This window comes from Zea mays, chromosome 2, assembly GCF_902167145.1.
Source record: "Zea mays cultivar B73 chromosome 2, Zm-B73-REFERENCE-NAM-5.0, whole genome shotgun sequence".
Taxonomy (NCBI): domain Eukaryota; kingdom Viridiplantae; phylum Streptophyta; class Magnoliopsida; order Poales; family Poaceae; genus Zea; species Zea mays.
Window position 1 is genome coordinate 154,932,691 of NC_050097.1, and position 72,089 is coordinate 155,004,779.

Consider the following 72,089-nt stretch of genomic DNA (forward strand, 5'->3'; position numbering starts at 1 on the left):
TTTAGCACATCAGCAATCATCCTATTCAAAGGAAATCTCAAACCAGCTTTGAGGAAACTCTTGAAAATCACTATTTCATCTTTCTGTGGCTTCGGGGTAGTTTCTTCTCCATCGAAGCGAATCAACTTTTTCTCTTCTTCGCTAAAGTAGCCCGACTTCACCATCTTAGAAAAATCAGCCTTGGAGATTGTTGACTTTCCGAAGTCCAGGTGGCTGGGCTTGCTCGGTACTGCGATACTGTGATCACCTTCAGAATCAGTCTCTTCAATATCTGCTTGTTCTGCTTCAGCAGCAGGGATGTTTTCCGATGTCATCAACCCAGATTGCTTCATTGCTTCCGAGATAGGAACAGTTTCTATAGCTTCGGCTTCGTCTCCTTCGCGCTCAACTCTAGCAGTAGAGCGCACTCTGGCCATTTGATTTTGAATTTCTTGAAAATTTCTTGGAAATTAATAACCTTTCTTCCGAGGCTTTTCTTCTGACGAAGCAGACACCAAACTGGAGCTTCGTTTGAATGCGAAAGTCAAGCTTCGGCTATGGTTAAATTTTTGGCAGCAGAACAGTGCAATAGCAATGAATGTTGTGGTAACTTCACACCTACCTGTCTGTTTATATAGTGCTGCAGGTAAGAAGGTGAATCATCAGGATTTTTACACCAGGCAAACAGTTGCTCGCACCCGCTGCATGGTGGGCCGCAAAAACTAAGATAGTGAACCTGCATGGTGGGACCGCTACGCGCTCGAAAACTGTATCGTTTCTCGACAACGAGCTCAGGGAAGGTGTTTTTCGGACCTTCGGCTTCCTGAAGCCTAAGAGACTTTTTTTCACGGATCAAGCTCGTTACGAAAAACGATCTAGCACCGCAAAGGGGCTACTGTTGGGACCATGCTTCGTCGCCGAAGGTCCTGCAGAAAGAAATAGCTTCGGCTGAAGCTGCTCGTACATGACGCCGAAGGCACCATTCATGAAGCTTCGGTATTACAGCATATCCGAAGATGAAGGGTCGAACCGACTTAAAGATAGAATGACCTTTTAGTCCATAAGGGTCTGAGTCATTGTTGTAAACTTTTATGAGGGGCATGATTGTAATTCCTCACAGGCTATGTCCTGTGCCTATAAATAGTGAACAGTATTCCTTTACTGTTCACGCATTCTTGTAATTGCAAACGCATCACTCGGGAATTATTGTTTGTCAAGGCAAAGGTATAAATGTACCTAAACGTTATATTCAAACATCTTAAATTCATATAATAAGATATGTGAATGATGTCATTTATTTCCAATAAATTTATCTTTAATGTTTCACGTTTTACATTACTTCGTATTATCTTTATAAGTTTAATTACGAATGTGAAACCTTCGTAATGTTATGCTCGTGACCTTCGTCCGAAGTTCATTAAATCCTTGTGGAGATAATGCTTCGACGGACGAAGGGTATTGATATTTAACATTTTATGTTGCCTTGTTCTTAATTCATAGCATTTGAGAACAAGTCCCCAACAATCACCATCATAAGTCTCTGCAATGTTAGCTTCAATAGTATCTTCATCTTCAACATCAGAAGCACTAACATACCCACCATCACCAGTAGCAATGTATGTCCGTTTGCTGGGGCAATCTCGCTGAATATGGCCAAGTCCCTGGCAGCGGTGGCACTTGATGTCGGAGGAGCGGCCTGTGGAAGAGGTGGTCGTAGCAGGTTTTGCTGCAACACCCGAAGGCACCAAGGACTTGCTGTTGTCGTGTCCCTGTGATGCCGAAGGTGCGGTGCTGCGTGTGCCGCTGGTGGAGGAAGATGTGGACGTTCGTACGCCCGAAGAGGATGACACCTTGGCTGGCACCGGTGGCTGGTGTGGCGCGAAAGTGCTGCTCCTCCGCTGTTGACAACCCTGCAATTATTTTTCTGCCAACATAGAAAGATGGAACAAGCGTTGTATAGAATGATATTCTTTATAATCAACAATATCCTGAATCTCCCGCCTTAATCCCCCATAAAACCTAACCATTTGATCCTCCGGATCCTCAACTACCCCACATCGTAGCATACCTTTCTGAAGCTTTTGGTAGTATTCCTGTACCGACATGTCTCCCTGATCTAAGCGTTGCAATTTTTTTCGAAGATCACGTCTATAAGAAGGGGGAACAAAGCGAGCTCGCATCTCCTCTTTTAATGCATTCCATGTTTGTGTTGCAGCACGTGTGTTAACTAGTTCATTCCACCAAATGTTAGCAAAATCTCTAAATTCACTAGTGGCTTGTCTAACCCTATGCTGCTCAGGAACAAGATGGGAATTAAATTTTTGTTCTACCGTCATCTCCCAGTCTAAGTAAGCTTCAGCATCATAAGAACCCATGAATGGTGGAATAGAGAACTTAATCTTAGCAAATGGATCATGGTCTGGTTGAGGATTATGATGACGACGTCTACCATTACCTCTCATACCTTGTCGATTATGTACGAAGCGTTGTGGCAGCAGTGCATAAACATCGTCATCATCGTCGTCATCGTCCACAGGAGAGTGAGATGGGGCTGGAGTTGGTGGTGGGGGACGAGCTTCCAGTACGTCCATGCGTGTAACAAGTTCATCAACTCGTCGATCAAGCTGCTCATAGGATGTCGAGGCAGAGTTCTGGTATTTTTTAAAAGCTTCAGTCATCGCGCGCATCATCTCCTTCAATTCCATCTGAGAGACACACTCATCGTCGTTAAGTTTAGGCCCCTTGTCCTTGTCCATTTGATTCTTTGGTCCTGTCATTGTTAGCACAAAACAGAGACAAAAAGGCAACAAACAATGTGAACCCTACAACTATCTCTTAGGGTGGTGGTGGAGGTGGTAGAATACAAATTATGAAGCGTCTTACCCTGCTCTTACAATGTTCTTACCAGCACTGCAGGTGGCAAACGGTGACCGGTGTGACTGTCCAACGAGCGTGGGTGTGATTGCAAAGGAGTACCTGTTCTGCTCGAGAGAAAATTGGAGCTATGGGAAGGCTGACTAATTATATATATGTGGCACACAAGTCAGTAACAGATAGCAATGTTGAATAAGTGTTCTAAGTACTCGTCCTAGTTGCTGGCCTAGAAAATGTAATAGAACAATTGGACCAAGGCACAAGAAAGGAGGTACAAGTATCTAGGTGCAGCAAGAAAATAGGCTTGGGGCAAAATAATCACAGAGGTGCACAGAACACTGGCGTTTCTGTTTATGTGCTACTCTTTTTTTTCTCTCTGTTTTTTTGCGATTTTTTTCAAATATTTTTTTTATATTTTCTCTTTTGCAGCAGCACATAATAAGAAAACACACCAAGTTTCAGATTTTTTTGTGCAATGATGCGTCCTCTGAAATTTCTACAAGTTTGCCCTAAAATCAGAATAAATGTTTGGAAAATGAGAAGTCCTATTTCCAAGCCGAATTTGGGAATTTTAAAAACAGCGAATCCGGCAAAGCCGGAAAGAATCGGATACGAAATTTAATTCTGTGCGATTTGAAAAAAAATGGGCCCGATTCAAGTTCCGAGGCGAAAGTTACGGCTGTTTTAAGTTTGGACTCTGAATCAGGATTTCTGGCGAGGTGTTGGAAGGATGGGAGTTCGGTTTTGTGGATAGGGTCGGTTGTAGAGATATGATCTATTTTGTGGATAGGGTCGGTTTTAGAGATAGGATTTGTTTTGTGGATATGGTCAGTTTTAGAGATAGGATCTGTTTTGTGGATAAGGTCGATTTTAGAGATAGGATCTGTTTTGTGGATAGGGTCGGTTTTGTAGCATGGAAGAGGATGGACAGAATTAAACTGAACCAAAACAAATCTAATCCAGCAACCAAACTCAACTAGAACACGAACTCAGAAATGCGAACTCTAAAACTGAATTGTGCAAAGGCTAAGGCGATGGTTTTAGGTCGGAATAAACTGATCGTATTTTTTTGCTTTTTTGGACTATGGGACGAAACAAAACTAATCTAAAGGTACAATTATACCTCACGGGCAACCTGGAAATCCGATACCAATTGATAGTAGACGCGGCCCGATCTTCCGTGAGATACGATAATTTGATTGAGTGGAGATCTCGACGTTGATGATTCAAGGCTCCGAGCGAACAGTTCCTCGCAATCACTACACCACGGCTCCATTGGTTATCACCCGTGACACACGAATGACCTTGCCACGAAGGCTTATTCCTGCAAGCACAATCAAGAACACAAGCAAGAACAGGAAAGAAACGCAACCAAAATTGTATTGATTACGGGATGGGGTCTCACAAGCCGATGACGGCGACACTGTTCGATGACAGAATTGATCTAAGAAAAACCCAAACCTAAATGTGGTAGCGACTGCTGAATAAATAGTGTATTAGGTCATGCGTGACCCCTGGACTCGCCCCTAATGGGCTCCGACGCGATACACGACCCAACGGCCCAACAGACGGTGTCGCAGCACCAAAACAGAATCTGAATGCTGACTTGTTTCGACGATTCCTGTTGACTCCAGATGAATTTTAGGGTGGAACCAGTTGGGTTGGTTAGATAATCTTGTTATCTTTCCAACCATATCCAGTCCGTCGCAATCAGAGTCCGGATGCATCTTGGGCGTCCATTTTAGTGCAGACTGGTCCTAGAACCCGAGATGGAGTCGCAGTCGACTCGGACTTGATCTCCTTCCTGTTGTGGACGCCCTTGCTGCTGCTCTTCAACACCTTGGCCTTTCCCAAGTCCTTGCTGGTCCTCTCCAAGGTACCTAATCATCAAAACATCCATGGCCCCAAGCGTAAGCTCTGAAACACAATTGACTAGGGTAGAATGTACCTGGAGATTTAGCTGTCGTGCACGAGATCATGTTATCGGTCCATTCATTGTATGTATAGAAGTGATGTCCTCATCACTTCGTACTCAGGGTTTTCGAACCCATGTTGTTGTAAGTGAGGAAGCAGCAAACTTTTGTTGCTTTTGCTCTAAGGTGGTGCCGAAGGAAGAAGCTCAAGAGTGAAGTCCTGGGGTATGTGGTCCTCCTTTTAAAAAATTTACTATTAAGTGGGAGGGGTTTTTGCCTCCCGGGTTTGTAATAATATTACTCCTGCACTCCTATATATTACTGGTCTGTAATAACAACACTCTTCCTATATATTTTAATGTAAATTAAGTTACTATAATTGCTTCCGCTTATTCGTTCCTCTGATATGTCGTAATATCTGTGTGACGGGTGAAACGCTCTTGGGAAAAGGTAAGGAATTCAGATACCGAACTTGTCAAGTGATCAGGTGCATCTACGGGGTTGTACGAGGTCCGTTGGACAAGGACAACTGTAGGTGGGCCTAATGACTTGGGAGGTTCCGTCACAACGTCCATGGCCTTGCGGCGGCGCCCAAGATGATTGGGCTGACACTCGCGCCCCATCGGCAGAGCCCATGCTCACACAATGTGACTGGTACGCGGGTCCCCATGTCGGATATGGCCGGTAGCGAGCGCGCCGCGCAGATGGTTTGGTAAGTGGGTCGCGCGGAGTTGGGTGGGAGCTGACATCACGAGCCCACACGCAAGTTGCTCGGAAGGAGAAAGGGGAAGAGGAGAGAAGAGGCTGACAACCGTGTCCCAGTAGTCGGCGCGACGGAAGGCTGGCGTCTTAGGCCACGCAGGGGAAATGGTGGAGTGGGCCAAGCAGAGTTTGGGCCCAGGCGCAACAAGCTCTTTCCTTTTTCTTTTATATTTCCTGCTTTATTTCTTTTTATTTGTGAATTTCAAATTTGAATTCAAATATTGTTGTGAATCTTTTGTACTCAAATTAAAGGTAGAAATTAAACATACCAGTATGGAAATAATTTATTTATATATATCTATTTTGGTATTGTGTAGTATTTTTCTCTTTCCCCCCTATATTATTTCCAATTTTCCCTAATTTGCACTTTTGGGGTTAAATCCAAATTATCAACTCTTTATTAACTTTTTATCCATGTTACTATTTTATTAAGTGCACAAACAACTAAACTCTAGCATGATGCACATTTTAGTGAGGAAATATCCACTTTATCAATGTCTCCTAGTAATTCTCATGAATGAAGAGGTACTACACATGAAGATTTATTTCTTTCTCTTATATTCCAAAGTTGGTTATTACACTCAACGAGGAGGAAATGGCGCTTGTAATCAAGCGCTTCAAAACCACTTTGAAGGGACGCAAGGAGTATCCCAACAAGATTAAATCAAAGGGAAAGTGTTCCTGTTTCAAATATGGTAAGTCTGGTCATTTTATAGCACAATGTCCCAATAATGATAATGACTAGGCACAAGAAAATAAAGGGAAGAAGGAGAGGAAGAAAAACTACAGAGAGGCCAAAGGCGAGGCACACATCGGCAAGGAATGGAACTCCAACTGTTCTTCATCCGACTCTGACGATGAATGACTTGCTGCCTCTGCCTTCGACAACTCCTCTCTCTTCCCTAACGAGCATCACACATGCCTCATGGCTAAGGAGAATAAGGTACGAACATGAGACTCCCTAAGTACACCTCTTCTAGTGATGAGAATCTTTCGATGATGAGGTAGATTATAGTGATCTCTTTAAGGGATTAGATAGATCTAAAGTAGACAAAATCAATTAATTAATTGATGCCCTTAATGAGAAGGATAGGTTGTTAGAAAAACAAGAAGATATTCTCTATGAAGAACATGATAAATTTGTTAATGTTCAAAAATCTCTTGCTCTAGAAACTAAGAAAAATGAAATATTGTTGTCTGAGTTATCTTCCTGCCATGATTCTATTTCTAGTCTTAAGAGTTCAAATGCTGATTTAAATGCAAAGCTAGAAAAAGTGAATGTTACTAGTTCATTTGTGGAGCATGTCTCTATTTGCAATAGATGTAAAGATGTCGATATTGATGCTTGCAATGTCATGTTGCCACTATTCTTAAATTGAATGATGAAGTTGCAAATCTTAATGGTCAACTTAAAATTTGCAAGAGTAATTATGAAAAGATAAAATTTGCAAGGGATGCCTACACCATTGGTAGACACCCCTCCATTAAGGATGGACTTGGTTTTCAAAAGGGAACCAAGAACTTAACAAGCCAAAGGAATTCCATTCTCATCAAGGAGAAAGGGAAGGTTTCTATGGCTAGTAGCTCTCATTCTTCACATAACAAAAAGAATAATGCATATATGTATGCTCATGTTAAGAATGCTTCTAGTGTTGTTCATCTTGATCATATTGTTTTACCTACTCATCATGATGCTGCTTTTGATTTTTATGCCATGTATGCGTCATATAGCTCATCGTATGTTCATGGTAGGAGTAGACATAGGCGCCATGTTCATCATGTTGTCTCTCATGTGCCTAGAAATGCATCTAATGGCCCAACTATGCTTTATCATACTTATGCTGCTTCATATGTGCTAACTTGCAAAAATGATAAAGTAGTTGCTAGAAATTTGGGGCCTAAGTGCAAGAGAGACAAAACTTGCATCTGGGTTCCAAAGTCTTACATGACTAACCTTGTAGGACCCAACAAGAGTTGGGTACCTAAAACCCAAGCTTAAATCACCTTGCAGGTGTATGCATCCGAGGGCACAAGCTAGATTATTAACATCGGATGCACAAACCACATGACAGGGGAGAAGAAGATGTTCACCTCCTACGTCAAGAAAAAGGATTCCCACGACACGATCATATTTGGAGATGGGAATCAAGGCAAGGTAAAAGGTTTGGGTAAATAGCCATCACTACCGAGCATTCAATTTCTAATGTGTTCTTAGTAGAATCGCTTGGTTACAATTTACTTTAAGTAAGTCAATTATGTCATATGGGCTATAATTGTTTATTTACAAATATTGATGTATTTGTCTTTAGAAGAAGTGATTGTTCATTAGCTTTTAAAGGTGTATTAGATGACAAGCTCTATTTAGTTGATTTCACTAAATAAAATGTCGATATAGATGCATGTTTAATAGCTAAGACTAATATGGGCTAGCTCTGGCACCGCCGTCTAGCACATGTTGGAATGAAGAATCTTCATAAGCTTCTAAAGGGAGAACATGTGTTAGGACTAATCGATGTCTGTTTTGAGAAAGACAGACCTTGTGCAGCGTGCCAGGCAGGGAAGTAGGTGGGAACTACTCATCCAAGCAAAAATCTGATGACCACATCAAGACCACTGGAACTCCTCCACATGGATCTCTTCGGGCCCATTGCTTATCTTAGCATCGGGGGAAGTAAGTATGGTCTTGTTATTATTGATGATTTTTCCTGCTTCACTTGGGTATTCTTTTTGCAGGATAAAACATAAACTCATGGTACTCTAAAACGCTTCCTAAGGAGAGCTCAAAATGATATTGAGCTCAATGTGAAGAAGATTAGAAGCGACGATGGATCTAAATTCAAGAATCTCAAGTAGAAGAGTTTCTTGAGGAAGAAGGCATCAAGCATGAGTTCTCCTCTCCCTACATGCCACAACAAAATGGTGTAGTAGAGAGGAAGAACATGACGCTCATCGACATGGCGAGAACAATGCTTGGAGAGTACAAGACGCCTGAGCGATTTTGGTCGGAAGCTGTAAATACAGCTTGCCATGCCATAAACCGGCTCTATCTTCGTCGCCTCCTCAAGAAGACGTCTTACGAGCTCCTAACCGGTAACAAACCCAATGTTTCGTACTTTCATGTATTTGGGAGCAAATGCTACATCTTAGTTAAGAAAGGTAGGCATTCAAAGTTTGCTCCCAAAGTTATAGAAGGGTTTTTACTAGGTTGTGATTCAAATACAAAGGCATATAGAGTCTTTAACAAATCTTCAGGTTTGGTTGAAGTCTTTAGTGACGTTGTATTTGATGAGACTAATGGCTCTCCAAGAAAGCAAGTTGGTCTTAATGATGTAGATGAGGACGAAGTTCCAACGGCCGCAATGAGAACTATGGCAATAGGTGATGTGTGACCACAGGAACAACAAGAACAAGATCAACCATCTTCCTCAACACTAGTGTAACCCCCAACTCAAGATGAGGAATAGGTACCTCAAGATGAAGGCACAAATCAAGGGGGAGCACATGAAGAAAAGGATAAAGAGGAAGAAGTACAATATGCACCTCCCACTCAAGTCTGGGCCATCATCCAAAGGAATCATCCAGTAGATCAGATTTTGGGTGACATCGGTAAGGGAGTAACTACTCGTTCATGTTTAGCTAATTTTTGTGAACATTACACTTTTATTTTCTTCTATTGAGCCTTTCAGGGTAGGAGAAGCCTTGCAAGATTCGGACTAGGTGTTAGCCATGCAGGAGGAAATCAACAACTTCAAGAGAAATGAAGTGTGGAGTCTGGTGCCACGTCTGAAACAAAATGTTATGGGAACCAAGTGGGTGTTCTGCAACAAGTAAGATGAGCACGAGGTTGTGACAAGAAACAAAGCTTGACTTGTAGCAAAAGGTTATGCCCAAGTAGCAAGTTTGAATTTTGAGGAGACTTTTGCTCCTGTAGCTAGGTTCGAATCAATTCGCATATTATTGGCCTATGTTGCTCACCACTCGTTTAAGTTGTTTCAAATGGACGTAAAGAGCACCTTTCTCAACAGACCAATCAAGGAGGGAGTGTACGTGGAACAACCCTTGGCTTCAAGGATGACAGGTATCCCGACCATGTTTATAAGCTCTCTAAGGCACTATATGGATTTAAACAAGCTCCAAGAGCATGGTATGAATGCCTTAGGGATTTTCTCATTTCAAATGCTTTCATGGTCGGGAAAGCGGATCCCACTCTTTTTACTAAGACTTCTAATGGTGATTTGTTTGTGCCAAATATATGTCAATGACATAATATTTGGTTCTACTAACCAAAAGTCTTGTGAAGAGTTTAGCAGGGTAATGATGCAAAAATTCGAGATGTCAATGATGGGCGAGTTGAACTACTTCCTTGGATTTCAAGTGAAGCAACTCAAGGATGGAACATTCATCTTCCAAATGAAGTACACTCAAGACTTGCTCAAAAGGTTTGGGATGAAGGACTCTAAGCCCACCAAGACGCCCATGGGAACCGGCGCACACTTGGACCTCGACAAAGGAGATAAGTTCGTTGATCAAAAGGCATACCGGTCTATGATAGGTTCATTACTTTATCTTTGTGCTAGTAGACTAGATATAATGCTTAGCGTATGAATGTGTGCTAGATTTCAATTCGACCCCAAGGAATGCCATCTTGTGACCATGAAGCGAATTCTTAGATATTTAGTTCATATGCCTTGCTTCGGGATCTGGTATCCAAAGGGGTCTACCTTTGACTTAATCGGATATTCAGATTCCGACTATGCCGGGTGCAAGTTTGATAGGAAAAGCACTTCAGGGACTTGTCAGTTTCTGGGAAGGTCCCTGGTGTCTTGGAGCTCTAAGAAACAAACATCTGTTGCCCTATCCACCACTGAGGCCGAGTATGTTGCCGCAGGATAGTGTTGCGCGCAACTACTTTGGATGAGGCAAACCCTCCGGGACTTTGGCTACAATTTGAGCAAAGTCCCACTCCTATGTGATAATGAGAGTGCAATTCGCTTGGCGGATAATCCTGTTAAACACAGCCGCACTAAGCACATAGACATTCGATGTTTTAGATTCGCAGAACTTGGATTGATCTATAGCATACATGTGTTTTATGCCTTTGATCATGTTACTTTACGCATTACTATCTTTACTTGCTTATTTTTGGTGCTCAAGTTGTACAAGTCACCCCCGGACCTCACAAGTCCTTATGCAAATGTTGCACAAATTTAGGAAAGGATGTACTAAAACTTGACCCTTTGAGACTAATGTGCTTTCTTGAGTGATCTTGATATAGTCTCAAAGATGAATTGAAAGGGAAAAGGTGGACTTGGACAAAGAAGTGGCTTCCACTGCATTCCGGTATCAATATCTTGTCCCAAGTCCCTATCTGTGTTTTCTTATTGCCTTTGGCTTTACTTGTGATTTTTGTGAGGCAATGGGGTTAAAAGGTCAAATAGTTCTTCTGTTTTGGTGCTTAATGCCAAAGGGGGAGAAATTAAGGCCAAAGCAACTAGATCAGCTACCACTTGTGAATTTCAAAAAGTCAAGTGTAAGTGTACTTGGTTTTTGATCAAAACCCTTTTACTTCAAAAATTGCTCTCTTGTGGGGGAGAAATTTGATTATGCGACAAAAGGAGGAGTTTTTGGTATTTGACGAAAACTATTCTTGAAAGACATTTTGATTTGCCAAAACAAGTGTTTTTGACATAGAGAACGGAAAATAAATTTGTTTTGCAAAAACAAACCAAGTGGTGGCAAAAGTAATCCAAATATGCCAAATCATATTGGTCTTTTAATTTGACATCAATTTGCGCTCTCTAGCTTGCATTTGAGAATGTTGTTGCATTGTGAGTTGCTTTTGATGTGTTGGCATAAATCACCAAAAATGGGGAGATTGAAAGGGAAATGTGCTCATTGGCCATTCCTATTATGTTTTGTTGATTAGATGCTCAACACATATTGTTTTGTCTAAAATGAGCTAAAAGTGAAAGAGAAGCAAATTGGAAAAGCAAGGTATGATTCTAGCCTTAGTAAATTGTTTTTGGCACTAACATTGTTCTACTAAGTGCTAGGAGACTTCTCAAAACAAGAAAAATCGATTTGAAGAAGTTTGGATTAAGCAAGCCAGACTTGCACCAGCCTGTGGTACACCGGACAGTCCGGTGTGCACTAGACAGTGTCCGGTGCCGAGGCTGGCACCCTCGCGAACTGGCTGCTCTCGGGAAAAGTTGGGGGCGCCACATCTGAAACTCACTGGACTGTTCGGTGTGCACCAGACTGTCTGGTGTGCCAGCCGAGTGCCCAGCCAACGGTCGGCTGTGAAATCCACAGGCAACATGTGGACTTCACCAACGGTCATCAGGCTTCTAAACAAGGAAGGAAATCACGCACTGTTCACTGTCCGGTGCACCCACGGACAGAAGGCAACCTGGGCCTTCAATTGGGACTCAAATGGCTCCTAGCTGCCTTGGGGCTATAAAAGGGACCCTAGGCGCATGGAGCACAAGACTAAGCATCCATTGAACATCCTACAATGCCTAGACTTCGCAAGCATGCATTCGTTTCATTGCGATAGAGATTTGAGCACTTCTTTGAGCTGTAACTCCGTCGCGTTATTTTGTGTGCTCGTTTCTTGACTTGTGCGTGTGTTGTTGCTGCGACTCTAGTTCTTGTGTGTGTTTCTATTCCCTCCCTTATTCTTGTGGTTTAATTGTGATAGATTTTGTAAGGGTGAGAGACTCCAACTTGTGGAGATTCCTCACAAAGGGAATACTTGAGGAAAGGAAGAAAACAGTGGTACTCAAGTTTGATCTTTGGATCACTTGAGAGGGATTGAGTGCAATCCTTGACCGAAGGAGGTCACCACAACATGGAGTAGGCAATGGTCGAACCACGGAATAAAAATCACTGTCACTTGTGCATTTCCTTAGTGTGATTGCGTTTCTTCCATAGAGTTCTCACATATTCACTTGCACTATTGTTCCAAAGTTTAAAACATATAGCAAAGGAACAATCAAGTGAAGAGTTCTCTTCCTCTCTCTCTCTCTCTCTCTATACACAATAACTTGGTTTTCATTTCACTAACATTTATAAACCAAGTTTGTGTTGTTTAGAGTAGATCATCCTAGGATCACCTATTCACCCTCCCCCTAGGTGCTCTCAGAAGGTCCCAATATGAAGAGCTGGGGGCATCACCCAGTGACTTGGCAATGGGCTTGTCAAAGCAATGGACCCCAAAGGTTGTGGTTTTGACTACTGATGATGGATATGCTTGGTATATGAAGATGTGTGAAAAAACTTGGTAACTCTTCATGGTGTGGCCCTTGTTCTCTCTACAAAAGATGTAGAATAGATTCCTTGGTTGAGAGTTGTGTCTTCCTCCAAAGCTTCAGCCTCCTCTTCGTCCTCTTGGAGCTGGTGGACGAAAGTTATTCTGAGAAGATTGTTGCTGAGTCCCTGTCTCCTAAGGTTGATTCTGCTGCCCTTGGGACTGACTAGTTTTGTCTTTATTCTGGCTCGGTTATGAATGTTTCTGATATGCTTTGGGTGAAACCTTCCTCTAAAGCCCCTAGTAATCTTTGCATATCTTCGGGCTTCTTCCCTTCTTTGGTTGAAGTCATTACCTGCTCTAATGTATTCTTCCATCTTTTGGAGAAGCTTCTTCAAGGATTGAGGAGGTTTTCTAGCAAAATACTGAGCAGTTGATCCTGGACGAAGCCCTTCGATCATTGCTTCGATGACATTCTCATTTGGGATTATGGGTGCTTGGGCTCGAAGGGTTACGTCCAATTGGATCAACCAACAATCGATTCACAAGCTAGTTTTTACCTAATTTTCTTACACATTAGATCTAGGAGTAGTTCTAGCCATAGTTTAGCCTTAGTTGTAGTTCCCAATCTTAATCTTCACCTCACTTTGGATTTACATCGTCTTGAGGCGCTTTGGGTGACCTGCCAGCCCCAATGTCCTTCCTTCCCAACAGGTCCCTCATAGGAGACAGGATCTAGGTTCTTCCTGAAGCTCTCTACATCATCACAGATGATCATGTGACCTACCATGGACAATGGGCTAGTCCGCGTAGAAGACTGTAAGGTTATGCACATCGTGCGCATGGCATAGGTGCTGGTGCCTTTTTGGGCGCCAATCACTGCATGAGAACCGGCAGCGGTGCTCTCTGCACACGCGCGGATGGTCCGTGGCCTGGGGCCGGACGGTCCGCAACCTGGGACAGAGCTAGGTTTCCTGCCTGACGGGTCGGACGATCCGCGCCTACAGGTCGGACGGTCCGCGCGTGCGCAGGGGCGGCGAAGGTCGCCGATGACGCCTGGCTCTCGCTCACAGGAGGGACCCCGTCGGGGAGGAGAGATCTTAGGTGTTGTCTAGGCTCGGCAGGCCGACCTAGACTCATCTAATCGACGTAGAGTCGAAGAGAAGCGGAGAATTTGGGGATTGGAAGGCTAAACTAGAACTAGACTAGAACTACTCCTAAATGTACAAGAAATAAATGCGAGATAAATTGATTATTGATTCGATTGTTGATGCTTAATCGGCTGTAATCCTTTGTATTTATAGAGGAGGGGGGCTGGACCCGTTACAAACAGATTTCCTGAGCTAATTCCGCGAATGTAGCCAACAACTATAGCAAGAAACTTGAAACCCTAACTGGTTCTGCGTGTGCGCGGACCGTCCGGACCACCGGCGCGGACCGTTCGACTGCTCATTTTGGTGCTCAACATATGCCCCCTGTCTTTTGCTGGAGCTGAGCGAACCAAAAGCAACTAACTCGATGTGATTACATCGGTTTTCTTAAGCATCTTGCCACATACTAGGATGTTACTGCTTGAGGAAACGCCCATTCAAAGCTTTGGACAAATCTTTGCCTTGTAATGTTTGCAATAAATAGGTGTTACTAGACATTACCTGTTTTACTTTGTATGGACCCTCCCAGCTTGGCGACCACTTCCCAAACCTTTGGTCTTTGTTTCTTAGAGGCGGGATGGTCTTCCACACCAGGTCCCCTACCTAAAATGACTTAGCTTTGACCTTCTTGTTGTAGGCCTTAGCTATCATGATCTTGTCCTTTTCTATTTCTCCTAAGGTTGTCATTCTTTTATCGGTCACCTCATCAATATTGTCCATCATCAACTTATAATAATCACCGACAGTTAAGTCATTTTGCCTGGCGATCTTGATAGCATTTAAACTTATCTCCACGGGTAAAACTGCTTCCTGCGCATAGACAAACTCAAATGGAGAAACTTTAGTAGCACGGTGTTTAAATATTCTATGAGCCCACAAAGCTTCGGACAAAATCTTATGCCAATGCTTAGGATTATCAGATATCTTCTTTTTTATCAAGTTAATCAATGTTCTATTACTAGACTCGACTTGTCCATTGGCCTGAGCATAATACAGAGATGAATTGAGCAATTTAATTATATATAATTCAGCAAACTCATGTACCTCCTTTGACATAAAAGAAACCCCTTGATCTGTAGTCAAAGTCTGGGGAATGTCGAATCTATGAATAATATGTTTAGTTATAAACTCAATTATCTCCCTGTGTGTCATGTTCTTCAGAGCAACGGCTTCAGTCCATTTGGTAAAGTAGTCAGTGGCAACTAACACGAATTGATGCCCTTTTGATAATGAAGGATGAATCTCTCCTATTAAGTCCAATCCCCATCCTCTGAAAGGCCAAGGCTTGATGATAGGATGTAATTAGGCTGCAGGGACTAACTGTAAGTCACCGAATTTTTGGCATACTTGGCATCCTTTGTAGTACTTAAAACAATCAGCTATCATGTTAGGCCAATAGAAGCCAGACCTTCGCAACAACCACTTCATCTTTGGAGCCAATTGATGGGTACCACAAATCCCTTCATGTACTTCGGCCATGGCTAATATAGCATCACCTGGCCCCAAGCATTTAAGCAAGACATCGTTGACTGTTCTGCGGTAGAGTTCATCACTCATTAAAACATATTTGAAAGTTATACGTCGAATGTTCTTATCCGTCCTAACACTGGGATTTCATAGATAATTAACTATGGGTGTCCTCCAATCACTTACATCGGCTTCATTACCATCCGAATCAATTAGGAGAACTTTCCTGGTAACTCCGGACGGTTCGGAGCCTTCACTCGGACAGTCCGCGACCTAGGGAATTGGCCCTGTACCGGTTATCAGATTTTCGGTGCTGTGAAATTTCCCTCACTTTATCCGATAACCTGATGCATCTTGTGCCAAATTGTTAGCCCTGTGATTCTCAACTCTAGAGATGTGCCGAATGCTGAATTCGTCAAAAGAATGAATTATGCCCCAACACTTTTCAAGGTAACTATTTAGAGTACTATCAAAACATTGATACTCTTCTAATACCTGTTGGACCACCAGCTGAGAATCACCAAACGCCTTCACATGTTTTATTCCCATACAATTTAAAAGTTCCAAGCCGAACAAAAGGGCCTCATATTCGGCTTGATTGTTAGTGCAATAAGCTTTCAATCGGCTAAAGAAGTCAAAGGAGACATTACTTGGTGAAACAAGCACGATGCCAATTCCTTGTCCTTCATTGCAAACTGATCCATCAAAATACAAAGTCCAGGGAGTAACAGTGAGGTATGATATGTCTAGTTTATGAGTATCATCGATCTAATGTTCTACAATAAAATCCGCTACGGCCTGACATTTCATAGATTTCAATGGTTCATAGGCCAAGTCATATTCTCTAAGTGCATAAGCCCATTTACCAATCCTACCACTCATAATCGGGTTTTGCAACATGTATTTAATCACATTGGTTTGACTCACAACAGTGCAATGACTAGACAGTAAATAACATCTACACTTGGTGCATGCATAAAATAGGCATAAGCATAACTTCTCGATAAAAGTGTACCTTGTTTCAGCATCCACCAGCCTCCGACTTAGGTAGGTCACCACATGCTCCTTTCCTCTGGTCTCTTGTGTTAGAACAGCTCCGATAACCTTATCTTCAACTGCAATGTATAATCTAAATGGTACTCCTACCTGTGGTGCTTTTAACACGGGAGCCGAAGACAAATACTTTCTGATGAGATCAAACGCTTCCTGCTGTTCTGCCCCCTAGGTGAATTCAACATCATTTTTAAGCCGAAGGATATGAGTGAAGGCATCAATCTTCTCGGCTAGGTTAGAAATAAACATTCGTACATAATTTACCTTGTCGTAGAACTTCTGCATCTCAAGCTTACAGGTCAGAGGTCCCACCTTTCGAATGGATTTAATTCGGTCAGGGTCTATCTCTATACCATGTTCATTAATGATGAATCCTAAGAACTTACCAGCCGATACTCCAAAAGCACATTTATGTGGGTTCATTTTCACACCATACCGACGCATTTTATCAAAGGCTTTGCGTAAATCAGCTATATGAGAACCAAATTCAGCCAATTTGACTACAATATCATCAATGTAGACTTCCATAGTGTCTCCCAACAACTCGTGAAAGATCAAATTCATAGCCCTCTGATAGGTAGCGCCATCATTTTTCAGACCAAATGTCATGACAACCCACTCAAATAAACCAATGAAGCCTGGACATGTAAACGCCGTTTTAGATGCATCTTCTTCGGCCATGAAAATATGATTATATCTGCCATTACCGTCAAGAAAGCTAATAATTCTGTTTTCTGACGCATTATTGATCAATGTGTCGTCTATGGGCATGGGATATTCATCTTTAGGAGTTGCTCTATTCAAATTGCGAAAATCAATATGTACTCTGAGCTTACTCGATTCTTTATTCTCCACCGGGACAATATTGGAGACACACTCTGCGTATCTGCAAGGTCTAATAAAATTAGCTTCTAGCAGCCGGTGAATTTTGTCCTTTATTCGTGGAAGTAGGTCTAGACGAAATGTTCTAACTTTCTGCTTGAAAGGTCTGAAACCAGACTTAATAGGCAGTCGATGCTCTACTATCTCTCGGCTTAATCCTGGCATCTCAGCATAATTCCAAGCAAAGCAATCAGAATATTCTTTCAACAGACCGATCATTTTATCTCTAGCATCGGTCTCCAAGGTTTGGTTCACAAAAGTCGGCCTTGAACTTTTACCATCTCCTATATCGATCTCCTCCAACGGATCGACCGATGTAAACCCCTGACCTAATTTGTCGAGGTCTCTGAATTCCTCTACTATGTCTTCCACAGAGGAATTAGATGATCTTTGTGTGACGGCGGACTCTCCGGTCACGGGGACCGGATCGTCCGCGATACTAATTCAATGTTGCAATAGATGTTCGGACTTGAAGGCCGAACTATTCTGTAAAATACCGGTCCGTCTGACCTTAGAAATCGGACCGTCCGCAACTAGAGACTCATTCATTTTGTGTGCACTCATCATTTAAACTTTATTTAGGATTTAGCTGATTCTCCATCGGCTCTAGCATTACAGGAATGAAACCCTTTTTGTATATACATATGAACTGATAATCAGAAAAATCTACTCCTGTAAGACACGTAGCAGTCTCATAGGTCCAAAGTACAGGGGCATCGGCTAGAGCGATACAGGCCGAAGCATCAGCATGTACTTGCTCTACATCGTCGCCTACCCATTGTAGTAACATTTGATGTAACGTAGAAGGTACACATTGGTTAGCATGAATTCAATCTCTGCCTAGGATTAGACTGTAATTTCCTTCTACATCAGCCACGAAGAATGCATCAGCAAGGGTCTTAGTCCCGATGGTTAACTCAACGGATGTGACTCCCTTGGCTTTGATCGAACTATCAGTTCCAACGCCGCTGAGGGTCATATTGGTCTTGACAAGTTCGTCATCTTGTTTACCTAGTTTTCTGTATAATGAATAAGGCATTAGATTCACAGCCGCCCCCCATCCACCAACATTTTAGCAATCGGTATTCCATCGATGTGACCGCGCACGAAGAGTGGCTTTAGATGATTTACCGATTCCTTTGGTTTAGTGAAGGCAACCTCTTTAGGACCAAAGTCAAACTAAGCAACAATAGGTTCGCCATCGCCGATAATGTTACAATCGGTTGAGAATGTAATAACATTTATATCCATACCTGAGTTCTCTGGAGATGCTTCGTAGTCAACCAGGTCCTCCCCCAGTAGGTCGTCTTCCTCCATTGGTGTCGGCATGTCGTCAGAGGCATCCTGGTGTGCTGCGAATGGTCCGGACTCAGGGGTCGGACGATCTGCGCTCTATGTAGACTGTCCGGACTTTATAGTCGGATTGTCCGCCATACCTGTAGAGTGCTGCACATTTGTTGTTTTATTTTCTATTTTTGTGGTCGTTTGCTTTTCCTTAATGGCTTTTGGTTTCCATATCTTTTGTGGTGGTGGGTACTATGGATGTGTGTCATTGAATATCTTTTCCGCCTCCTTTTCCTGGTTTCTTTCACTCTTAGGCGCTGTAATCTTTGCTTTTGCGACCGTGTCAATCCCGATGGGCACCATCAAGGCATGGAGTATTTTGGATCGGCTATTTTAATGGCAGTCGTATCTTCTCTTTTGCTTGTACTGGCCGATTCACCAAAAATCATCGGCCCTTCATTATCTTCTTGTATGGCGACATCTGTCGTACCTATTTTGATAATGTCCTTTTTTGTCGTTCTCTCGGTCGTTGTAGATATATGCCCCACTGCCAGATTGGTCGGCCTTTGTGACCGAGTGGTACGACAATCTTGCTGGGCCTGTGCCTGATGACTCGATTGAGTGGTGCCCAATCGATCCTGTACTGGAGGTGCCATCCTGTCGAATACAGAGGTCTGGGGTGCCCCCATGTGTGGTACTGGGGCATTCCAAACGGATATGGTGGCATGCCCCATATTTGATTTGGGACGTATGGTAGTGGCATGTATGTATATTGATATGGCCTAGGCGGATATGGGAGTGGGGGTGTCCATGCAGGTATGTTGGGTCGTAATTGGACATTATGACCTGTCATTTTTTCCGATTGGTGAGGTGGTCCAATTGGTCTTACCTGTTGTCGCTCTTGAGTAGGTGAGCGAGGTCGCTTCGCTGGCCGGTCACTTGGGTCGGCCTTCTTTTTACATATTTGGATAATAATTGATCGAAGGTCGGGCTAGATTTGACCAGCCGACCAGCTGCCTTAAATTATTAGTTTTCCACGTACCTGTTTCTGGTCATCGTGGTTTGAAGGTACGTGGACGTTGCGGGTCTTGAGTATTGCCGAACCGTCCAATGGACTTCTCCGGACCGTCCGGCGTAGCCCCGGACCGTCCGCGATGCGCAGTACGGGTTCCTGCGTCCGTCTCTTGGTCTGTGCTTGCCCCCCAATGCCGGAGGTTGTGATGGTCACCTTAAGGGTCTCTCCTCCATCAGGATTCTTTTCGGCCACCACTTTCCTGCAAGAAATTTTGTTATTCCCATCGGCCTCCCGCGTGTCGCCGATGATTATCTCTTTGCCCTTGCCTTATCGGCTGTGCTTGGCCAAATTAGGGCCCTCTTGCCCTCAAAGTCGATCACATTTACCGGGAAGGGCTCTGTATCCACCTGCATTTCCTGAAATTTCAATCGTCCCTCGTTAATGGCCGATTGAATTTGTCGTCGAAACACATTACAATCATTAGTGGCATGAGAAAATGAGTTATGCCACTTGCAGTATGCACGACGTTTTAGTTCGTCGGTGGATGGAACAATATGCTTTATTTTAATGTTGCCATTTGAGTAATTCATCAAATATTTTGTCACATTTGCCAACATTAAACGTAAACTTAACCTCCTCTTGCCATTTCTTTTGAACTGAATGTAAGGAGGAACAAGCCGAAGATTTGGCTTGTTTTGGCCAAACCATTTCAGCCGCGTATACTTCTGTTGATTCGTCATCCGAGCTACTTTGGTCGCACTCTACTATATGCACGTTGTGACGAATTGTTTTAGCAATTTCTTTGCTTCGGTTTTCACAAGCCAAAGGCTCTTTGATGTAATTGTGCTAGCGTAAAAAACTGGATACCTTTTAACCTTTCCTTTAAATAATATCGCAGTCCATTGAAGGCTAATCCTGCTAGCTGTTTTTCTGCTAAATGAATTTGAAAGCATCGGTTTCTTGTATCCTGGAATCTCCGGATGTAATCATTAACCGATTCGTCTTTCCCTTGTCGTAGGGCCACTAAGTCTACCAAATCTAACTCATAATCACTGGAAAAGAAATGATCATGGAATTTTTGTTCTAAATCCCCCCATGACAAAATAGAATTAGGAGGTAATGTGGCATACCATGCGAATGCGGTTCCTGTTAAAGACAATGAAAATAAACGCACACGGAACGCCTCTATGTCGGCCAATTCTCCTAATTGTGCTAGAAACTGGCCTATGTGTTCACGTGTGCTCTTTCCTTTGTCACCCAAAAATTTTGCGAATTCGGGTATCCTAGTTCCCTGTGGGTATGGGTGGTGGTCAAATCGGTTGTCATAAGGCCTCCGATATGACTGTCCCCCAGGGACCATGCTTATTCCGAGCTTATCTCGGGACGTCCAGCTATTTCTTCTCTTACTATGTCAATAGTAGCCGATGGGAGACCACTGACTCTTTGTCCCATCATAGGTGAGGTTGTTTGGACACGAGTTTGTTGTCTGCCCCCCATTGGTTTGAGTTATGTGGTGCATTACTATTTGCCCTATATGGTTCATAGGATTGGTCGTTCCTTTCTGGCCTTCTAGGCGGGGCTGGAAAGTACTCGCCCCGTGGGCTTGGGATTCTGTATTAAGGTGCTGGGGTGTCGTAGGATATGATGGGAAGTTTTACTAGGACAGATGGGGATTCAGGTAACAATCCTCCTCAAAAAATTATGCGCCTGACCGTCCGGTTGGATACGCGGATCGTCCGGCGGTATGCGCGGACTGTCCTGCCACGTGGCCAGACCGTCCGTTGTTGTATGCGGACCGTTCATCGCTGTATGTGGATGGTCCGACTGGGTAGTTTAGGGTTTGCGCAGTACGTGGTTGCTCGGGCGCATGTCTCGGTAACTCAGTAAAAATAGGACCAGCCGTTGCGGGCCCGGACGGTCCGTGCTCACGTGCGGATGGTCCGGATATGTGCAGATCGGCTAATTTATTGCCGATGTGCGTAGGAGGTTGTGGTTACTCGGGGTATGTGTCTATCGGCATCCCATAAACGGGTTGTGACCAGTCATGACAACTTGTAGCCGATGAATTACGCGTGTTTTCCCCCAATTCAACCTCGTGCGAAGGAAAATTTGCGACGATAGAATTATCGAACGCATGTACTAGACTCCTATAATCTTTTTGCATACCCCGTATGATATTTTGTATTTGGTCTCACTGCTCATCTATATAAATTTTAAGAGATTGTAGCTCGTTTGTGTTGCTTACCTCGGGGGTAGTTGCAATAGGTCGAAGCGAAGCCAGATCTGTCGCCCGTTGCTGAACGACTTTGTTGTTTTTGTCCACCTTGAAGTTGGCCAGGAACTTCGCCTTTGCTTCTTGGATCAGCTGCTCTTTATGCTCTTCGAACTGGAGCTGTTCATCAGCCGACAAGGTTTCCCAAGTCGGCTCTATGATGTTGCTGGGGAGACTTCAGAGTTATCTCTTGAACCGACCATTGAGGGCCGATCTGACGGGTCTATATGTGATGTACCCAGCGGAGTCGCTAAAAGTGTGTTGGTGCCTTTTTGGACGCCAATCACTGCATGAGAACCGGCGGCGGTGCTCTTTGCACAAGCGCGGACGGTCCGCGGCCAAGGGTCGACGGTCCGTGACCTAGGGCAGGGCTAGGGTTTCCTGTCTGATGGGCCGGACGGTCTGCGCCTACATGCCGGACGATCCACGCGTGCGCAGGGACGGCGAAGGTCGCCGGCGGCGCCTGGATCTCGCTCCCGGGAGGGACCCGTCTAGGAGCAGAGATCCTAGGTGTTGTCTAGGCTTGACAGGCCGACTTAGACTCCTCTAATCGACGTAGAGTCGAAGAGAAGCGGAGAATTTGGGGATTGGAAGGCTAAACTAGAACTAGACTAGAACTACTACTAAATGTACAAGAAATAAATGCGAGATAAATTGATTATTGATTCGATTGTTGATGCTTAATCGACTGTAATCCTCTGTATTAATAGAGGAGGGGGCTGGACCCGTTACAAACAGATTTCCCGAGCTAATTCCACGAATCTAGCCAAGAACCGTAGCAAGAAACTCGGAACCCTAACTGGTTCTGCGCGCTCGGACTGTCCGGACCACCGGCACGGACCGCGGACCGTTCGGCCTCAGGGCCGGACCGTCCGGCTGCTCATTTTAGTGCTCAACAATAGGGATCGTTAGTATTTGGACCAATAAATTCCTTCTATAAAATCGTTCAAATCAATGTGAATGCAGAATCCATCGAGTCATTGTAATTGGACGAAACCGTTGTTTCCTAAACTATAAACTATACAGGCTTTTTCATCTTCCTCCCTATATAAGTTTCATGATATCTAGATTCTTAGACAACTAGATTATCGATAAAAGTTTAGATTCACACAAAACCTCTTTAGAAAAAAATGCATGTATTATGTTGTGTGGAACTGTGGATTGGAACCGACCGCGAGACACAGACACATGGAACGAGTAGAACAAATGCAGCTAAATAAGTTTTGAAAATAATTTTGTGAGTCTATTTTAGACATTTTTTATTATTAAAAAAGGACAGGACACCCTAATCAATTCGACAAGTTTCGAAAGGGAAGCTGGTAGCCTGGTACGGTGGACGGCTGCAACTGCATTCGAGACGGTATCGACCACTGGCACGTGGGCCATGTTCATAGCCTGCAGAGACACTGACATGATGGCCCCACACCGCAGTCAGGGCCGGAACGGCGCACTCGCGAACGGAACGGGGACCCTCCCTCTCCCTCTCGCTCTCGCTCGCTCGTTTGTTTCCTTCCTTCTTTGCCCCGGAGGCGTCACCAGAGCATTCGTCCTCCTCCGCCTCCGCCTCGCCGCCACCACGCCCCCGCCGCCCTATCCCATTCCACCCTCCCCCCCCCCACTCTCTCCTCGCATGGCGACAGCCCCTTGCCGGTAGCCCTAGATCCAGACATCCCTCGCCCACGCAGCAACAGCCCTCCTCCCTCCCACCTCCATCCATGCCCATGGACGCGGGGAATGGCTGCAGTGCCCGGGCGCTGGTGGCGTGCGTCATCGGCAGCATCGTGCTGGGCGCCTCGGTGCTCGCGCTCCACCTCGCGGGCGGGCCTGCCGCCATCCCGCACCTGCCCCTGCCTCCGCTTTTCGGCACGCTCCGCCGCCGCCGCCGCCGCCCCGTGCGGGTCTACATGGACGGCTGCTTCGACATGATGCACTACGGACACTGCAACGCGCTGCGCCAGGCGCGCGCGCTCGGGGACGAGCTCGTCGTCGGCGTCATCAGCGACGACGAGATCAAGGCCAACAAGGGGCCCCCCGTTACGCCGCTCCACGAGAGGTCCTGTGTCGATGGTCCTTACGTTTCAAACTTTCAATCTTACTACTATTACTGTTTTTATATCTCTTGATCTCATGATGTGACGCAAAACGTAATTCTAGTCTTCCTGTAGCATGCGGGAGGTTACGGGGGTGACGTTTTATTCTCGGTAGCTACCTGCGCATGACATCAGTAACTCTGCATATTATGCAAATAATCCTCGAATTATCTTTTATGTCTCAACTTTTTATACTGTATTATTCCTTCACGTGGGACCTGACTACAGAGATTCACGCCTCTGCTTCTCTGTGTCGGGGAGTATCAATTTTGTTACTCCATGATTCCTCTTCCTCTATGTTGTTTAACAAGTTTCTGATGATTTTTTTGCTCTGATAATACAGAATGATAATGGTCCGTGCTGTGAAATGGGTAGATGACATCATTCCAGATGCACCTTATGCCATAACTGAAGAATTCATGAACAAGCTGTTCAATGAGTATAACATAGATTACATCATCCATGGAGACGATCCTTGTTTGCTACCAGACGGTACTGATGCATATGCTCTTGCCAAAAAGGCTGGTCGATACAAGCAGATTAAGAGAACCGAGGGAGTGTCAACAACAGACATTGTTGGTACTAATTTTGCTTTACTTTTTCATTTCACCTTTTGATGTTAAAGTTTGCTTTGCTGATGATCATATAGAATTCTGAAATAGGGATTGTTTAGGTACTAGTTTCTAGTTTTTATTTATTTAATTATCGTAGCTATCCTTTGATGTTGCAATTGATCCTAGGTCTACCAGAAATTCCTTTTGTCAGCCAATTTCTTCAGCTGATTTGTTCATTAGGAAACCATTGTGAACCAAGTGTCAATTTTTTTTGACGAAGGGGCGAAGCCCCCTATTTCATTAAGAAATAGGAATGTATGAAACAACCGCACCTACGCGGTAGGACTTCCAAACAGAACAGCCACGGCCAGGGAGTTATCTAGACTCTAAACACTAACGCAAGATCAGTGAAGAGACTACGATAACAGAGGAAGTTTTGGCCTACGAAGAGCTACATAAGACTTTCTTATATACAACCCATCAAGACAGGCAGAAGCCACAAAAGACCTGACCAGAAAGGCCAACAAAAGACAAACAACTATCCCAACAAGTTTTCACGGCTTCAGCATCTTTTATGTCAACCAGAAATCCGCCTGTCAAGAGGACACCACCCCAAGGCCCTCCCGAAAGCTTCACTTGCCGTCTTTCGGATTAACCTGCTTCCTAGCACCACCATTCTTTGCACCTTCTTTTTCTGACGAATCGCCCAAGAATCCAACCAGAAGCAGCAAAGAAAAATGATGTTAGATGGGTCAAGTAAATGACTATTTCCAAAACACCAATCATTCCTAGTGCGCCAAATAGCCCAGAATAAAGCACCACAACCAAATAACACCAGCTGAGCCATCATGTCTTTTGGTTTACAAAACCAGTTATCATACAAATCTTTGATATTTTTTGGAATAGATCTCAAATTCAGGGCCACTTGAATAACTCTCCACATGTATTGAGCAATGGGGCAGTAGAAAAACAAGTGATCAATAGATTCATCTACCCCACAAAAACAGCAGTTTAAGGAGCCAATCCAGCATCTTTTTCTCAAATTATCTTTAGTAAGAATCTTATTTCTTACCACTAACCAGAAGAAAATCTTAATTTTATGAGGCAGTTTAGATTTCCACAAAAATTTATATGGAATCAAAGAAAGATTTTCCATTTTCTTTCTGTATAAAGAATTAACAGAGAAGTTTTTATTCCCCAGAGACCACACAATTCTATCATCATGATCAGATAGACTAATCTGCTTACAATAATCAATCAGATCATCATATAATAACATCAGATTACCCACAATCCTTCTTCTGAAAGACAGAGATTCAAAATTTGAAGTGAAAACTTCGTTAACAGAGACATCTTTGTTATAAGTCAAGTCAAACAGAACTTGAAACTGACTAGCCAACGGTTGGTCACCCAACCAAATGCTTTTCCAGAAACTAGTTTTCAAACCATTACCCACATCAGTTTTACAATATTTGTAAAAGATGTCCCTTAAACTCAGAAGCTTTTTCCAGAAAGGAGAGTCATTTTGTTTTTGTTTAATAACAATAAGGGGTTTTCCCTTAATATATTTACTAGCAATAATCTTTTGCCATAAACCATTCGAATTCTCGATATTCCAAAGCCATTTAGAAAGAAGAGCATCATTCATAACCTCAAGATTCAACACTCCAAGACCACCTTGAATTTTGGGAGAACATACTGACTCCCAATCCGCCAGATGAAATTTCTTGGACTGTTTACCCCCCTGCCATAAAAGTCTCCTTCTTAACAAATCAATTTTCCTAATAACAGACTTAGGGGCAGGATAGATTGACAGCATATATAAAGGAACATTAGAAAGACAACTATTAAGTAAAGTAAGTCTACCACCAAGACTCAAGAATCTACCCTGCCATCCAGCTAATCTTTTTTCCAACTTTTCAATCATGGGGCACCAAAGGTTTTTCTTAATCTTTTTCTTATCTATTGGCACACCAAGATATTTCATAGGTAGATTACCTATAGGACATGTAAAAATATCAGCATACAAAAAATCAATCTCTTTAGCATCTCCAAAACATAATATTTCACTTTTGTGAAAGTTAATTTTTAAACCTGACATGCTTTCAAACAAACATAAAATGAATTTAAGATTTCTGGCGCCTTCTAAGCAATCTTGAATAAGAAAAATGGTATCATCAGCATACTGTAAACAACAACAACCATTTCGAATGATGTGAGGGATCAACCCTTCAATAAGACCTTCATCCTGAGCTTTTTTAATCATACAAGCTAATCCATCAGCAACCAAATCATGGTTATTAAAACGTCGTTTAAACGACGATTAAGCGTCGTTTAAACACTAAAACGTGATTAGTGGCTGGAACGTCTGCACGTTTTTCAAAAACCGCGTAGAACGTCCGTTCTAGACGTTTAAACGGCGTTAAAACGCCAGAACGTCCGTTCTGGACGTTTTTGCTGTTTTGTGGACGTTCTACGCGCCTGTATACCAGTGGGCCTTAATGGGCCGCCTTTACCCACCCAGCCGGCCTGCTATCCACCGCGCCCAAGAGCAGCCAGAGGCCTTGCGCGCTCCGGCCATCGCGCGCAGACGCTCCAGCCGCCAGGAGCCGCCAGACGCCGTCGGCCGCTCTCCAGGGCTCCAGGTATGCCGCCCCCTCCTCCATCCTCCCTCCTCTCCCTCCTCCCTCCTCCATCCGCCCTCCAGGTAGGCCGCTCTCCAGGGCTCGAGGTATGCCGCCCCCTCCTCCATCCTCCCTCCTCTCCCTCCTCCCTCCTCCATCCGCCCTCCAGGTATGCTGTCGCCGTCGGCCGCCCTCCAGAATCCAGATAGATTGGCTGTAGTGCTGAATCCCTTGGCTGCTGATTCCCTTAGTATAACCAGTGTGATAAACTTGAATCCCTTGGGCCTTGGCTGCTGATGTTCATAAACTGCTTAGTATAACCCAGCATCACAACCCAGCAACGAATTTCAATTGCAAATTTGCAATGGCAACAAAGTGTGGCAGTGTTGCAGGCTACTGTGTGTTGCTGATGTTCATTCCACTGTGTGTTGCACTGTTGCAGCTAAAGTGTGGGCTGTGTGGCAGTGAATTTCAATTGCAATGGCAGTGAATTTCAATTGCAGGCTACTGTGTGTTGCTAATGCTATTTGGTTTGTGAACTCAACTTATATATGAATTTATTCTATATTTGAAATTCTATGTCAAGTCTGAAAAGACGTTTCAACGTTCGTTTAAACGTTTAAACTTTGAAAAGTTGGTTCATAACGTTTTAACGTTTTACCGTTTTAATAACCATGAACCAAATTGAACAAAAGGGGAGAAAAAGGATCCCCTTGCCTTACTCCTTTATGAGTAGTGAAATAAGGGCCCAGAGTATCATTAGTCTTGATGGCAACTTTACCACCTCTCACAATCTTCATGACCCAATCACACCATCTGCTACCAAAACCTTTTTTCTCCATCATATTATAAAGAAAGTGCCAATTCACTTTGTCATAAGCTTTTTCAAAATCAATTTTTAGGACAACTCCACTTTGTTTTTTTCCTTTTAACTTCATGAAGAATTTCATTGAGCGAAATGACCCCATCCATAATATATCTATGCTTAATGAAGCCATATTGAGAATCACTTATCACTTTTGTGATACAACTTGCCAGTCTGTTGTTCAGAACTTTGGAAATGATCTTGTAGCACACATTCAACAAGCAAATAGGTCTGAAGTTTTTCATGTCAGCCGCTTTGTCTACTTTTGGTAATAATGTTACCACCCCAAAATTCAGTCTCTCAATTTTGAGACTATCATTGTAAAAATCATTGAATAATTGGATAATATCCAAATGAATAATCTCCCAGAAAGTTTGAAAAAATTCAGCAGGGAAGCCATCGGGACCAGGAGCACTGTTATGCTTCAACTCAAAGATAACTTTCTTAATCTCTTTTTCACTGAGAAAGGAGCCGTCAGGAAAGATCTATCATCATCAGATAATTGTTCCATGTTACACTGAGCCATATTGATATTAGATATCACCGAATAACCAAAAAGATCTTTATAATAAGAAGTAGCAATTTTATTAATACCATCGGCATCACTCACAGGGACATCATCCTGATTTAAGAAAGGAATTCTAACCCTCCTCCTCCGGCCTTTAGCCAAAAGATGAAAGAACTTGGTGTTTTCATCACCCTCATTGATGAATTTCTCTCTAGCAGTTTGTTTTTTTTTAAAAATCTCTTCTTCCATGATTTTTTTCAGATTCCATTCCATATCAAGTTTTTCAATTCTCTCAGCATCTGAGATACCCATAATTTCACATTTTTTATCCAAAATATCAATTTTCTCAATCAACTCTTTTTTTAATTTCAAATATCTACCTTCAACATTGATATTCCAACCTTTCAACATTTTTTTCAATCTTTTGATTTTTTCTTTCCAAATGTCAATACCAATTTTACTTCTAACAGGTAAAGACCAATTGTTCATCACTAAAGACTTAAAATCAGGTCTTAACTTCCAACAAAGCTCATACCGAAACTCTCTTCTAGCCGGAGAAATGTAATCAGTTTTGAGGCATAAAGGGACATGATCAGAAAAGGATCTACTAAGACCAGTAACATTCAAATTATTATAATGCAGATCCCAATCAGGACTAACAAGAAACCTGTCTAACTTCTCAAAAGTAGGAGGATTGCGATTATTCGACCATGTAAAATGACGACCACTAAGATCCAACTCAATCAAATCATGAACCTCAATAATAGAATTAAAAAGAGAGCTCCACTTGTTAGTACCCCCAGGTTTGTTCTTATCCGATTCCTTTCTAAGAATATTAAAGTCACCGCCAATCAATAAAGGGTGAGAACAATTAGAACAAAAAGCAGATAATTCACTCAAGAACTTCTGTTTATGATCATTTTGAGCAGCACCATAGACATTAATGAAATTCCAAATAAAACCTGAATTTTTATGAATCACCAATAACCTAATCATGAATTCCCCCAACTCTTTTTCTCTAACATCAAACATTTCCGAATCAAAACCAACCAACAAACCACCTGACCTACCATTAGGAGGAGACCAAACCCAAATAAAATTTCTATTACCACTAATAAAATTCAGCCAAGACTCCTCAAAATCTTTCTTATTGGTTTCTTGAAGACCAATGAAGTTAACCTTCTCTTTCATGATAATATCACGAAGGAACTCACTTTTTACACTTTTACCAAGCCCCTGACAATTCCAAATCACACCAATCATTCTGAACAAATGGGGGGCTGACCAACTAGTTGGCCTTTCCTCTTAATAGGGATTTTCCTATTATTGGGAGATTTGCCAGTCAAACTACTATTGTTTTTTTTTCTCACAGTTTTTTTCCTGTGTTGAATTTTACGACCTTTTCTAAGAATCATAACATCTTCGAGTTCAGAAAAATTATCTTCAAGATTATCTTTCTGAATGATATTATCATCATCAGAAACAATACAATCAGCATTAGAATTATCAACATTAATTTTAACAGATTGAACCACTAAGTTTTTCCTAGACAATTCTAAAGATTTAATCAGGTTTAAATTTTCAACAGCATCATCAAATGAAGAACCTAATTCAACACCTAATCTGTTAGCCACATCAAAGAGAACATCATTATCAGTATTCAAGACCGAGAAAGGATTATAGGACATACCTTTGTTGATGAAAGCATCTTTCGCCATAGCTCTTGCAGCAGCCTTATCCGCAATTTTTACTTCCTCAGAAGATTCCAGTCTGCTACTCCTTCTCACACCTTCAGAAGTTTCAATTTCCATAGGACCACTTTTTTTACCACCAGCAATCTTGCTAGCATCCTCAACAATACTCATATGTAATTTTTTTTTATCTTGGGCAGGGGAAGGAATAAAATCATCATCCTTAATGAATTCATCCAACTCCTGAGAATCCAACAAATCATCCTCACTATCATTGAATTCTTCATCTTCATTTCCCTGACTATCAAGGTAGCCTTTAGGATCTTCAGAACCTTTTCCCATTTTCATGCTTTCGGATTGTTCAGAAAGGGAACCAGCAACATTGACTTGACTAGAGGATATTTTTAAGGGAGATTTTCCCTTGATATCCTTGCCAGAGTCCTCATCACCACTCTTGGCCTTTTTAGCATATTTGCCAAGAGAAATCTCACCAAACCCTTGTCTATCAACCGAAGCCCTCTTACCCAGATTAACAGAATCATCATTCCAACCTTCATCAGTAATGTTGTCAATTTTGAAGTAGATGTCATACAAAAAGGGTTTGACACCAACTTCAATGATAGGAGGGATCATAGCAACACTCTTCACATGAACTTTAAACCTCACAATCTCTTTAGAGTTTAAAGAGTTAATATCCACTTCTTCCACTGCTCCAATAGTGGATCCCAATTCACAAATGGCCTGATAATTTTGTAGCTCTTCTGGCACATTCTCAGCCACAATCCACACCGAATGCAGTTTAGATTTAGGCTTAGCCTGAGAACTCCAGGAAGAGACAGAGATTTTGGCTCCAGACAATTTCATTTTCAATTCAGGGAAATTAATCATTTCATCCAGTCTCTCTTGAGAGGGGAATTGCATGAGAAAACCAGAATGGCACTTAGTAGCTTTCCAAGCCCGGCCCCAAGGAAAGTGAAAGCCGAAATCCTTCTCCAAATCTTCGGCGGTGATCAAACCCTCAACGATTTGAACCAAGCCGATAAAACTGCGTTTCGGTTTGTTGGATAAGGGTTTGGCGAAATGAGAGGAATAAAACCCTAGCCCATCAGCCGCCATCCCAACAATCGGCATACTTGGCTTATTCTGTTTGGGAAGAACACACCGAGCAGTATTGTGGGTTTCTTTGCGACAGATTTCGCACCACAAAGATTTAAAGCACTCCCTAGCATGATGACCGTCTAAACCACATTTCTGGCAAAAAACCCTACGCACCAAATCATTCTCAGATTTTAGAATGGGGGGCGGGGGGGTTTTGAGAATACCTGGCAGACCGGAATCACCGGGAGCGGAGACGGGAATATCATCTTTGACCTCAGATTTACCAGATCCAGTCTTCAAACGCCAGCTAAGGTTCCGATTCTTTCCCCACGACTGAGATCCCTGCGGCGTCTCCTTCGGACCCCATCGATCCCAGTTAGGGTTCCGATTTTTCGAATCCATCAGAACCGACACACCAGAGCGACCCGGAAGAGGCCACTCCTCACCAAGCGAAGGCGGGCGAAGCGGAGAGGAAACCCACCCTCCACAGAAACTTTCTCGCGACGAACACGGAAGCGACCAGAGGCGAGAAAGACGCGAAGCGAGATGGGGAAAGGAGTGCGACCCAAGGAAGTCAAGAGGAAAACCTACCTGCGAACCTGAAGGACGCCGTCCCTTGCAAGCCTCGACGCGCACCTGTAGCAATGGGCCTCCCTCCAACGCGACCGCGCGCCCGGGGCGCGGAGAAGACGGCCCAGCAGCCACACCATCCTCAGTACGGGCCGTCAGCGGAAGAAGGAAGGCGGGAGCATGGCGTCGCCCTTTTTTCTTTTTCTTCATCGCCCCAGGACCGAGTCACTGTAATGTGATGAATGATGAATCAGGGTCGCTCTTCCGTGAACCAAGTGTCAATAAGAGTGTTTAACGGATGGGTGTACCACTATTGTTCTTTTTCCCAAGACTGCATGCACAACAAAGCTTCTGCTGTACCCATTTCTAGTTTAGAGCACTTGGCGACAGTGAGTACGATTTATATGGTGATCAAAAGGTTCTATTATCATTGCTGATCGAGTATTGCTTCATGATAGGACGGATGCTTCTTTGTGTTAGAGAGAGATCATCTGATGCACATAATCATTCTTCACTACAAAGGCAGTTCAGTAGCGGACATGGTCAGAAAGTCGATGATACTGGATCTGGAACTGGTACAAGAGTATCTCATTTCCTTCCCACATCTAGGCGAATAGTTCAGTTCTCAAATAGCAGGGTATGACTTCTGCAGCTTCACATACATTAATATATCACTTATTGGACTATGCACGGATGTTTTGAGACCAATTCTTGGAGTTATTGACTGTAGACATTCCCATGCAGGGTCCAGGTCCAGATTCTCGAATAGTTTACATGGATGGTGCTTTTGATCTGTTCCATGCTGGACACGTCGAGGTAAATGTGAATTCCTTTCCACATGCCCTCCCACCTGAAAATGGGTAAAGAAAAAAAAAAATCCTGACATCTGTGTCAGCTAAGTCCCTCTAGGACACAATCACCTGTGCATTCTTGTGTTGGCTGTACTTATGTTTTTTGCAAGGAGCAAACTAAAATTAACCTCCAACATTTGTGATTCATATAATTTTGTATTTATAGTTTCTTCCATGTAGATATTACGACTTGCTCGAGAACTTGGAGATTTTTTGCTTGTGGGGATTCACACAGATCAGACCATAAGGTAACATGATGATTGCATCTCTATTATCCCCTATCATATATTTACACGTTTGCTTAAGTTAGATCAGGTTTGCAGTAGTCCTTGTCTATAGTCACTAGTCAGGGTGCATTTCTTTTGGAGCATTATATATCACTAAAGTATAGTATTGAGCCTATTTTTCTTTTGGTGTTTACTATTTTTGGCAGTGCAACACGAGGACGACATCGCCCAATCATGAATCTCCATGAGCGAAGTTTGAGTGTTTTGGCTTGTCGTTATGTTGATGAGGTGATCATTGGTGCTCCATGGGATGTTTCAAAAGACATGGTGAGTTATCTGTTCTGCTCTCACGATGTGACGAACTAATTTAGTTATAGCACACATAATGAAATGTTTGTACTTTGCTGGTTGCTCCTTGTACACAGCACTCTTAACACAATAGTCAATACATTGACCGTAAGATCTGTAACTTGGCATTTATGCTATGCCATTGAAAATCCCGGTCAAGAGTATATTAGTATAGATAAAAAAAGGCAGGCATGCTGTTCCCCATGGATTGATACAGAAGGAATAAGCCTTGCATGGTATGCTTGCATCCATACATATAGTTTGGAACTTTAGATATAAGCTAAGGCTTAGGCTTTGAGCTTTTCTTAACTGAGCCCTAGACATATTCAAATAGTTAATTGACATCGAGATCAGATTTTTCTTGTTCCACCACGGATGAACCGAATTTTATTACCCAAAACAATGAAACTACAAAAGTTTAATGTTCCGTAGTGTGAAACCCCACCGAGCTAACGAACTGCCAGATTGCACTGAACACACAGGGTTAAGCCAACAGGCGACCAAGGACTACCGAAGTCCAACAAAAGCTAGAAAGAGAGCAACACAAACGACTTCCAGGTTTTACCCTACTCGCTATCAAGGCTAAGAACTTCATTACATGCTCGGATCGGCTAAGAAGCATCTAAATCAGATTCAAATAGGTGTAAACGCATTAGCGCTAACCTGTTCCATTTTGGATGCTACATTGGACTGAAATGACCATAGAGTAAGAGACTACTCCCAATTTTGATAGAAGTGGGAATCAAGTTCTTACAATCGTCATAATCTTAAATACTCAATAGCCTGCATAAGAGAAGGACCAGGTCTCGAACCCCTAGCCTAAGAACAATGTTTTCGAGTCTAGAAATCGAGCCGAGTTGTGAATCTACCGACTATTAGACTAGTCGAATATTAGTCGTTGATTATATTTTTATATTTTTCTATATATGCTAATACTAAAAACACGCTGAAACACTAAAAAACACCTTGTTTAGTATACCTTCATTCATCTCCATATTCTACAATACATCATTAAATATTTAACAGAATCTCGTAGCAAGTCTTCTATTATTCTCTCTGATTTCAAAGAACTTGTTTGGATTAAAAAACAGTGTTGCCCCATACATATTGGTATCCATCTGACTGCCCCACCTCTTATTAACAATAGAAATTACTTCATCCATTAATCGCTCTTTGTGTTCAAAAGCTTCATTGATGCTCTTTTTTGCATGCTCCACCAAGGTTTTAAAGTCGACAAGTTGACTCTAGTCGCCTGAGCACCGATAAGGTGACTAATCGCGATAAGTTGTTGATTTGCTAGATTAGTCAAGCCTAGTCGACTCTTAGTCGTCCTATAGTCATCCACCTATAACAGAACCATATGTATTTATTTATATAGCTGTAGCAGCAGCATAGGTTCAAAATTCAAATGCAAGTCATAAGGTTAATGCAGGACAACAGGACACTACATTGCAAATACCATTTTAGCATAAAGGCAGGGTAGCATTAAAACAGTACAATTGCAGATCTATTAACAATATAACTGTAGCAGCATGCTTTCACTAAAAGTCATAAGAATGGCCGCGCTGCAGAAGGCCGCCGCGTGCTGGAGGCTGGAGCAAAGGTGCCGCACACTGGAGGCTCGAGCAGAGGGCCTCTGCAGCAGCCACACGATGAAGGGGGCAGCCACGCAATGGAGCAACGGACACACAACAGGGCGAAGGGAGAGGAGGACGGCGGCACTGGAGAAGGTGGCAGTGAAGCAAAGGCGGTGGCGTTGAGCAGGGCGCACACCGCGTACAGGTGGCGGCGGCTACAGTGTTGCGTATCTAGGACTCTGGGTTGGGCAGAACAATGTATTTAGACCTTTAGAGATGGTGGGCCGACCCATATAAAACAAACCGGATACTGGCCCAAAACAGACGAAATTAGTCGATCATGACCCTAGTCGGACGACTAATCGTGATTAGTCAGCGACTAGGACGACTAATCGTTTCCTAGTCGCCCTAGTCTAGTTGAAGACCCTGATCAAGCTTGCTCTAGCGATAAGGCCAACTAATCGCGATTAGTTGGACAACTTTAAAACCTTGTGCTCCACGACGGCCCACATTTTAGCCATTGTTGGTCTCTCATCACCATTAACTACCCTCTGTTAAGGCCCATTAGGCCCAGGCCCCTGGCTATATATATTACCTACAGTCCTTAGGGACCTAGGATCAATTATCAATCCCAAGGTTAGTAACATGGTAACAGAGCAGGTCACGAAACCCTAATTTTTTAGTCGCCTTCGCGGCTGTTTCCCGCCCAGCCGCCGTCGCGGTCCTTCCCCACCCAGCCGCCGTCGTGGCTCTTCATCTTCCTCATCTAGCCGCCGCAGTCGTGGATCCGGCTTTCCCTGCCTCTGCTCCGTCACGGATCCGGCTGCCCCTGCCTCTGCTCCGTCGCGCGGATCGCCGCAGTCGCGGATCCGCCCCTGCCTCTGCTCCGTCGCGGATCCGACTGCCCCTGCCTCTGCTCCGTCGCGGATCCGAGTGCCCCTGCCTCTGCTCTGTCGCGGATCCGGCTGCCCCTGCCTCTGCTCCGTCGCGGATCCAGCCGCCATCGCGGATCCGGCGGATCCGGCCGCCCCTCAGCCTCTGCGCGCGAGGCGCCGCGGATCCGGCCGTCCTGTCCCGCGCGGCCGCGGATCCGGCCTTTGCGGCGGCCGTCCCTGTGCGCGCGGATCCAGCCGCCCTGTTCCGCGCGGCCGCGGCACTCTTCCCTGTGCGTGGCGCGCTCGCCGATCCGGCCACGGATCCTGCTGTCCCTGTGCGCAGCGTGCTCCCCTGTGCTCCTGCGCGCGAGGTGCCGCGCGCTCTGCGTTCCTGCTGTCCCTGGGTCCCTGTGCAGATCTGTCTGCTCTGCATCTTCAACAACAGGGACGCTGTCTGCCTGCTGTCATCTGCACCATCGCGGTCACCTCGCCCAGATCTGTTTCGGCGACGTGGTCCTCTCCGATCAGTCAAGGATTCGCCTGCCTCTTGTGCTGTCCTCAAGAATATTTGAAGAGGTTGTGAAGCTCATGCAATCTTCTACTACTTGCCAAAATGCAACAGACAACACATGTTTTTTCTACTTCAGTGTTCTTCAATTTGCTCTCAGAACATTCATCACTGACAAAGAGAGCTTTCAGCCCTTGTCTTTGTTTCCACATACTAGCCAATGTTAGAAAGGATGTTGTAAACCGAGTAGTTGCAAGCCTCACAAGTTCTCTAACATTTGTCTTGGTCCTCATCAAGTCATAAATCCTTCCATGTCCATAGATAAATCTGGTTATCTTTGTTTTAGCAATGCAACCACTAAACTTTTTTATCTTCCCAATAACCTCCAGCATGAGATCCAAGTAGTGGGCAGCACAAAGTGTCCAAAATAAGGTAGGAAACATGTTCATTAGCATCGTACCTACTAGGGTTGAGATGGTTGGGTGGGCTCACATTTTTATACCTAGACCCAAATAAGTCACCCAACTCAAATGCTATGACTAGTCATAACTAGTCGACGAGTCGAGCGACTAGCAGAGAAAGTCGAGTTGCTCAGATCAACTATCACCTCTACACTGACTTCTCGACTAGTCGCTCGACTTTAAAACCTTGCCTAAGAAAATGTAAAAGGAAATGGAATAAAGATGGCACCTGCACAAAGCAATATACCTTGCAGAGTGATTATGTGCAATATTGTTGCTACATGACTACAAATGAAGGCAAAAAATGAAGTTAATAAAGAGCAAGTCCTATAGGTTTTCCACTATTATGTTCCTCGTTTCTCCAACTGAGGACCTTGGTCTTTATTATCTGAGAAACTGAGCAGCTCGTAAATGAACGTGGTTGGTAAGTCTCTGGAAAGCTATCAGTGACTGAACTTGCATCCCAGCCAAATGCTACCTTATAGCACCAGTATATTGGGAAAAGCTGGGCATTGTACACCAATACATGTGCCATCAGTGTCCTGAGGTTATCCACACAATTAGAAGGAGCATACTATTTAGATATTGTAAGGTTAATAATTAAGCCCTCTTATGTATTGATAGATGCTAGGTAAATGACCATGTGATGCAATTGACGTTATGGCTCTGTTTTTGTGTCCTGAATTCTCCAGCTTCCATTTGTCGTGTGCAGATTACCACATTCAATATTTCGTTAGTTGTTCATGGAACTATTGCTGAAAACATGGACTTTACGGAGGTAATTAAGTTTTATTTATAAGAACCATTTGTTTACTTGAACAAGCAAATGTTGCAACATTGATAACTAACTGTTCCTATTGCATTTTTTTTAGGATGATTTACACCCATATGCTGTTCCAATGGCTATGGGCATTTACCGCCGACTGGAGAGTCCCTTGGATATCACTACAAGTACTATCATCAGGAGGATTGTTGCTAACCACGAAGCCTACCAGGTAATCGCTGCGATCTGATGGTTATGGGTCCTTTATATGCAGCAGCATGCAGTATGTTGCACAGTGTACATGTTCGCAGTTACACGCATCCGTTGATTTTTTGTCGTCTACATATCTCAATGAATGTGCGTGCATATTAATTTTTTTGCTGATATTGTGGCGATGCATCATTAACTGCTTGAGCAAAGGCAGCCTTGCATGTCAGCACGTGTCATTAAATAATGTCTGTTTTCTTGGGACCAATCCCCCCCTTTACTATATTACACGCCTGGCAACGTGTTCTTCGGTGTGGGGCTGTTGCCGTTTCATTTATTTATTATTCTGGTCCATTGATCTGGTGGTGTCTGTATTCACTTTCGCTGTGTCCATGTGCGATTCTGCAGAAGCGGAACGAGAAGAAGGAAGCAAGCGAGAAGAAGTACTACGAGAGTAAAAGCTTCGTCAACGGGGAGTGAAGTTACGAGTAGCAGAACTTGGATGAAGATTGCTGCCTAGACCGTTTAGCAACTGCAACAGTTGGGCGATCTACAGACTACAGCCGTACCTTTTCTTCGGTATCTTTGATGTTCCGCTGACATAGCTTAGGAAGCATGAGCAAAAATGACTAGGCAGAGGAGATGGCGAGTCTAGGAGCATTTCCATCGTTTCCCTAGCGTCTTCAGCCAATTCCCTGCCCCCGCTGTATTGTATGTATATGCGCCTTCCAGCTGAGTTGCATTTGAGATCTATAGGCTTTTCCACCCATTGAAACTATGCGCCACAGTATGAAAACCCTGAATGTTAGCGTGGTTGACAACTATTCGCTGCTGGTGTTTCTTTCCCGTATGCGCTGGCAGGCAGTCATTTTCTTGAAAATCTGGTTGGGTTCCGCTGTGTTGCTGAACTTGAATGAACACATGGACTGTCCGGTGTCGGCGATGGCAACAGCGACTGATGGTACACCTGGACGGCTGTCCGGCCGGCTGGCTGGCTGGATGAAACGAACGTGGGTTGGTGACACGTTGGGATCTGATGATACGATATGGATCTGTGAATTAACTGCTGACAGATGGTTGCCGCCGATCTGCTGCACCTTGTCGCGGATGGAAAGAGATGTGCTACCTGTGATCCGCGCGCACATCTGTTGCTGGGCCTGCTCGTGCCTGCTCTCTTGTGAGCAGCATTTACTGTAGTCTGTCCACTGGACGCTGACGGGTTTGCTTCGCCAGCAGACATTTGTTTTCGCCTTGATCTTGGATTAGAACGCTCGCGTCCTGGTTTTCGGAGTGCTTCTTCATCGTCCGACTCACGCGTGGCCACGGTTGAGTCGATAGGCTCCGCCTCCGTTTGTTTCTTCTGTTTGGGTAATCGTTTGTCGTTTCCCTTGGGAAGGTACAGAGTATTGCACCCTCGTCCCGCACCTTCCCTCCTCTTTCCCAACAGCATTCGTATAGATAAACCAAAGATAAGGAGTAGCAATCTGACGAAAAATGAACCCACACGGCCACACATATGTATCAATTGTGTGTTCGTTCGCTGTTTCGACGAGCGACTGAACGTCCAGTCAATCAAAGGCTCTCCGCCTGATCCTTGCATGTGCTTTCGCCCGTCCTGCGTGCTAGCTAAAGGCCTTTTTTTTCACTTTGATCAGCAACAGCACGGCCCTAACCAACTTCGCTTTGCTCCTTGACACTGCTGCTGCAGGCTGCAGCAATATGATCACAGTAGCAGTGGGTACCGTGCCGGTGGTAAATTATGCGCCCGGCCTGTGGATGGACCTAAAAGACAGAGAAAGAAAGGTGACATACATGACAGGCGCTAACTGTATTCTACAGGGCCTGCACATGATGCAGTGCAATGCAGCTTTCTTTTCTCTATCTCTCTCTCTTCAATTCGGCGCCGATGGTAGCTAGCTTTTGCTAGTTCCAAGGTAGCAGAAGATCTTGATCAGCCCGCTGCCTGCCGAGATCTCCTTTGCCTTTGTTTTGTTTTGTTTTGCTTTGCTTTGCTTTCCACCATGGGCAGGGCAGGGAGAAGCACCCGTGTGCACAGTTGCATTGCACATGCGTGCATGGGCAAATGGCGAGACGCCCACGCCACCCTACCCCTGGGGGTGTACGTACCATCGTTATGTGGCCGGTTGGCAGATACTTACGTCCCAACCCAGTTATCACCTGAGTCTGAGAGTGTGCGTGCGCCCGGCCTCGACACCACCGCGCCGCCGCCACGCTCGCCGGCGACGACCCTCCATGCATGCCACCGCGCGTCCCACGCCACCTGCGCACCGTCGCCTCGTCCCACGCCGGGCTGCTGTCTCAGGCCCCTTCCAGAATCCAGAGGAGCATCGAGAGCAATTACTCGCTGCGCCCATGGATGGAACACTATGCATGCATACATACACTAGATTACACAATAAACCCTATATTTAAAGATTAGGTTAAAGCAATCATAAATCTTAAATTTTAAAATTAAGTTAAAAATATTCATAAACTATAATATTAAATAGATGAAAAGCTATATTAATAGTTTTATAAAATATAGTGTAGACATGAAAACGAGATTTATCTAACAGACCTTCTAAGAAATATACTCCCTGGATATACTGTCTATCAACACTAATACTACTGCATCTGTACATGTTTTTAGAGAGAGCGTGCCTTATATCATGGGATAAGACTAAAAAGTAGTTACACCTTATATCGATGTCTTGACTTAATAGTTAATACTACACCCAACAGTCTACCATCCAGTGGCATCTCACAAGCCACATCCGTTGAAGACTTTGAGCGATCAAATATTGGATTGTCGATTTTATGATTGTATTGTTCGTTCAACAGGCCATTCCAAAACTTTGTTAGATAGTTCCTGAGGCAATAGGCCTAAACACATAAAAATCATAAACTACATGACAATTAATACAATATTCTTTCTATATTAATTTTTTAGATATTTTCTCCTCTTTATATATATATATATATATATATATATATATATATATATATATATATATATATATATATATATATATATATATATATATATATATATATATATATATATACCGATAGTATATCGGTGAGGCCAAACTCTCTGGCCCTGTGTGGAAGCGCATTATTTTTGCAGTTTCGAAGTGATACTATGGTGTTTAATTATACTGTCATATTGGAAACCAAAATGTGTTTAGTTGGCACATTCAAAACACAGTGTTGGCGCCTTTTGGATCAAACACTAACGATCCCGAGATCACCCTCGTAGTGAGTCCATGGTTTGGAGATTATTCCTAGGTCCCACCCAGGAGGAGTCGGGACCTTGGAGAGTGAGGTAGTAGATAAGATGTAAGACAAATACCACCACCTGCAATGTAGCCTTGAACTCGACCTTTATTTCTGCTTTACAAGATACCACCTCTATGATGGTCACCACCTATTTTGGGCCAAACAGCAACAAATCCTAGAGCTTCTCGTGATGAGCAATACCTTGGATTCAGCTCTGTGAGGTGGACGACGTCATGGACGGTCTGCGGCAGGGGACCGGACCGTCCTCGATCCCTCTACGGGAGCGGGTCTTCCTAGATGATCTGGACCTTGGGTCGAACTGTCCACGATGGCGTAGAGGGTCGTCTTCTCCGCGAAAAACACTAGAACTCATTCCGGGAGAGATCCCGTCGAGGGGGAGAGTTCCAAGGCATGCCCCGGGATCAGCAGGCCACCCGAGGTGTCTCTGGTCGGCGTATAGTCGAAGAGAGATAGTTGTGGCAGGCCACAAATAGATTTAAACTAAAAGGTAAATGGAGGTAAATAGATTGGTTCGATTAGAATGTGTTCGGAGGTTCTCAATCGGTCGTACCCCTTTATATTTATAGGGAATGAGGTATGGACATGTTTCTAGTCGATAGCCCACAGATCCCACGTGATTAGATGGATAACCACACACGAGATAAGGATGATCGTCCGAGTGTGAATCATCTAGGCCCCTAAGTGGTGTTTTGGTAATTAATGACAACCGATTATGGATTAACAATTCTTGGAGAAGTAAGAATGCAGGATTGGACCACATGAAACAGTAAAGTCTTTGAGACTTATAACCATTGATTGTGGATCAAGTGAAGGCAAATGTAAAATGTAGGTTTTATTTTTTTGCCGGTCAGCGGGTGTTTAGAGAAGAAATTGACCGGATTAATAGGATAGATAGTCGTACTATTAAGAGGGGTCAATGAACTTGATCGGTGTAAAACTTAGTGCCTCATAGAGCATAAACAGTTGCATTTGCATGAGGGCTAAAAACGCTTCGTTTTTCAAAATACAAAATCTTTTGAAAAGCGCAAAATATCAACTCTGTGGTCGACGGACCGTCTGGGCCAGGAGGCCGGACCATCCGTGACTCTGCCAGAGAAGTCTGCTGGCGCCCTGTCTCTGTCTCCCTTCGCGGACCGTTCGAGCCAGGAGGCCGGACCGTCCGCATAAACCAAGTTGAGTTCGGACAGGGACAATGTGTTTTTGAGTCCTTGCACTACAGACCATCCAGGGTTTTTAGCCAGACGGTAAGTGGTCCATGTGCGGACCATCCGACCATGAATGGCGGACAGTCCGCTCGAGTTGTTTTAACTGGCCAGTGCTCTGGTATTCCAAGTTGATATGTCCCGGACCGTCCGGCCCAGGAGGGCAGACCGTTTGGGCTTAACTTTTTCTGACAGCACTGACAGACAGCACTGACAGGTTTCAAACGGTCTTTATAGTCGTTACTGGTACGGCGGACCGTCCGCGTGTGCACAGAAGTTGTGCTAGTTGCACATAACGCCTAGGTTTGAGTTGTCGGCTATAAATATAAGTGGAGCTCGTGTGTGAGGGCTCTCTTGGCCACTCCTAGCATACATTGAGCTCATTTGTGATCCTCTAATTCAAACTCTCACACTCGTTGCTTGAGATCGCATTCTAGTGAGTGATTGAGAAGTTCTAGTGCATTTGCATCCTTTGTGATCATTTGAGGTACTAGGTGGTACACCATGCAAGCGTAATCAACTTGTTACTCTTGGAGGTTTCCGCCTCCTAGACGGCTCAGGTGTTGTCTCCATCGAGCTCTCCATGAAGATTGCGGAGGAGCCGCGGTGTTGATTGTGAGGGTTTCACGCCCACCTCGCCGGAGTGGCAAAGGCGACACTAGTGGAATCGAGGTATTGAGTGAGTTCTTGTCCACTTGGCTCAAAGATCAAGCCGTGTGTTGATAGAGGAGCAAGTGAGAGCTTGAATTCCACCTCAACGTGAATTAGGGGTGATAGGCAAATCACCGATACCATGTGATAAATTTCGGTGTCATTCTCTCACCTTTTACTCATTACTTGCAAGTAGTTAGTAATTTGTGTATTGTCTATCTTTTGTTGCCTAAACATCTAAAGCTATGAATGTATTCTATGATGCTTTAGACATAAATGAGTTCAACCGCATAAAAAATCTCACAACCGCTCTTGAGATTTGGACAAAGCTAATGGAAATTAATGAAGGAACTACAATTGTGAAGAGTGCTAAGTTGTATGTATGCAAAGGAAAGTTTGAGCAATTTCTCATGAAGGAGGATGAAAGTGTGTTTGACATGTTTAACCGGTTAAATGAGATAGTGAATGAGCTTAAGGGACTTGGTTTTAATGTACCGGATGTGGATTTCACTCACAAGTTCCTTAGATCTCTCATAGAGAAATATGACACTATTGTGACCATGCTAGTAAGGAGTGTTTTGACCACTACCTCTCCAACCAAAGTATTGGGAGAAATTGTCACTCAAGACATATTCAATAAATCTCAAGCCGAAGCTATGAGTTTGGCTAAAAAGGTGAAAGGGGAATCAATAGCTCTCAAAGCTAAAGTTTCAAAGGAAATTGAAAAGGAAGAAAGTGAAGATGAAGGAAATGGAAGTGAAAGTAATGAAGAATTGGCTCTCTTTGTGAAGAAATTTAACAAATTCATGAGAAAAAAGAAGGGTCAACCTAGATAGGGACAAACATCAAGAAGAAATGCTTTCAATGATAGAAAATGTTTTGAGTGTGGGGAACCCGGTCACATTGCCATGAATTGTCCAAGCAAGAAGAACAAGGGCAAGGATGGAGATGATAAAAAGAAGACGAAGTTCTATCACAAGAAGAAGGATGGCAAGGCCTATCTAGTTGAATGGGATTCGGATGCAAGCTCGGATGGTGATGATGATGATTCTTCATCCAAACTAAATGTCGTAATTGCTATCAAGGAGGCTCCCTCACTTTTCTCATGTCCTCATTGTCTCATGGCAAAAGGTGATGCTAAGGTAAAAATATAACCGATTTAAATGATATAGATGATGATGATATTGATGATCTTGATGATGACGGATATTCCTATGATGATCTTGTTAGAATGTTGGGTGAGGTCGATGACTACATGCACAAAGAAAAAGAAAAGTTTAGGACCTTGAAGGAATTATACAAAAACCTTCAAGTGTCTTTTGAGGAGCTCAAGACATCCCACAACAATCTAAAAGAAAGTTATGAGAAGCTTGTAGAGGCTCAAAACTCACATGTTGTGCATGAAGTTGTGGTGGTAACCAAGGATGTTGGAATCACTTGTGACTTACTTGATAGCTATACAAGTGATTCACAACCTACTAGTTTCATTTGTGATAAATGTAAAATTTCTCTTGTGAATGATGATATTGGTTGTGATGAATCAAACATAATTATTGAAAATGAAGCTTTGGTAGGAAGAGTAAATGCTCTAACTCATGACTTAGAGAAAGCCTATGGTGGAAAGGCTAAACTAGATTTTATATTGGGAAGCCAACGTTGCTCTCTTAATCGTGAGGGTCTTGGGTATCTTCCTAAGAAAGGAAAGAATGCATTTATGAAGCAAAAGACCATGTTTGTGAAAGAATGTGACAAAGTGTGTCACAAATGCCACAAGAATGGACATGTCAAGAAGAATTGTCCTAAATTCAAGAATGTATCCTTATCTTGTTTTGAGCATTGCTATGTTATTTCACATAATGCAAAAGGTGTACATGCTAAGTTTGTTGGCACTTCAATTGTTGGTACCAAAAAGAAAGCCATTTGGGTGCCAAAATCCTTGGTCACTAACATCCAAGGACCCAAACAAATTTGGGTACCTAAAAGAGATTGATTTCCTTTTGTAGGTAAATTACAAGGCGGGAGAAAATCATTGGGTGTTGGATAGTGGTTGTACAAAACATATGACCGGGGATATGAGGATGTTCACCCAAATGAGTGAGGAAGTTTGCTCAGCCTATGATAGCATCACTTTTGGATACAACCGCAAAGGAAAGGTTAAAGGTTTGAGTAAAATTGCTATTTCAAATGACCATTCCATTTCAAATGTACTTTTAGTTGAATCTCTAAACTTCAATTTGCTATTCGTAGCTCAACTATGTGATTTGGGTTTTAGTTGCAATTTTACTGTTGATGATGTTCTCATCTCTAGTGTTGATGGTAGCAATCTAATATTTAAAGGTTTTAGACATGAAAATCTTTATCTTGCTGATTTTCCATCTAGTGAGGCAAAGCTTACAACTTGTTTATTCTCTAAGACTTCACTAGGTTGGTTATGGCATAGAAGCCTTGGTCATGTTGGTATGAGACAATTGAATCAATTATCCAAGCATGACTTAGTTCGAGGGTTGAAGGATGTGAAATTTGAAAAGAACAAATTGTGTAGTTCATGTCAAGCCGGGAAGCAAGTGGCAAATACTCATCCTTACAAGAGTCAAATGTCTACTCATAGATCATTGGAATTACTTCACATGGATCTCTTTGTACCAACATCTTTTGTGAGTATTGGTGGTAATTCCTATTGCCTTGTAATTGTGGATGATTATTCTAGATTTACTTGGTCTATTTTCTTCGAGATAAATCAAATGTGTTTGAAACATTTAAGTCATTTGCTATATTGGCCCAAAATCAATTTGAATTTGGCATCAAGAAAGTTAGAAGTGATAATGGGTGATAATTCAAAAATGCTAGAATTGATGAATATTGTGATGACAAGGGTATAAAACATGAATTTTCTTCCAAATATACACCAGAACAAAATGGAATTGTTGAAAGGAAAAATAGGACTCTCATTGATATGGCTAGGTCTATGTTAGCTGAATATAATGTGTCAGATTCTTATTGGGCCGAAGCCATTTATACCGCTTGTCAGGCATCAAATAGATTATATTGTCACAAGCTCTTGAAAAATACTCCCTATGAATTGCTTATTGGTAGAAAGCCAAGTATTTCTTATTTTAGGGTATTCGGTTGCAAATGCTATATTTTGAGAAAGGGCAATCGACTCTCTAGATCTGAGAAGAAATGTGATGAAGGTTTTCCCCTTGAATATTCATCAAATAGCAAGGCATATAGAGTTCTCAACAAAACTCATGGCATCATTGAAAAAGCATATGATGTAGAGTTTGATGAAACAAATGGATCTCAAGATGAAAATGAGAACCTTGATGATGTTGGTGGAGTTTAATTGAGAAACACTATGAAAACCATGGCTATTGGTGAAACAAAGCCAATGGAAGATGATGATGATGATATTGTTGTCATTCCATCCTCTTCAACTATAAATGAGGAAACCCAACAAAGCCAACAAAATGATGAAATTAAGGATGATCGTGTTCAAGATATCTCAAGTCATTCGATCCCTCCTCAAGCTTCAACTAGTGACTTTCAAATTACTTCAAGAATTCATCATTCAATTATAAAAGATCACTCGACAAATCAAATTGTGGGTGATATAAGTAAGGGTGTTCAAACTCGATCGCGTATTGCTTCATTTTGTGAACATTTCTCTTTTGTATCTTGCATTGAACCTAACCATGTAGATGAAGCTCTACTTGATGTTGATTAGATGAATACAATGCATGAGGAATTAAATAACTTTACCTGTAATGAAGTTTGGGAGCTTGTTGCAAGACCAAAGAATCACAATGTTTATGGAACCAAATGGGTATTTCAGAACAAGCATAATGAAGATGGTTTGGTGGTAAGAAACAAGGCAAGACTAGTGGCACAAGGTTATACTCAAGTAGAAGGATTTGATTTTGGTGAGACATTTGCACCCATGGCAAGATTGGAAGCCATTCGAATCCTTCTAACCTATGCTTGTGCTCATAATATCAAGCTCTACCAAATGGATGTTAAGAGTGCCTTCTTAAATGGTAAGATTAGTGAACTAGTGTACGTGGAACAACCTCCTGGTTTTGAGGACCCCAAAAGACCTAACCATGTGTACAAGCTCTCTAAAGCTCTCTTTGGGCTTAAGCAAGCTTCACGCGCTTGGTATGAAAGGCTTAGAGATTTCTTGCTTTCCAAAGACTTTAAAATTGGGAAAGTTAGCACTACTCTATTCACTAAAAGAATTGGTAAAGATTTATTTGTTTGTCAAATTTATGTTGATGATATTATTTTTGGATCAACTAATGAGTCATTTTGTGAGGAGTTTGGCAAAATGATGTCAAATGAATTTGAAATGTCTATGATTGGAGAATTGAGCTTCTTTCTTGGTCTTCAAATCAAACAATTGAATGATGGAATTTTTGTAAGTCAATCTAAATATTTGAAGGACATGCTTAAAAAGTTTGGCTTAGAAAATGCAAAATCAATCAAGACTCCTATGGCAACAAATGGTCATCTTGACTTAGATGAGGGAGGTACAATTGTTGATCAAAAACTTTTTCGTTCAATAATTGGCATTTTGCTTTATATTACCGCATCTAGGCCCGATGTTATGTTTAGTGTTTGCATGTGTGCTCGGTTTCAAGCATCACCTAGAGAGGTTCACTTGAAGGCCGCCAAAAGAATTCTAAGATATTTGAAGCATACCCCCAATATTGGTCTATGGTATCCAAAAGGTGCTCAATTTGAATTAATTGGTTATTCGGATTCGGACTATGCGGGTTGCAAGGTCGATAGGAAGAGAACCTTCGGATCTTATCAATTTCTTGGAAGGTCTCTTGTTTCATGGTCATCTAAGAAACAAAACTCGGTCGTTCTTTCTACCGCCGAGGCAAAATATATATCGGCTGGTAATTGTTGTGCTCAATTATTATGAATGAAACAAACTTTATTGGATTATGGGATTTCATTCAAAAATGTTCCTCTTATGTGTGACAATGAGAGTGCCATAAAATTGGCTACAAATCCCATTCAACACTCAAGAAATAAAGCACATTGATATTAGGCATCAGTTCTTAAGAGATCATGTTGAAAAAGGAGATATCTCTGTTTATTCTATCGGCACAGATGAGCAATTGGAGCCGTTGGATGAAATAAGGTTTTGCAAGTTGAGAAGTGAAATGAAACTAATTGATCTCTCCAATGTTGCTTGAAGTTGAGTACACATGTGTTCTACTGAATTTGATCTCTAGAATGTACTTTTTTAGATATTTATTTCCTATTTTTTATGATTTATTTTCATTGCATGATGGAAATGATTTATATGCAAAATATTAGTCACTCAAGTTTGTTATATATGTATGCATATAAACTAACCCTTGGATTGGTAAAAATGTCTATTTTTTAGCTAAGAACCACAGTTGAAATTCATTTTCAAAAACTGGACAGAGTATGGTGAACTGTCTATCAGACCGTGGACCATCCGCCCTCTGACCGCGGACCGTCAGCCGCATCAGGGTCTGGACAATCCGGTGGGCAGAGGAGACCGTCTGCGCTCTCTAGGGCGCGGACCGTCAGAGCTCCCACGTGGACCATCCGTGAGTGGCTTTTTAGTCAGCAGAAGCAGACATCAGCCATTTTATTCTATATTGTTGAAAGGGAAATGGGCTTAAAACATTTCTTATAATCGTTTGGTGTTTGACGTCCATCACAAACCACGTGGACTAACTAGTTTGCTTAGATGTCATTTATCTCAGGTGCATAAGGTTCAACATAAACCAAGAAAGAAATTAAGATGGGGACTTAAACAAGTTTGGAGTAATGACAAGTATTGGTGCTGCCAATGGCGCACCAGACACTTTCTGGTGTGCACTGGACACTGTTCGGTGCCCAGGTCAAGGCACCATCAAACTGGCCACTCTCAGGTTTTCTGAGAGGCGTTGCGCTATAATTCATCGGACTGTCCAGTGTGCACCGGATAGTGTCTAGTGAGCCAACGGAGCAACGGTCACCTGTGCGCAACAGTCGACTGCAAAAGTGAACAGTGCACAGTCAGAAGTCAGAGCAGCGATGTCAGGACGCACCGGACATGTCCGGTGTGCCACCGGACTATCCGGTGCATCTACAAGACAAAGGACTTCAACGGTCAACCGCTCCAAATCCCAATGAGCAGCTGACGTGGCACACACCGGACACTAAATAGTGCCATGTCTGGTGCACCACTGGACTGTCCGGTGCGCCATCGACAACAACGGCTAGAATAGTGGTTGGGGCTATAAATACCCCTCAACCACCACCATTCAAGCCATCCAAGTTTTCTGAACTCAACATTCAATACAAGAGCAAAAGACTACACTCCAAGACATAATCAATAGATCAAATCCCCTCTAAGCCTCCAAATCAACTCAATTGCTTAGTGACTTGAGAGAGGGTGTTTTGTGTTCTTTTTTTGCTATTGTTGCTTGGATTGATTTCTCCTTATTCTTATTCTCTAAGTGCTTTGTAAAGCTAGCAAGAGACAACTAAGTGTGTGGTGATCCTTGCGGGGTCTTAGTGACCCAAAGTGATTAAGGAGAAGCCTCGACCGGTCTGTGTGACTGATTGAGAGAGGGAAAGGGTTGGAATAGACTCGGCCTTTATGGTCTCCTCAACGGGGACTAGGTTCTTTGGAACTGAACCTCGGTAAACAAATCATCGTGTTCATTTGTGTTGATCTACACTTGATTTGTTTCCCTTTTTTCCTCTCTCTAAAAGCTCCCTTGCTAATATTGTTTGAGTTTGGTCCCAAACGTTATCCACATTGATTCAACAACTCTAAGCAAGGAGAACTATCTTTCATACTCCGATTTAATTCTAACGCTAACCCCGGCCTTAGTGCGTGTTCAAAGTTTATAATTTTCAGGTTTCGCCTATTCACCCCCCTCTAGGCGACTTTCAATTGGTATCAGAGCCCGATGCTTCATTAAGAGTCTAACAACTCGAAGTGATGTTAGGAGATCACGCCAAGAGGGAGATAGTCACCAGCGATAAGGCCGAAGGCTCGGGAAGGAAGAATGAACGGACTCTGTCAAGAGAGTCCGGCGACAAGTACAAGGAGGAATCTGCTTCCTCCATCAAGTCACATAGGAAGGGTGAGAAGAAGAAAAAGAAAATGAAGAAGGTGGTCTACTACGAGACCGAATCTTCATCACCTTCCACATCCGACACCGAGTCTACTACTTCAAAACGCCAAGAGCGTAAGAAGTATAGTAAGATGCCTCTTCCCTATTCTCGCATTCCAAAGCGCGCTCATCTACTTTCCGTACCCCTAGGCAAACCACCATACTTTGATGGTGAGGACAATTGTATGTGGAGTGCTAAAATGAGGCATCATCTAACCTCACTCCACGAAAGCATTTGGGATATGGTTGAGTTTGGAGCACAGGCATCACAGGTGGGTGACAAGGACTACGACTCGGATGAGGCCACCCAAATTAGGCATTTTAATTCCCAAGCAACATCTATACTCCTTGCTTCCTTGTGTCGAGAGGAGTATAATAAGGTGCAAGGGTTGAAAAATGCCAAAGAAATTTGGGATGTCCTCAAGACGGCGCACGAAGGGGACGAGGTGACTAAGATCACCAAGCACGAGACGGTCGAGGGAGAGCTCGGTCGATTCGTCCTCAACAAAGGAGAGGAGCCATAAGTAATGTACAACCGGCTCAAGACGATGGTCAACCAAGTGCGCAACCTCGGGAGCACAAAATAGGATGACCATGAAATGGTCAAGGTTATTCTAAGATCTCTCGTTTTTCATAATCCTACTCAAGTACAACTAATCCGTGGAGATCCTAGATACAAACAAATGTCCCCTGAGGAGGTTATTGGCAAGTTTGTGAGCTTTGAACTTATGATCAAAGACTCCAAACACATTGTCAACTTGGAGCAAGGCTCCACCTCCACACCCGAGGTGCAACCCGTTGCATTCAAAGCAACAAAAGAAAAGAAGGAAGAGTCTACATCAAGTAGACTCCTAATCAATGCCTCCAAGCTCGACAACGAGATGACTCTTATCATCAAGAGCTTCCGGCAAATCCTCAAGCAAAGGAAGGAGAAGGACTACAAACCCCGTTCCAAGAGGGTTTGCTATAGATGTGGTAAGTCCGGTCACTTCATTGCAAAATGTCCATATACAAGTGATAGTGACAGGGACGACGACAAGAAAGGGAAGAAGAAGATGGAGAATAAGTATTACAAGAAGAAGGGTGGCGAGGCGCACATGGGACGGGAATGGGACTCCGACGAGAGGTCCACCGACTCCTCCTCCGACGAGGACTCCGCCAACATCGCCATCAACAAGGGACTTCTCTTCCCCAACGTCGGTCACAAATGCCTAATGGCAAAGGATGGCAAGAAGAAGAAGGTACATTCTAGAGATACCCCTAAATATACTACATCCGATGATGAGGGTAGCTCTAGTGATACTAATGATGATTTAACTTCTCTTTTTGCTAACCTTACTAAGGATAAAAAAAGATAAATGAATTGATAGAATCCATTAACGAGAAGGATGATCTCTTGGAATGCCAAGATGACTTTCTCGTTAAGGAAAATAAGAAATTTGTTAAATTGAAAAATGCTTATGCTTTAGAGATAGAAAAATGTGAAAATTTATCTAAAGAACTTAATATGTGCAATGATTCAATTTCCTGTCTTAGAGATGAGAATGCCAGTTGAAATGCTAAGATAGAAGAATTGAATGTTTGCGGACCATCTACATCTACTATTGAAAATGTCACTATTTGTACTAGATGTAGAGATGTTAATGTTGATGCTATAGAAGATCACCTTGCCATGATTAAAGAACAAAATGATCACATAGATAAATTAACTGCTAAAATTGCCGAGCATTATTAGAAAATGAAAAATTTAAATTTGCTCGAAGCATGCTTTATAATGGGATACACCCTGCATTAAGGATGACATTGGTTTCCAACAAGGGAGCCAAAGCAACATCAAGTTTAATGCCCCCAAGAACAAACTGTCTAATTTTGTTAAGGGTAAGGCTCCCATGGTTCAGGATAGAGAGGGTTACATTTTATATCCTGAAAACTATCCTAATCATAAGATTATGAGGACCAATGCTAGAAAACCTCATAATGTTTTCATCATGCTTTTATGTACAGTAATGAGGCATCTAGCTCTAGGCATTCTACTCATATCAAAATGCCTAAAAATAAAATTGCTAATGCATCAAATGATCATAACATTTCATTCAAAACTTTTGATGCATCTTATGTGCTCACTAACAAATCAGGCAAAATAGTTGCCAAATATGTTGGGGGCAAACACAAGAATCCCAAGACTTGTGTTTGGGTACCCAAGGTGCTTGTTTCTAATGTGAAAGGACCCAAGACCGTTTAGGTACCTAAGAACAAGGCCTAAATTTGTTTTATAGGTTTATGCATCTGATGGATCAAGTTGGAAAATCGATAGCGGGTGCACAAACCACATGACAGTGGAGAAAAAAATGTTCTCCTCATATGAGAAAAATGAAGATCTCCAAAGAGCAATCACATTCGGGGATGGAAATCAAGGTTTGGTCAAAGGCTTGGGTAAAATTTCTATATCCCTGACCATTCCATTTCCAATGTTTTTCTTGTAGATTCTTTAGACTTCAATTTGCTTTCAGTTTCTCAATTGTGCAAAATGGGTTACAACTGTCTTTTTTACTGATATTGGTGTTACTGTCTTTAGAAGAAGTGATGATTCAATAGCATATAAGGGAGTGTTAGATGGTCAGCTATATTTAGTTGATTTTAATGATAACAAGGCTGAACTAGACACTTGCTTAACTGCTAAGACTAATATGGGCTGGCTCTGGCATCGCCGACTTGCCCATGTTGGGATGAAGAATCTTCACAAACTTCTCTAATGGGAGATCACATTTTAGGACTAACAAATGTTCATTTTGAAAAAGATAGGATTTGTAGCGCATGTCAAGCAGGGAAGCAAGTTGAAGTTCATCATCCACACAAGAACACCATGACGATCGACAGGCCGCTTGAGCTACTCCACATGGACCTATTCGGCCCGGTCGCTTATATAAGCATCGACGAGAGTAAGTATTGTCTTGTAATTGTGGATGATTATTCTCGCTTCACTTGGGTATTCTTTTTGTAGGAAAAATCTCAAACCTAAGAGACCTTAAAGAGATTCTTAAGACGGGTTCAAAATGAGTTCGTATTGAGAACCAAGAACATTAAAACCGATAATGGAACGGAGTTCAAGAACTCTCAAATTGAAGGATTTCTTGTGGAGGAGGGCATCAAGCATGAGTTCTTTTCTCCCTACACACCTCAACAAAATGGTGTAGTGGAGAGGAAGAATAGAACTCTTTTGGATATGGCAAGGACCATTCTTGATGAGTACAAGACACCGGATCAGTTTTGGGCGGAGGCGGTTAACACCGCTTGCTACTCCATCAACCGACTCTACCTTCACTGAATCCTGAAGAAAACATTGTATGAACTTCTCATCGGTAAAAAGCCCAATGTTTCTAAAAGTCGCCTAGAGGGGGGGGGGTGAATAGGGCGAATCTGAAATTTATAAACTTAAGCACAACTACAAGCAGGGTTAGCGTTAGAAATATAAACGAGTCCGAGAGAGAGGGCGAAAAACAAATCGCAAGCAAATAAGGAGTGAGACAAGGATTTGTTTTACCGAGGTTCGGTTTTTGCAAACCTACTCCCCGTTGAGGTGGTCATAAAGACCGGGTCTCTTTCAACCCTTTCCCTCTCTCAAACGGTCACTTAGACCGAGTGAGCTTCTCTTCTCAATCAAACGAGACACAAAGTCCCCACAAGGACCACCACACAATTGGTGTCTCTTGCCTCAGTTACAATTGAGTTGATCACAAGAAAGAATGAGAAAAAGAAGCAATCCAAGCGCAAGAGCTCAAATGAACACAAGTCACTATTTGATTTGGAATGAACTATGGACTTGGGAGAGGATTTGATCTCTTTGTTGTGTCTTGTATTGAATGTTATAGCTCTTGTAAGGTGTAGGAGGTTGGAAAACTTGGATGCAATGAATGGTGGGGAGGTTGGGGTATTTATAGCCCCAACCACCAAAAGTGGTCGTTGGGAGGCTGTCTGTCGTATGGCGCACCGGACAGTCTGGTGCGCCACCGGACACTGTCCGGTGTGCCAACCACGTCAGCCGGCCGTTGGATTCTGACCGTTGGAGCTTCTGTCTTCTGGGCCACCGGATAGTCCGGTGGTGCACCAGACAGGTCCTGTAGACTGTCCGGTGCGCCTTCTGGCGTGAGCCTGACATCTGTGCGCACTGTAGCGCATTGAATGCTGTTGCAGGCGACCGTTGGCGCGGAAGTAGTCGTTGCTCCGCTGGCACACCGGACAGTCCGGTGCGCCACCAGACAGTTCGGTGATTTATAGCGGAGCGGCCTCCAGAATTCCCGAAGGTGAGCAGTTCGGAGTTGGAGTCCCTGGTGCACCGGACATTGTCCGGTGGCACACCGGATAGTCCGGTGTGCCAGACCAGGGCACACTTCGGCTGACTTTAGCTCTTTATATTTGAATCCTTTTTCGGTCTCTGTATTGGTTTGATGTGAACCTTTGGCACCTGTAGAAATCATAATCTAGAACAAACTAGTTAGTCCAATTATTTGTGTTGGGCATTTCAACCACCAAAATCAATTTGGGAAAAGGTGTAAGCCTATTTCCCTTTCAATCTCCCCCTTTTTGGTGATTGATGCCAACACAAACCAAAGCAAATATAGAAGTGCATAATTGAACTAGTTTGCAGAATGTAAGTGCAAAGGTTACTAAGAATTGAACCAATATATTTTCATAAGATATGCATGGATTGATTTCTTTTTCATTTTCAACATTTTGGACCACGCTTGCACCACATGTTTTGTTTTTGCAAATTCTTTTGTAAATTCTTTTCAAAGTCCTTTTGCAAATGATCAAAGCATACATGAATAAGATTTTGAAAAGCATTTTCAAGATTTGAATTTTCTCCCCCTGTTTCAAATGATTTTCCCTTGACTAAACAAAACTCCCCCTCAATAAAATCCTCCTCTTAGTGTTCAAGAGGGTTTTAGATATTAGTTTTGAAGAGGGTGTACCAATTTGAAGTTCTATCAAAAAAATAAGATACCAATTGGGAAAACATCATGGAAAATCACCATTTGAAAAATCACCATTTGAAAAATCTTTTCTTAACTCAAATTTTTGAAAATAGGTGGTGGTGCGGTCCTTTTGCTTTGGGCTAATACTTTCTCCCCCTTTGGCATGAATCGCCAAAAATGGATACTTGAGTGAAATATAAGCCCTTCTATAACTACTTTCTCCCCCTTTGGCAAACAAAATATGAGTGAAGATTATACCAAAGACGGAGAGCGGCGCGGAGCGACGGCGAAGGATGAGTAACTTGATGGAGTGGAGTGGAAGCCTTTGTCTTCGCCGAAGACTGCAATTCCCTTTCAATCTATGACTTGGTTTGAAATATACTTGAAAACACATTAGTCATAGCATATAAAAGAGATATGATCAAAGGTATAATAATGAGCTATGTGTACAAAACATCAAAAGAAATTCCTGGAATCAAGAATATTTAGCTCATGCCTAAGTTTGGTAAATGTTTGTTCATCTAATGGCTTGGTAAAGATATCGGCTAATTGTTCTTTAGTGTTAATATATGCAATCTCGATATTCCCCTTTTGTTGGTGATCCCTTAGAAAATGATACCGAATGGCTATGTGTTTAGTGCGGCTATGTTCAACGGGATTATCCGCCATGCAGATTGCACTCTCATTATCACATAGAAGAGGAACTTTGGTTAATTTGTAACCATAGTCCCTAAGGGTTTGCCTCATCCAAAGAAATTGCGTGCAACAATGGCTTGCGGCAATATACTCAGCTTCGGCGGTAGAAAGAGCTACGAAATTTTGCTTCTTTGAAGCCCAAGACACCAGAGACCTTCCCAAGAACTAGCAAGTCCCCGATGTGCTCTTTCTATTAATTTTACACCCTGCCCAATCGGCATCCGAATAACAAATTAAATCAAATGTGGATCCCCTAGGATACCAAAGCCCAAACTTAGGAGTATAAACTAAATATCTCAAGATTCGTTTTACGGCCCTAAGGCGAGCTTCCTTAGGATCGGCTTGGAATCTTGCACACATGCATACAGAAAGCATTATATCTGGTCGTGAAGCACATAAATAGAGTAAAGAACCTATCATCGACCGGTATACCTTTTGATCTACGGATTTACCTCCCGTGTCGAGGTCGAGATGCCCATTGGTTCCCATGGGTGTCTTGATGGGCTTGACATCCTTCATCCCAAACTTGTTGAGAATATCTTGAATGTACTTTGTTTGGCTAATGAATGTGCCCTCTTGGAGTTGCTTCACTTGAAATCCTAAGAAGTACTTCAACTCCCCCATCATTGACATCTCGAATTTTTGTGTCATGATCCTACTAAACTCTTCACATGTAGATTCGTTAGTAGACCCAAATATGATATCATCAACATAAATTTGGCATACAAACAAATCATTTTCAAGTGTTTTAGTAAAGAGTGTAGGATCAGCCTTTCTGACTTTGAAGCCATTAGTGATAAGGAAATCTCTTAGGCATTCATACCATGCTCTTGGGGCTTGCTTGAGCCCATAAAGCGCCTTAGAGAGTTTATACACATGGTTAGGATACTCACTATCTTCAAAGCCGAGAGGTTGCTCAACATAGACCTCTTCCTTGATTGGTCCATTTAGGAAGACACTTTTCACGTCCATTTGGTAAAGCTTAAAGCCATGGTAAGTAGCATAGGCAAGTAAAATGCGAATTGATTCTAGCCTAGCTACGGGTGCATAGGTTTCACCGAAATCCAAACCTTCGACTTGTGAGTACCCCTTGGCCACAAGTCGGGCTTTGTTCCTTGTCACCACACCATGCTCGTCTTGCTTGTTGCGGAAAACCCACTTGGTTCCTACAACATTTTGGTTAGGACGTGGAACTAAATGCCATACCTCATTCCTAGTGAAGTTGTTGAGCTCCTCTTGCATTGCCACCACCCAATCCGAATCTTGAAGTGCTTCCTCTACCCTGTGTGGCTCAATAGAGGAAACAAAAGAGTAATGTTCACAAAAATGAGTAACACGAGATCGAGTAGTTACCCCCTTTTCAATATCGCCGAGGATGGTGTTCACGGGGTGATCTCGTTGTATTGCTTGGTGGACTCTTGGGTGTGGCGGTCTTGGAATTTGTTCATCTTCCTTGTCTTGATCATGCACATCTCCCCCTTGATCATTGCTCTTATCTTGAGGTGGCTCATTTTCTTGATCTTCTTCTTCATCATCTTGAGCCACATCCTCATCTTGAGTTGGTGGAGATGCTTGCATTGAGGAAGATGGTTGATCTTGTGTATTTGGAGGCTCTTCAGATTCCTTAGGACACACATCCCCAATGGACATGTTCCTTAGCGCGACGCACGGAGCCACTTCATCATCTAGCTCATCAAGATCAACTTGCTCTACTTGAGAGTCGTCAGTCTCATCAAACACAATGTCACAAGAAACTTCAACTAGTCCAGAGGACTTGTTAAAGACTATATGCCATTGTGTTTGAATCATATCCTAGTAAAAAGCCTTCTACAGCCTTAGGAGCAAATTTTGATTTTCTACCTCTTTTAATAAGAATAAAACATTTGCTACCAAAGACTCTAAAATATGAAACATTGGGCTTTTTACCGGTAGGAGTTCATATGATGTCTTCTTGAGGATTCGGTGTAGATACAATCGGTTGATGGCGTAGCACGCGGTGTTGACCGCCTCCGCCCAAAACCGATCCGAAGTCTTGTACTCATCAAGCATGGTCCTTGCCATGTCCAATAGAGTTCGATTCTTCCTCTCCACTACACCATTTTGTTGTGGAGTGTAGGGAGAAGAGAACTCATGCTTGATGCCCTTCTCCTCAAGGAAGCCTTCGATTTGTGAGTTCTTGAACTCCGTCCCGTTGTCGCTTCTAATCTTTTTAATCCTTAAGCCAAACTCATTTTGAGCTCGTCTCAAGAATCCCTTTAAGGTCTCTTGGGTATGAGATTTTTCCTGCAAAAAGAACACCCAAGTGAAGCGAGAATAATCATCCACAATAACTAGACAGTACTTACTCCCGCCGATGCTTATGTAAGCTATCGGGCCGAATAGGTCCCTGTGTAGGAGCTCGAGTGGCCTGTTAGTCGTCATGATGTTCTTGTGTGGATGATGAACACCAACTTGCTTTCCTGCCTGACATGCGCTACAAACCCTGTCTTTCTCAAAATGAACATTTGTTAGACCCAAAATGTGTTCTCCCTTTAGAAGCTTGTGAAGATTCTTCATTCCAACATGTGCTAGTCGGCGATGCCAGAGCCAGCCCATGTTAGTCTTAGCAATTAAGCAAGTGTCGAGTTCAGCTCTATCAAAATCTACTAAGTATAGTTGACCCTCTAACACTCCCTTAAATGCTACTGAATCATCACTTCTTCTAAAGACAGTAACACCTATAACCGTAAAAAGATAGTTGCAACCCATTTTACATAATTGCGAGACTGAAAGCAAGTTGTAATCTAAAGAATCTACAAGAAAAACATTGGAAATAGAGTGGTCAGGTGATATAGCAATTTTACGCAATCCTTTGACCAAACCTTGATTTCCATCGCCGAATGTGATAGCTCGTTGGGGATCTTGGTTTTTCTCATAGGAGGAGAACATCTTCTTCTCCCCTGTCATATGGTTTGTGCACCCGCTATCGATGATCCAACTTGAGCCCCCGGATGCATAAACCTATAAAACAAATTTAGTTCTTGGTTTTAGGTATCCAAACGGTTTTGGGTCCTTTGACATTAGATACAAGAACTTTGGGTACCCAAACACAAGTCTTTGACCCCTTGTGCTTGCCCCCAACATACTTGGCAACTACCTTGCCGGATTTGTTCGTCAAAACATAAGATGCATCAAAAGTTTTAAATGAAATGTTAGAATCATTTGATGCAATAGGAGTTTTCTTCTTAGGAAATTTTGAACGGGTTGATTGCCTAGAACTAGATGTCTCACCCTTATACATAAAAGCATGATTAGGGCCAGAGTGAGACTTCCTAGAGTGAATTCTCCTAATTTTGTGCTCGGGATAACCGGCAGGGTACAAAATGTAACCCTCGTTATCCTGAGGCATGGGAGCCTTACCCTTAACAAAGTTAGACAATCTTTTAGGAGGGGCATTAAGTTTGACATTGTCCCCCTTTTGGAAGCCAATGCCATCCTTGATGCCAGGGCGTCTCCCACTATAGAGCATGCTTCTAGCAAATTTAAAATTTTCATTTTCTAAGTCATGCTCATTAATCTTAGCATTGAGTTGAGCTATGTGATCATTTTGTTTCTTAATTAAGGCTAGGTGATCATGAATAGCATCAAAATTAATATCTCTACATCTAGTACAAATGGAAACATGCTCAACGGTAGATGTAAAAGGGTTTGCAAGATTTTAGTTCAACAATCGTAGCATGTAAAATATCATTTTCATCTCTAAGATTGGAAATGGTAACATTGCAAACATCTAAGTCTTTAGCCTTAGCAATTAATTTTTCATTTTCAATCCTAAGGCTAGCAAGTGAATCATTCAATTTTTTAATCTTAGCAAGCAAATTAGCATTATCATCTTTAAGATTGGAAATTGAATCATCACACACATTTGAATCAACCTTAGCAATTAAACTAGCATTTTCATTTCTAAGGTTGGTAATAACATCATGGCAAGTGCTTAGCTCACTAGATAGTTTTTCACATTTTTCTACTTCTAGAGCATAAGCATTCTTAACCTTAACATGCTTCTTATTTTCCTTAATTAGGAAGTCTTCTTGGGAGTCCAAGAGTTCATCCTTCTCATGAATAGCACTAATTAATTCATTTAATTTTTCTTTTTGTTGCATGTTTAGGTTGGCAAAAAGGGTACGCAAATTATCCTCCTCATCACTAGAATTATCCTCATCACTAGAGGTTGCATATTTAGTGGAGGATTTTGATTTTACCTTCTTCCTTTTGCCGTCCTTTGCCATGAGGCACTTGTGGCCGACGTTGGGGAAAAGGAGCCCTTTGGTGACGGCGATGTTGGCGACGTCCTCGTCGGTGGAGGAGTCGGTGGAGCTCTCGTCGGAGTCCCACTCGCGGCACACATGGGCATCGCCGCCCTTCTTCTTGTAGTATCTCTTCTTTTCTATCCTCTTTCCCTTCTTGTTGTCGCCCCTGTCACTGTCACTTGATATTGGACAATTTGCAATAAAGTGACCGGGCTTACCACACTTATAGCAAACTTTCTTGGAGCGGGGCTTGTAATCCTCCCCCCTCCTTTGCTTGAGGATTTGGCGGAAGCTCTTGATGATGAGTGCCATTTCCGCGTTGTCGAGCTTGGAGGCGTCGATGGGGATTCTACTTGGAGTAGAATCTTCTTTCTTCTCCTCCGTTGCTTTGAACGCAACGGGTTGTGCTTCGGGTGTGGAGGAGTCGCCTTGCTCGATGATCCTTTTGGAGCCTTTGATCATTAGCTCAAAGCTCACAAATTTACCTATGACCTCCTCGGGAGACATTAGCGTGTATCTAGGATCACCTCGAATTAATTGAACTTGCGTAGGGTTAAGGAAAACGAGGGATCTTAGAATAACCTTGACCATCTCATGGTCATCCCATTTGGTGCTCCCGAGGTTGCGCACTTGGTTCACCAAGGTCTTCAAGCGGTTGTACATGGCTTGTGGGTCCTCTCCTTGGTGAAGTCTAAATCGACCGAGCTCCCCCTCGATCGTCTCCCTCTTGGTGATCTTGGTCACCTCGTCTCCTTCGTGCGTGGTCTTGAGCACGTCCCAAATCTCCTTGGCGCTCTTTAACCCTTGCACCTTGTTATACTCGTCTCGACTTAGAGAGGCAAGGAGTATAGTGGTGGCTTGGGAGTTGAAGTGTCGGATTTGGGCGACCTCGTCCGAATCATAGTCTTCATCCCCCGGTGATGGTACCTGTACTCCAATCTCAACAACATCCCAAATGCTAGTGTGGAGTGAGGTTAGATGATGCCTCATTTTATCACTCCACATATTATAATCTTCATCATCAAACATAGGTGGTTTGCCTAATGGGACGGAAAGTAATGGAGTACGTTTGGAAATGCGAGGGTAGCGTAGGGGGATCTTACTAAACTTCTTGCGCTCATGGCGCTTAGAAGTTACGGATAGCGTGTCGGAGCCGGAGGTGGATGGCGACGAAGAGTCGGTCTCGTAGTAGACCACCTTCTTCATCTTCTTCTTTTTGTCACCGCTCCGACGCAACTTGTCGTGTGAAGGGGATCCCTTCACCTTGTTGGCGGACTCCCCGGATGGAGCCTTCCCATGGCTTGTAGCGGGCTTCTCGCCGGTCCCGATCTCCCTCTTGGCGGATGCTCCCGACATCACTTCGAGCAGTTAGGCTCTAATGAAGCACCAGGCTCTGATACCAATTGAAAGTCACCTAGAGGGGGGGTGAATAGGGCGAATCTGAAATTTATAAACTTAAGCACAACTACAAGCAGGGTTAGCGTTAGATATATAAACGAGTCCGAGAGAGAGGGCGAAAAACAAATCGCAAGCAAATAAGGAGTGAGACAAGGATTTGTTTTACCGAGGTTCGGTTTTTGCAAACCTACTCCCCGTTGAGGTGGTCACAAAGACCGGGTCTCTTTCAACCCTTTCCCTCTCTCAAACGGTCACTTAGACCGAGTGAGCTTCTCTTCTCAATCAAACGGGACACAAAGTCCCCGCAAGGACCACCACACAATTGGTGTCTCTTGCCTCGGTTACAATTGAGTTGATCACAAGAAAGAATGAGAAAAAGAAGCAATCCAAGCGCAAGAGCTCAAATGAACACAAGTCACTCTCTCACTAGTCACTATTTGATTTGGAATGAACTATGGACTTGGGAGAGGATTTGATCTCTTTGTTGTGTCTTGTATTGAATGCTATAACTCTTGTAAGGTGTAGGAGGTTGGAAAACTTGGATGCAATGAATGGTGGGGTGGTTGGGGTATTTATAGCCCCAACCACCAAAAGTGGCCGTTGGGAGGCTGTCTGTCGTATGGCGCACCGGACAGTCCGGTGCGCCAGCCACGTCAGCCGGCCGTTGGAGCTTCTGTCTTCTGGGCCACCGGATAGTCCGGTGGTGCACCGGGTCCTGTAGACTATCTGGTGCGCCTTCTGGCGCGAGCCTAACATCTGCGCGTACTGTAGCGCATTGAATGTGTTGTAGGCGACCGTTGGCGCGGAAGTAGCCGTTGCTCCGCTGGCACACCGGACAGTCCGGTGCGCCACTGGACACTGTCCGGTGCTTCACTGGACAGTCCAGTGAATTATAGCGGAGCGGCCTCCCGAATTCCCGAAGGTGAGCAGTTCAGAGTTGGAGTCCGGTGGTGCACCGAACACTATCCGGTGGTACACCGGACAGTCCGGTGCGCCAGACCAGGGCACACTTCGGCTGACTTTAGCTCTTTATATTTGAATCCTTTTTCGGTCTCTGTATTGGTTTGATGTGAACCTTTGGCACCTGTAGAACTCATAATCTAGAACAAATTAGTTAGTCCAATTATTTGTGTTGGGCATTTCAACCACCAAAATCAATTGGGGAAAAGGTGTAAGCCTATTTCCCTTTCAGTTTCTTATTTTAGAGTCTTTGGGAGTAAATGTTTTATTTTTATTAAGAGAGGTAGAAATTCTAAATTTGCTCCTAAGGAAGTAGAAGGCTTTTTACTTGGTTATGACTCAAACACAAGGGCATATAGAGTCTTCAACAAATCCTCTGGACTAGTTGAAGTTTCTTGTGACATTGTGTTTGATGAGACTAATGGCTCCCAAGTGGATCAAGTTGATCTTGATGAATTAGATGATGAAGAGGCTCCATGTGTCGCGCTAAGGAACATGTCCATTGGGGATGTGTGTCCAAAAGAAACTGAAGAGCCTCCACAAGCACAAGATCAACCATCATCTTCCGTGCAAGCATCTCCACCAACTCAAGATGCGGATAAGGCTCAAGAAGAAGAGGATGAAGACCAAGATGATGAGCCACCTCAGGAGGAGGACTTTGATCAAGGGGAGATGAATATGATCAAGACAAGGAAGATGATCAAGAGATCCAGTATCAAAGATCGCCACACCGAAGAGTCCACCAAGCAATTTAAAGAGATCACCCCGTCAACTCCATTCTTGGTGACATTCATAAGGGGGTAACCACTAGATCTCGAGTTGCTCATTTATGTGAACATTACTGTTTTGTGTCTTCTATTGAGCCATACAGGATAGAGGATGCACTAAGAGACCCGAACTGGGTGATGGTAATGCAAGAGGAGCTCAACAACTTCACGAGGAATGAGGTATGGCATTTGGTTCCACGTCCTAACCAAAATGTTGTAGGTACCAAGTGGGTATTTCGCAACAAACAAGATGAGCATGGTGTGGCACCCTAAGGGATCTACTGTAACATCCCAATTTTGATTTCCAAGGTTAGAAACCCTAAACTCCTAACCCCCTTTTATTTATCTCTTAAGACCCAATCTCATGAAGCATTATATTCATCATATGCATACACCATGATTGCTAGTAGCACTTCACATAGAATATTTCATTTTGGGCACCTAGGAAATTTATATGAATATTTGTTTAAAAGAAAAATAGATTAAGGAAAAGAAAAGTGAAAAGAAAAAGGAAAAAGAAAACCCTTCCCTCTTGGTTGGGCCAAATCCGGCCCAAGCTTTCCCCCCTCTCTCCCGTGCGCCTGCGCTCCTCCCTCCCTCGCGGCCCACGCGACTCATCTCCCTTGCGCCGCGCTCTCCCCTGACAGCCCGACCCCACCCGTCAGCCGCGCCCGCCCTTTCTCCCTCGCGACCGCCCTCTCTCTGGCAGGCGGGCCCCGCTTGTCAGCCCCTTTCCCCCTCGCCCGTGATCGGCCATCGACGCTGTCGGTACCCTGAATCAGGGGTACCCCTTACTACAGTATGAAGACGAGGTGCCCGTACGCCGTTCCTTAGCCACACGGTGAACAACGCTCGTCCCCACCACATGGGCAGATCAAGGGGCACCATATGGCAAGGAAAGATGATACATCTAGGATGTATCAGTCGAGCTGGACCTCCGCGAGGGAGCGCCGGACCCCTGTACGCACAACCCGGACCCCCGATTGTGGCTCGGGACTCCCGAGTAAGCGTGCCGGGTCCCTTGGATGGGGTCCGGATCCCTCCGAGTAAGGTCCGAGCCGCAACAAGGTCCCGGGACAGGGGAAACCCTGGCATGAGCAAGGATCCGGTGCTGACACGTAGCCGGGCTTTACTCTGCACATGCGCTCCCCGCTCAGGCGGAGACCTGATGCGGCCACGTGGCTCGATGCCCGTGACATAAGCCAGCGGGCGGAGCCTATAACGTAAGGCCCCTAGACCGTGCGAACTCTGCGTTTATTACGGAAAGGACGCGCCGCCTGTCCACCCTGCTGACAGGCGATGTGCCCCCTCAGCATTTATTGCGTCCTATCCTCTCCGCTGGCAGGCGGCGCCAGGGTCACCCTGCAGACGGCTCACCTGTCCAGTCCATTGTCGAAACAGTGCGCTCGTACTACACGGTGCACTGTGCTCATCATCCCTTATACGAGAAGCTTCCCCCTCGGCTTCCGAGGATACGCAGATCTCGGGTGTCAGGACACAAGAAGATTGCCCCAGCAGCAAATATTAGTAGCTCCAAGTACTACTTCCACGATGTTCCTGGGCCCACATGTTGGGGCCCAGCACTCTTGTACATGCCCCATTAGCTATAAAAGGGGAGGCATGCAACGTTAGGAGGGGACTCAGACCCAACTTAGACTATCAGCTCTCAAGCTTCCACAGCAATCCAACACACAGTGGAGTAGGGTATTACGCTCTGGCGGCCCGAACCACTCTAAACTCTCGCGTGTTCATGTGCTTGATGTTCGCTTAGCAGGACAGGAAAAACGCTTAAGCCCCTTCCTTATCTTAGGATTTAGGGTGAGTGCACTCTACCACCCGGCCGAAGAATTCCCTCTCTGATAGACGCGTTCGTTGCCGGCCACTGCCCGCCCCGTCTCCTTTCCACTAACTCGCTCACCTCCACAAATTGGTGCCTTGCGTCCCTGAGCCATCCCGTCGCCACCACTGTGTGCCATCATCGCCGCCGCAGCAAGCCTCGCTAGTGCTCACCACCTCTTCCTCCCCCCTCCCCGGCCGCCTATAAAAGGGCCGCCCCGAGCTCCCCCAGCTCCTCACACTAGCCTCGGCCTTCCCGCACCCCTCCCCCGAGCTCAATCGAGCCAACGCCGCCGCGCCCTCCCTCCGCTCTGGTGAGTTCTCCCTCCCCTCTCTAGTAGCCTAAGGTTCAATTAAGTTAGCTCATGAGCTTTACCACCTCCCCACTATCACGAGGCACCACTTTCGCCTCCCCCATCGCACTGCGTGGCCTCACCGGCGACCTCACCGCCGCGGAAGCCGCCCCCTCGCCGTGGGCTGGCCATACCAAGCGCTTATCGGCCAAATTGACCCTGCCACCATGACCCCCTACCTCTGGCCGCAGTAGCCCACCTCCCTAACCACCCGGAACCGGAACCACGCCGGAGAACCGTCGCGGAACCTCGTCGGCGGCCGGTTTTCTGACCCGGCCGGTTCGCCCCCCTAATGCCGTCGGTACTCCCCCTCTCTCTGACGCGTGGGCCCGCGCTCACGGCGTCCACCCGCGCCATCTCCCCCCTCTCGTGAGCCGTCTGGGCCAGCTCGCCCGTGGCGCCGCACGCTGGGCCGAAATCCCCCCCGGCCCAGCTAACCGAGAATCCTTTATCTTTTTCTTTTTCTCCTTTTTCTTTTCCCATTTTCATATATATGTATATATGTTGACATTTTATGCACCAAAAATAGTCCAAATATTTTATATGGCACAAAATAATAGTATTTAAAACTTGGCACACTTCACTAAGCCACCATGGTTGATGTAGTGTTTATTGCCTGTTTTTGCTAGACGAAGAGGGATCCTGATAGTCGCCTAGAGGGGGGTGAATAGGGCGAAACTGAAATTTACAAATATAAACACAACTACAAGCCGGGTTAGCGTTAGAAATAAAACCGAGTCCGCGAGATAGGATGCAAAACAAATCTCAAGCAAATAAGGAGTGTGACACAAGGATTTGTTTTACCGAGGTTCGGTTCTCGCAAACCTACTCCCCGTTGAGGTGGTCACAAAGACCGAGTCTCTTTCAACCCTTTCCCTCTCTCAAACGGTCCTTCCGACCGAGTGAGCTTCTCTTCTCAAATCAAAGCTGGGAACAAAACTTCCCCGCAAGGGCCACCACACAATTGGTGCCTCTTGCCTTGATTACAATGGAGTTTTGATCACAAGAACAAGTGAGAAAGAAAAGAAGCAATCCAAGCGCAAGAGCTCAAAAGAACACGGCAAATCTCTCTCGCTAATCACTAAAGCCTTGTGTGGAATTGGAGAGGATTTGATCTCTTTGGTGTGTCTAGAATTGAATGCCTAGCTCTTGTAAGTGGTTGAGAAGTGGAAAACTTGGATGACTTGAATGTGGGGTAGTTGGGGGTATTTATAGCCCCAACCACCAAACTTGACCGTTGGTGGGGGTTGTCTGTTCGATGGCGCACCGGACAGTCCGGTGCACACCGGACAGTCCGGTGCACACCGGACAGTCCGGTGCACACCGGACATGTCCGGTGCCCCAGCCACGTCACCAGTGCCGTTGGAATCTGACCGTTGGAGCTTCTGACTTCTGGGCCAGCCTGGATGTCCGGTGCACACCGGACATGTACTGTTCAATGTCCGGTGCGCCAGTATGGGCGAGCGCGCGCATTTAATGCGTTGCAGGTAGCCGTTGGCGCCGAAATAGCCGTTGCCCCGCTGTTACACCGGACAGTCCGGTGTACACCGGACAGTCCGGTGAATTATAGCGGAGCGGCCGAAGTGAATTCCCGAGGCTGACGAGTTCCGGAGGCCATCCTTCCTTGGAGCACCGGACATGTCCGGTGTACGCCGGACAGTCCGGTGAATTATAGTGGAGTCGCCTCTGGAAATTCCCGAAGGTGGCAAGTTTGAGTTGGAGTCCTCTGGTGCACCGGACACTGTCCGGTGGTGCACCGGACACTGTCCGGTGTACACCGGACAGTCCGGTGCCCCGGACCAGAGGTGCCTTCGGTTGTCCCTTTGCTCCTTTGTTGAATCCAACATTTGATCTTTTTATTGGCTAAGTGTGAACCTTTTACACCTGTATAACTTATACACTAGAGCAAACTAGTTAGTCCAATTATTTGTGTTGGGCAATTCAACCACCAAAATTATTTAGGAACTAGGTGTAAGCCTAATTCCCTTTCAATCTCCCCCTTTTTGGTGATTGATGCCAACACAAACCAAAGCAAATATAGAAATGCATAATTGAACTAGTTTGCATAATGTAAGTGCAAAGATTGCTTGGAATTGAGCCAATATAAATACTTACAAGATATACATGGATCGTTTCTTTCATTTCTAACATTTTGGACCACGCTTGCACCACATGTTTTGTTTTTGCAAATTCTTTTGTAAATCCTTTTCAAAGTTCTTTTGCAAATAGTCAAAGGTAAATGAATAAGATTTTGTAAAGCATTTTCAAGATTTGAAATTTTCTCCCCCTGTTTCAAATGCTTTTCCTTTGACTAAACAAAACTCCCCCTAAATGAGATCCTCCTCTTAGAGTTCAAGAGGGTTTTGATATATCATTTTTGAAATACTACTTTCTCCCCCTTTTTGAACACAATAGGATACCAATTGATAATATTCTTGGAAACACGAAGTTTTTGAAATTGGTGGTGGTGCGGTCCTTTTGCTTTGGGCTCATACTTTCTCCCCCTTTGGCATGAATCGCCAAAAATGGAATCATTAGAGCCCTCTAAAATAATTTCTCCTCCTTTGGTTATAAATAAATGAGTGAAGATTATACCAAAGATGGAGTCCTTTTGCGTGGTGCTCACACTTTCTCCCCCAAGAATGGAGAGTTGCTTGGAGTGACGGCGAAGGATGAGTTACGGAGTGGAAGCCTTTTGTCTTCGCCGAAGACTCCAATTCCCTTTCAATCTTCCTATGACTTGGTTTGAAATAGACTTGGAAACATATTAGTCATAGCATATGAAAGAGACATGATCAAAGGTATATAAAAGAGCTATGTGTGTAATTTAGCAAAAGAAATTGCGCGAATCAAGAATATTGAGCTCATGCCTAAGTTTGTTAAAAGTTTGTTCATCAAGAGGCTTGGTAAAGATATCGGCTAATTGATCTTTAGTATTAATGTAAGAAATCTCGATATATCCCTTTTGTTGGTGATCCCTAAGAAAATGATACCGAATGGCTATGTGTTTAGTGTGGCTATGCTCGACGGGATTATCCGCCATCTTGATTGCACTCTCATTATCACATAGCAAGGGGACTTTGGTTAATTTGTAACCGTAGTCCCGCAGGGTTTGCCTCATCCAAAGCAATTGCGCGCAACAATGGCCTGCTGCAATATACTCGGCTTCGGCGGTGGAAAGAGCGACCGAATTTTGCTTCTTTGAAGCCCAAGACACCAAGGATCTTCCCAAGAACTGGCAAGTCCCCGATGTGCTCTTCCTATTGATTTTGCACCCCGCCCAATCGGCATCCGAATAACCAATCAAATCAAATGTGGATCCCCTAGGATACCAAAGCCCAAACTTAGGAGTATAAGCCAAATATCTCAAGATTCGTTTTACGGCCGTAAGGTGAGCTTCCTTAGGATCGGCTTGGAATCTTGCACACATGCATACGGAAAGCATAATATCCGATCGAGATGCACATAAATAGAGTAAAGAACCTATCATCGACCGGTATACCTTTTGATCCACGGACTTACCTCCCGTGTCGAGGTCGAGATGCCCATTGGTTCCCATGGGTGTCTTGATGGGCTTGGCATCCTTCATTCCAAACTTGTTTAGAATGTCTTGAGTATACTTCGTTTGGCTAATGAAGGTGCCTTCTTGGAGTTGCTTCACTTGAAATCCCAAGAAGTACTTCAACTCCCCCATCATTGACATCTCGAACTTTTGTGTCATGATCCTACTAAATTCTTCACATGTAGACTCGTTAGTAGACCCAAATATAATATCATCAACATAAATTTGGCATACAAACAAGTCATTTTCAAGAGTTTTAGTGAATAAAGTAGGATCGGCCTTTCCGACTTTGAATCCATTTGCAATAAGAAAATCTCTAAGGCATTCATACCATGCTCTTGGGGCTTGCTTGAGCCCATAAAGCGCCTTAGAGAGCTTATAGACATGGTTAGGGTACTCACTGTCTTCAAAGCCGAGAGGTTGCTCAACATAGACCTCTTCCTTGATTGGTCCATTTAGGAAGGCACTTTTCACGTCCATTTGATAAAGCTTAAAGCCATGGTAAGTAGCATAGGCCAATAATATACGAATTGATTCGAGCCTAGCTACGGGTGCATAGGTTTCACCAAAATCCAAACCTTTGACTTGGGAGTATCCTTTGGCCACAAGTCGAGCTTTGTTCCTTGTCACCACACCATGCTTATCTTGCTTGTTGCGGAAGACCCATTTGGTTCCTACAACATTTTGATTAGGACGTGGAACTAGATGCCATACCTCATTTCTAGTGAAGTTGTTGAGCTCCTCTTGCATCGCCTCCACCCAATCCGAATCTTGTAGTGCTTCCTCTACCCTGTGTGGCTCAATAGAGGAAACAAGAGAGTAATGCTCACAAAAATGTGCAACACGAGATCTAGTAGTTACCCCCTTATGAATGTCGCCGAGGATGGTGTCGACGGGGTGATCTCGTTGTATTGCTTGGTGGACTCTTAGGTGTGGCGGTCTTTGTTCCTCATCCTCCTTATCTTCCTCATTTGCATCTCCTCCTTGATCATTGCCATCATCTTGAGGTGGCTCATTTGCTTGATCTTCTACTTCATCAACTTGAGCTTCATCCTCATTTTGAGTCAGTGGAGATGCTTGCGTGGAGGAGGTCGGTTGATCTTGTGCATTTGGAGGCTCTTTGGTTTCCTTAGGACACACATCCCCAATGGACATGTTCCTTAGTGCGATGCATGGAGCCTCTTCATTACCTATCTCATCAAGATCAACTTGCTCTTCTTGAGAGCCGTTAGTCTCATCAAACACAACGTCACAAGAAACTTCAACTTGTCCAGTGGACTTGTTAAAGACTCTATATGCCCTTGTGTTTGAATCATATCCTAGTAAAAAGCCTTCTACAGTCTTAGGAGCAAATTTAGATTTTCTACCTCTTTTAACAAGAATAAAACATTTGCTACCAAAGACTCTAAAATATGAAATGTTGGGCTTTTTACCGGTTAGGAGTTCATAAGATGTCTTCTTGAGGATTCGGTGTAGATATAACCGGTTGATGGCGTAACAGGCGGTGTTGACCGCCTCGGCCCAAAACCGATCCGAAGTCTTGTATTCATCAAGCATGGTCCTTGCCATGTCCAATAGAGTTCGATTCTTCCTCTCCACTACACCATTTTGTTGTGGCGTGTAGGGAGAGGAGAACTCATGCTTGATGCCCTCCTCCTCAAGGAAGCCTTCGATTTGAGAGTTCTTGAACTCCGTCCCGTTGTCGCTTCTTATCTTCTTGATCCTTAAGCCGAACTCATTTTGAGCCCGTCTCAAAAATCCCTTTAAGGTTTCTTGGGTTTGAGATTTTTCCTGCAAAAAGAATACCCAAGTGAAGCGAGAATAATCATCCACAATTACAAGACAATACTTACTCCCGCCGATGCTTATGTAAGCAATCGGGCCGAATAGATCCATGTGGATTAGCTCAAGCGGCCTGTCGGTCGTCATGATGTTCTTGTGTGGATGATGGGCTCCAACTTGCTTTCCTGCCTGGCATGCGCTACAAATCCTGTATTTCTCAAAATGAACATTTGTTAGTCCTAAAATGTGTTCTCCCTTTAGAAGCTTGTGAAGATTCTTCATCCCAACATGTGCCAGTCGGCGGTGCCAGAGCCAGCCCATGTTAGTCTTAGCAATTAAGCAAGTGTCGAGTTCAGCTCTATCAAAATCTACCAAGTATAGGTGACCCTCTAACACTTCCTTAAATGCTATTGAATCATCACTTCTTCTAAAGACAGTGACACCTACATCAGTGAAAAGACAGTTGTAGCCCATTTTGCATAATTGAGATACGGAAAGCAAATTGTAGTCTAATGAATCTACAAGAAAAACATTGGAAATAGAATGGTCAGGAGATATAGCAATTTTACCAAGACCTTTGACCAAACCTTGATTTCCATCCCCAAATGTGATAGCTCGTTGAGGATCTTGGTTTTTCTCATAGGAGGAGAACATTTTCTTCTCCCCTGTCATGTGGTTTGTGCACCCGCTATCGATGATCCAACTTGAGCCCCCGGATGCATAAACCTACAAAACAATTTTAGTTCTTGACTTTAGGTACCCAAACGGTTTTGGGTCCTTTGGCATTAGAAACAAGAACTTTGGGTACCCAAACACAAGTCTTGGAGCCCTTGTATTTGCCCCCAACAAACTTGGCAACTACCTTGCCGGATTTGTTAGTTAAAACATATGATGCATCAAAAGTTTTAAATGAAATATCATGATCATTTGATGCATTATGAGTTTTCCTTTTAGGCAACTTAGCACGGGTTGGTTGCCTAGAGCTAGATGTCTCACCCTTATACATAAAAGCATGGTTAGGGCCAGAGTGAGACTTCCTAGAATGAATTCTCCTAATTTTGTCCTCGGGATAACCGGCACGGTATAAAATGTAACCCTCGTTATCCTGAGTCATGGGAGCATTGCCCTTGACAAAGTTAGACAATTTCTTAGGAGAGGCATTAAGTTTGACATTGTCTCCCCTTTGGAAGCCAATGCCATCCTTGATGCCAGGGCGTCTCCCATTATAAAGCATGCTACGAGCAAATTTAAATTTTTCATTTTCTAAGTTATGCTCGGCAATTTTAGCATCTAATTTAGCTATATGATCATTTTGTTGTTTAATTAAAGCCATGTGATCATGTATAGCATCAATGTTAACATCTCTACATCTAGTACAAATAGATACATGCTCAACAATAGATGTAGAGGGTTTGCAAGATTTTAATTCTACAACCTTAGCATGTAACATA

The 72,089-nt window shown here is 43.6% G+C and overlaps 1 protein-coding gene and 1 long non-coding RNA gene across 2 annotated transcripts; one reads left to right on the forward strand and one right to left on the reverse strand.

Moving 5' to 3' along the window:
- The first annotated feature begins 23,450 nt into the window (after nt 1-23,450).
- On the forward strand, nt 23,451-38,541 carry LOC100384780 (Ethanolamine-phosphate cytidylyltransferase). Its single transcript, NM_001177232.1, has 9 exons — nt 23,451-23,954; nt 24,335-24,570; nt 32,360-32,538; nt 32,646-32,717; nt 32,933-33,000; nt 33,186-33,306; nt 37,461-37,526; nt 37,621-37,743; nt 38,127-38,541. The coding sequence occupies exons 1-9, from the start codon at nt 23,617-23,619 to the stop codon at nt 38,196-38,198; spliced, it is 1,275 nt and encodes a 424-aa protein (NP_001170703.1). The 5' UTR covers nt 23,451-23,616; the 3' UTR covers nt 38,199-38,541.
- Nucleotides 24,817-26,723, reverse strand: LOC118476372 (uncharacterized). The gene is made up of 2 exons (XR_004856353.1): nt 26,197-26,723; nt 24,817-25,239 (listed from the first exon to the last, which is right to left on the reverse strand). It is a non-coding gene; the product is annotated as an uncharacterized lncRNA (long non-coding RNA).
- Nucleotides 38,542-72,089: the final 33,548 nt, after the last annotated feature.

Excerpts from the sequence above, each read along its gene's own strand:
- LOC100384780 (NM_001177232.1), top strand. The coding sequence starts at position 23,617 with ATGCCCATGGACGCGGGGAATGGCTGCAGTGCCCGGGCGCTGGTGGCG. Across the intron at positions 24,571-32,359 it reads GTCAACAACAGACATTGTTG|GACGGATGCTTCTTTGTGTT; the intron begins GTACTAATTTTG and ends GCTTCATGATAG. Across the intron at positions 37,527-37,620 it reads AAAACATGGACTTTACGGAG|GATGATTTACACCCATATGC; the intron begins GTAATTAAGTTT and ends CATTTTTTTTAG.